The sequence below is a fragment of the Salmo trutta genome, chromosome 22 (assembly GCF_901001165.1).
Source record: "Salmo trutta chromosome 22, fSalTru1.1, whole genome shotgun sequence".
Lineage (NCBI taxonomy): Eukaryota > Metazoa > Chordata > Actinopteri > Salmoniformes > Salmonidae > Salmo > Salmo trutta.
The window spans coordinates 31,254,741-31,315,688 of NC_042978.1; the positions used below are offsets into that span (position 1 = coordinate 31,254,741).

At 42.0% G+C, this 60,948-nt stretch overlaps 1 protein-coding gene and 1 long non-coding RNA gene across 5 annotated transcripts in view; one reads left to right on the forward strand and one right to left on the reverse strand.

Moving 5' to 3' along the window:
- LOC115159015 (uncharacterized) overlaps window positions 1–4,626 on the forward strand; it is a 5,995-nt gene extending 1,369 nt beyond the window's left edge. Inside the window, exon 3 of the long non-coding RNA XR_003868814.1 lies at window positions 4,568–4,626. This is a non-coding gene — a long non-coding RNA (uncharacterized LOC115159015). The remainder of the gene's footprint in view (window positions 1–4,567) is intronic.
- Window positions 4,627–22,225: 17,599 nt separating this feature from the next.
- Window positions 22,226–56,561, reverse strand: LOC115158577 (zinc finger protein 644). 4 transcript variants are annotated; one of them, XM_029707698.1, is made up of 10 exons: window positions 56,140–56,559; window positions 55,212–55,267; window positions 52,558–52,607; window positions 34,576–37,650; window positions 34,063–34,270; window positions 33,625–33,835; window positions 33,257–33,455; window positions 30,414–30,539; window positions 28,054–28,159; window positions 22,226–23,516 (listed from the first exon to the last, which is right to left on the reverse strand). In XM_029707698.1, the coding sequence occupies exons 4-10, from the start codon at window positions 37,634–37,636 to the stop codon at window positions 23,087–23,089; spliced, it is 4,341 nt and encodes a 1,446-aa protein (XP_029563558.1). In that variant the 5' UTR covers window positions 37,637–37,650; window positions 52,558–52,607; window positions 55,212–55,267; window positions 56,140–56,559; the 3' UTR covers window positions 22,226–23,086. The 4 variants fall into 4 exon arrangements, 3 of the variants coding, with proteins under 3 accessions (XP_029563558.1, XP_029563557.1, XP_029563559.1); XR_003868689.1 differs by lacking the exon at window positions 55,212–55,267 and adding an exon at window positions 24,508–24,573 and having other exon boundaries at window positions 23,432–23,516; window positions 56,140–56,561; XM_029707697.1 differs by lacking the exon at window positions 55,212–55,267 and having other exon boundaries at window positions 56,140–56,558.
- Window positions 56,562–60,948: the final 4,387 nt, after the last annotated feature.

Genomic DNA, 60,948 nt, shown 5'->3' on the forward strand with positions numbered 1-60,948 from the left:
ATTTTATTATGTAAAAATAGACCACCTCACTCCGCATATTCAGGCCAGGACATTTAGACTTTTAGCATGTTTAGTCTATCCCAGAGACACCAACGACCACTTCCTATAGACCTACACACATCAAAGGTGAAGATTATATGCTCAAACAGACCCGATTTTAAATAATTTTGCTAAAACTTACACAACGGGAACTCCCAGAGGGCTATTGCCAATGGGTCTTACTTAATTTCACCATGCACGCTCACTCAGACAGCAGACGTTTACTACTGATCTCAAGATTCGACCTATGACCTCAGGGCCCAGGGAGACGGAGCAGCTCAAGGGATTTAAACCATGAGACACTCTAATGTCATCTTTACAATAGCGGCGTGTTTGGCACAATAGCAAACAAAACAGCATGAAAAAGCGAGTGATGCCTGCGGTAATGTTGGGAATTATGACATTTGAGAAAGTGCGCAAAGCAAATATAAAAGGATGAGGAAAATGAAAGGAACAAACACAATATTGTTTGGATTGAATAGACAAATACTGTACAAAATAATACATTTAAAAAACGTTAAAGCTTTTACTGAATTATATCGTTGTCAGTCTAAAATATACCTTTCAGTATCGCAAGCCACAGTAGGCCTAAATAGGACAAGGCCATTTACACATAGCTGGAATAAAAGCCCTAATTCTATGTTTATCAACATGAAGGAAGTGTCGACAAATGTACATTTATAACGACTAAAAATACAACTATACCATAATAGTACAGTCTACCTATTGTTAATATTTTGTAAATTAGAAAAGTCCATAACATTCATGTATGTTTTCAGCCTGCTGCTAGTTTGCATTCATAGGCTCCTATGATTAGGCCTATCAATTCAATATAGTATGAAATGCATCAGCAATAGAAATGTATATTTGCATGTTGCACTTTAGCAGCCAATAGGGCCTATCTGGACTGAGCTTTTGTTAATGGTCTTATTTTATGCCACATGAGCATTGTTAAATCGTCTAGATTTCATTTCCAAAACACATATTTACTGGGAATTATAGTGGGAAACTAAATGGAAATAGCACCTGTCATAATAACCAAGTGTCACATTTAAACATCTCATTAGATCCTGTATTCTTGTTTTGTTCATTTCAAATAGCAGACATTAGTGAAAGGATATAGTATATTGTCTATTAGGTCGTGGGACTTTCAGAACGCGAACCGCAGTGTCCCCTGGCGTCAAATGGTAGAACTGCATACCTGTTATAATCCAAAGTCTACATTCAGTATGGCTACAGTAATAAGGTTCATGACTTGTAAGGCTGACAAGAGGAGGAACAAAGCCAAATGCAGCCCACGTTATTTCATTTTGATTGGCTCATATCCAAATGCTCTATTCATTTGAAACGATCAATTAACACCAGCAAATATTGGGAACTCCCACTGTTGCCAAATTGTATTAAGTTTATAAGAGTGTTTGCTTTTCTATTCGACGGTGATTTCGAAGAACCTAACTTTTCTGTCGTAAATATGAATGAAATAAATAGGCTACATATCAAAACAGCTCTAGTTTATTATGTCTACAAAGTAAAAAATAAAAATAAACTATATTTTCTCTAAACTAAGCAATTCTAATGAATAGGCTTAACTCGGATGGACCATAGACATTCTGTTTCCAAAACAGATTTACGCTCGTAAAAGGGGACATCATGGATTCATTTTTCATGCGCGACATGTCTTCTTGACAACGAGATCTATTCTGACTCGTCATTTCTGGCTCATATTCTGCATTTCTTCCCATATCCAAATCAAATCTCTTCCGTTTTATGGCTTGTCAAGCCGCCAATTTATGGAAGTAAAAAAGGAGGTCAGCGCGCGCCTGGAGGGCTGAAGGGGCAGCTGCTCTCTCGCTGACCAGCTCCCCGTCACACCTCGCGCTATTTCTAAAGGCATTCTTCAGTGAGTAATTAATAGGAAATAATGGTGTTGCCAGAGGTGCCACATCACTTTCCAGAATGTCACGGTCTAAGGAAGGAGGACTCTATCTCTCTCTTCACTAGATTATTATTTGTGTTATTGTAAATGACACATTAGCTGCTGAAACGTGCTATTGGAATTGACATCCGCTACGCTTGGCTGGTTCATATAGCAGTCAGTATGCACAACATATTTCACTGAGGAAAGAGGACGAATCTGTCAACAACACAGTATAGCTGGCGTGTAAATTTCCCTTACTTATAATGCAACAAAAAAATATTGCAGCCTTATTCAAACTTTTCATGCAATATATATTTTGTGAAGTTTATCTCTGGATAGTAGCCTAAAAGATTGGCTATATTGTATTGAAGTATCCTCCTAAGATAATGTATAAGGCAGTGCAGGCCTATTTTATAGACCTATAAAACCTGACAAGCTCACTGATTTGCCTATGTTTGAAAACCCTACATTTATAATGACGAAAACTAATTCAAACAAAGTCCGGTAGCAATTATATCACATTTATATTATTAAGAACACATTTATAATTATTGCATAGATAGTCCTATAATTGCACCATAACGCACTTGTCCGCCCAATTAGCAGAAACAATTATTATAACTCTGGCCCTAATTATGTCTCAGTTTAACGCCGGCGAGCTCAAGCTAGTCTATAATTCAGTAATTAAAATGTTCTGTGCCCGGGCCTTTAGGGCAGCGCGTGATTAGGACCTGTCAGCCGCTGAGCTGAACGGAACCAGTCGAGCGTGTTGAGCAACATGACCCGCTATTGTTAAACCTTGTCAACATATTAACCTGACTATTCCCTACAGTCATCATGAACTGAATTGGTACATTAGATTGTTTTAATGGAGGGGTGAAAAAAAATGAAAAAAGGATGAGAAAAGTAATGTTCTAATTGAAAAACAGTTGGCATTTTATTATCGAAGAGAGCGTTAGTGATGGAGGAGCCTTTTACCGGATGGCGGATGATCGCGTCAAGATTTAAACTGTCCAGATTAAAGTAATTTACAGTGAAATAATAACGGTATTACTGGTTAACCTTCACTGATGTGTCATAGATTCAAATAATGGTTTCTTTATTTTAAACTATCGTTATTTTCCCCGCATCAAATTACAAGGGAATTGGAAACACATTTACTGTTACTATACAACTGACTTGGAGAGTAGCCTATTGAAGCCTGGTTGTATTTTATGTGTACATTACAGGGAATGGCAAAGGAGCACTGTCCATTGAATATATGTCTTCTTTTAATCTTGGTCAGGCAGGGAAAAAAACGTAATGGCATTTGACAAGAGATTAAGCATATTTTTGGAGGACCAAAATGGTGCATTCCAAGCGTTTTTTTTATCCTTGTCAAAATGTATTGATTTCTGTGCTTTTGTATGGTGGCTGATGTCTTCCTTACTCAGTCCTTAGCTGGTCAGTGGGAGAAGTTGACCATTCTTGGAACAAATGATGTGGGGAAATTATGAAGTTCACTGATTATACACCATAGATTGGTCCCATGAGTCCAACATTGAAAACATTGTAACCTATTTTCGAAGTGTTTTAGATTTGTTCCAGGTCAATAATACACTGTGCACCTGTTCAGCCATAGTCTAAATAAAACATATACAATTCTACTCCTCACTCTTTATTATTAAAACATTAGTATTAAAATGTATAACAGCACTTAGTCTATTAAATAATTAATAATATAGGCTACTAATAATGCATTTTGGAACACTTTTTGAGTTCTCATTTCAACCAGGCCTGTCCTCAATAGCAAAACTTTCCATAATTTGTATGTTTTCATAAATAATAAGACCCATTCAAACATATGAAAACATCCAATTAATATACTATTTAACCCACTGGTGTATGCTGTGGCTGTAGTAAAGTGTCAGGACAGGCTAGGGGTATAAGTATAGAGAGGAGACCAAAGGGCAATGTATTTGATTAATTTCCTTCAGCCACAATCAGGGCACCTGGGTTTCCTTTCCTTTGGTGCATCCAGAAGTAAATTATTAATGGGAGGATAAAAGTGTGAGTGTTGGGGGATCGAGACAGTCAGACAGACAGGCAAGAGACAGTGCCCCCCCCCCCCACCACACACACCCTTCCATCCCTCTCTGCCCATCCTTACCCTTCTCCCTCCCTGACTGCTCCCCATCACCCCTCCATCCTCACCCCCACCCTCTTCCCTCCCTGACTATCCCCCTATCACCTCTCTATCCCCACCCCCTCTGAACTTGCCCCCTTGTCATGTGGTGGCCTCTCACACCCGGCCTCTTCTGACGACCGCTTGAAGTGCAAATCTGTGTTCCAACTTGTTCCTGGTGTCTGTCAGCATGTTTTTCTCTTGTCAGCGGAGTGGGGCAATGGATGTTGTCCCAAATGGCACCCTATTCCCAATATAATGGACTACTTTTGACCCATATGAACCATAGGGCTCTGGACAAAAGTAGTGCCGTATGTAGGGAATAGGGTGCCACACATGCCATCTCACCTCTGTACCTCTCCTGTAACAGGATCATTGACAGGCCAGTGACACTGCCCAAATGGATAATGGAAACCTATTGATTTTCTCTTCTTTTTTTTGTACAGGAAGCCGGCAGACAGCGGTGGCTAGGTTGGCACGTCAGAATAACCAGCCAGAAAAGAAAGAGAGAGAAGGACGTGATCAATGGACTTGAACTCTGGAGCTCCACTGCCACAGACGGAAAGGTGGGTGAAAAAAGCCAGGCCAACAGACAGGGAAGGGCTATCAGTCAATCCAGTTTGTTATGGTGCAGCTGAATTTCAAAATACACCCTATTCCCTACACCCATAGGGTTCCGGCTCTGGTCAAAAGTAGTGCACTATATAGGGAATAAGGACATACCCATCCATTTAGGACATATCCATAGTCTACTAGTCCACCTGAAACACCCTAAAGGGTCAGACACACCGAGAAATCTAACAGCCGATAGGTATGCCTACTTAGTACCTCTGCCCAGAGTGGCGGCAGTTAAGTTTTTGTTGTTCACATAGAACCGATTTGCTTCGTTTAAATACTCCAGGCCACAAGGTGGCAGTAGCTTGTTTGGCTTGTGTCTGCTTTAGCTAATGTTATACAACTGGTGGGTCTAATCCTGAATACTGATTGTATAAAACCGCATTCCAGCCGTTGTCTATTCCACAAATTACCGCCGGATAAATCTATGACGTTAAAATGACTATTTACTCTGTTCCATCTGACTCCGCAATCCACTGTTTCATCAGCCCAGCCAGGCAAGTTATGAACCTGATCTCCACTATAAAAAGCATTTAGACGTTATCTCACATTTCTTTTAGAGTGACATTTAGTTTTCAACAGCAGAGATTTGTATAAACCTTGTTGTCTGTCTCTCCAACATTTGCAACATTGTTTCAATATTCAAATTCAATCTCCAGCTGTCCCATGAACGTGTAGGGGTTGAAGTCGGGACAAGACAGACAGGCTGGCAGTGTTTCTGTGCCAGTAGAAATCATGAATCAGCTGGCATCATTTTAATGGATATATACAAGGAAATGGTAAATGAAACGAAGTGCAGCTAGTTTGCAGTCTTTACAGCTTCAGATTGAAGTGATTGTGTTTGTTGTTTTGTTGGCTAGCTCCTCTGTGTCCTGACTAGAGAGCACATTTTCTATGCCAGGCAAAATAGCACCTCTTTAGCGAATTGTTATGGAGGTATCCAAATACAGTGCATACGGAAAGTATTCCGACCCCTTCCCTTTTTCCACATTCTATTACGTTACAGCCTTAATTTTTTCCCTCATCATACAAAACACAATACCCCATAACGACAAAGCGAAAAAAGGTTTTCAGAAATGTTTGCAAATGTTTTAAAAATAAAAAACAGGAATACCTTATTAACATAAGTATTCAGACCCTTTGCTATGAGATTCGAAATTCAGATCTGCGGAAGGGTACTAAACAATTTCTGCAGCATTGAAGGTCCCCAAGAACACAGTGGCCTCCATCATTCTTAAATGGAAGAAGTTTGGAACCACCAAGACTCTTCCTAGAGCTAGCCGCCCGGCAAAATGAGCAATCGGCGTAGAAAGGCCTTGGTCAGGGACGTGACCAAGAATCTGATGTTCACTTTGACAGCTCCAAAGTTCCTCTGTGAAGATGGGATAACTTTCCAGAATCAAATCAAATCAAATTTTATTTGACAAGCGCCGAATAGAACCTTACTGTCACGCTCATCTGAATGAATGGACCAAGGCGCAGCGTACTTAGAGTTGCACATGATTTAATAAATATGAAACTCACCAAAACAATACAAAAAAGCTCACAGGCAGCTACACAAAAAACAAGATCCCACAAACTAAAAGTGGAAAAAGGCTGCCTAAGTATGATCCCCAATCAGATAGACAGATGCCTCTGATTGGGAAACATACCCGGCCCAACGAAGAAATAGAAAAACTAGATTGCCCACCCTAGTCACACCCTGACCTAACCAAATAGAGAATTAAAAGGATCTCTAAGGTCAGAGCGTGACAGTACCCCCCCAAAGGTGCGGACTCCCGGCCGCAAACCTGAACCTATAGAGGAGGGTCCGGGTGGGCACAAAACCAAGACAACGCAGGAGTGACTTCGGGACAAGTCCTTGAGTGGCCCAGCAGAGCCCGGACTTGAACCCGATCGAACATCTCTGGAGAGACCTGAAAATAGTGACTCTCCCCATCCAACCTGACAGAGCTTGAGAGGATCTGCAGAGAAGAATGGGAGAAACTCCCCAAATACAGGTGTGCCAAGCTTGTAGCATCATACCCAAGAAACCTTGAGGCTGCCAAAGGTGCTTCAACAATGTACTGAGTAAAGGGGATATTTCAGTTTTACATTTTTTAGACATTTGCAAAAAAAATAAGTTTTTGCTTTGTCATTATGGGGTATTCTGTGTAGATTGATGAGAAGAAAAAAATCTATTTCATCCATCTTAGAATAAGGCTGTAACATAACAAAATGTGGGAAAAAATCAAGGTGTCTGAATACTATCCGAATGTGCTGTAAATGTCATTAGAAAACAGCTTAAAACCTGTTGGGGCTAAGGGGCAGTATTTTCACGGCCGGATGAAAAACATACCCGATTTTAACAGGTTACTACTCTGGCCCAGAAAATAGAATATGCATATTATTAGTCGATTTGGATAGAAAACACTCTGAAGTTTCTAAAACTGTTTGAATGGTGTCTGTGAGTATAACAGAACTCATATGGCAGGCAAAAAAACGGAGAAAAATTGAATCAGGAAGTGGGGGAAATTAGAAATGTAGTTTTTCTTTTGAACCCCTTGAAAAACTACAGTGACATAGGATTTACGTTGCACCTCCTAACTCTTCCATTGGCTGTCAACAATCTTTAGGAACTGGTTTCATCCGTCACCTGTTACCGGGCAGAAAATTATGGCTCAGTCAATCACTGGCCAGTCTGAGGACAGGTGGACTTATGACGCGCGTGCACGTGACTTCGTTGTTTTTTATTTTTCTTCTGGGATGAATACCTATTGCCCGGTTGTAAAATTATCGCAATTTTACGTAAAAAAATACCCTAAAGGATTGATTGTAAACATCGTTTGACGTGTTTCTACAAACGGTAATGGAACTTTGAACATTTCGTCTATGGATTTGCGTCCACGCCACATGGCATTGTAAAGTGTTCTGGATGGGTCAACAAAACAGACTTATTTGGACATAAATGATGGACTTTGCAGAACAAATGAACATTTCTTGTGGAAGTGGGTGCCCATCCGAGTGCATTCCGCTGAAGATCAGCAAAGGTAAGTAAATATTTCAAACATATTTTTAGAGATTTGTCGACGTCGTGGTTGTAGGCTAACTGTATAGCTTAGCATTGAAGGCTAAGTTCTGTACTCAGAATATTGAACAATGTGCTTTTTCCGTAAAGTTATTTTGAAATCTGACAAAGTGGTTGCATAAAGGAGTAGATTATCTCTAATTCTTTAAATAATTGTTATACATTTTGTCAACGTTTATGAGTTCTTCTGTAAATGTATGTGCCTATTCACCGGGAGTTATGGGGAGAAAACATTTTCTGAATGTCACGCGCCAATGTAAAAATTGGGTTTTTGGATATAAATATAAACTTGATCGAACAAAAAAATGCATGTATTGTCTAACATGATGTCCTAGGAGTGTCATCTGATGAAGATTGTCAAAGGTTAGTGCTTAATTTTAGCTGTATATCTGGTTTTGTGACGGCTATCTGTGCTTGGAAAATAGCTATTTTTTGTTGTTGTTGCTAATGTGCTATACTAAAATAATCTAATGTTTTGCTTTCACCGTAAAGCCTTTTTGAAATCAGACAATGTGATTGGATTAACGAGTAGAGTATCTTTAAAATGCCGTATAATACTTGAATTTTAATTTTGAGATTATTATTTTTTTGAATTTCGTGCCGTGCTATCTCACTGGTTGTTGTCCAACCAATCCTGTTAACGGGATTTTATCCTCTAGAGATTAAACAAATGCAAATGCAGCTAATGTTTTTTTTCTGTCTGCACTGTTTGACGTGACTGTAAGTTAGCCATAGTTGGCTAGCTAGCAAGCAAGGGATAAGAATGTTGCCAGCCAGTATGGCAATGGAACATTTAGAACGAATGACTGGGTTGCGTCCATAGATACAGAACAAAAAGACTGAACGACTGGATCGCCTCTCTGGCTGTCACGACTCAGGATAAGACCCAGGAAACAAGAGACAAAGGGCTGTGAGACAGAGGTTAAATCTTAGACACATGGAAAGTGGTATGTATACGGAGGGTGCGGGGCAACAGAAGACGAACAGCAGTGGGGCTAAGGATTTTAGAGATGAAGCGGAGGGAAAGTTTATGGGACTCCATCCGGAGTGCAGATCCTGAGTGGAGAGCCATAACCTCTGCCGAGACAATAGCTGGGAGCCGGGGTCCGGTGGTGGTCCGCCTGTCGCCGATACCTGGAGGTGGTCTTAAGAAGAGTGGACCGGGCTCTCTTCCAGGTACACCGACATCGGCGGACGAACATCTGGGCTGAATGTTTGCTGACTTCTTCCTCTTGCTCAGGGAAGAGCAGAGGCTGGTAACCCAAGGAACACACAAAGGGCGAGAGACCAGTGGATGAGCAGGGAAGGGTGTTGCGGTCTTACTCCACCCACACAAGTTGCTGGCTCCAGGTGGTGGGGTTGGCAGAGACAAGGCAACAATGTGTCGTCTCCAGGTCCTGATTGGCTCGCTCCGACTGGCCGTTAGATTGGGGATGAAACTCGGAGGACAGGCTGGCCAATGACCCAATGAGGGTGCAGAGCGCCTTCCAGAATTGGGACGAGAACTGAGGACCACGATCGGAGACCATGTCGCCCGGAAGTCCATGGATCCGGAAGACGTGCTATACCATGAGCTGGGCCGTCTTATTTGCTGAGGGTAACTTGGGAAGGGGAATGAAATGGGAGGCTTTGGAAAACCTATCCACTACTCTAAGGATAGTGGTGCTGCCATCTGACGGAGAGAGACCAATGACAAAATCCAGGGATATTTGGGACCAGGGGCGGTGAGGAACATGGAGTGGTTAAAGGAGGCCTGCCGCAGCTTGTCGCAGAGTCCTATTCTGCGTACACACAGTGCAGGTGCTGACGGACGTGGAGACATCAGGAACCATGGTGGACCACCAAAACCGTTGTCGGAGGAAAGCCAGGGTCCGGTGGGAGCCGGGATGGCAGTTAAGGTTAGAGGAATGAGCCCATTCCAGGACCGGGGACCGGGCAGAAAGTGGGACCGGCTTGGTGCACTGCGCCTTGCGGACCAGGTTCTCTATAACCCAGACGAGTGTAGCTGCCAGACAGGAGGTAGGGAGGAGGTTCTCAAGGTCAGATGGTGTAGCTGCGGAGCTATTCAAATGAGAAAGGGCATCAGGCTTCACATTCTTGGACCCAGGGCGAAAGGAGATTGTAAAATTAAAACAAATGAATAACAGAGCCCAACGAGCCTGCCTTGAGTTGAGGCTCTTGGCGGTTCGGGGATATTCCAGATTCATATGGTCAGTCCACACTAAGAATGGATGTTCCACCCCTTCTAGCCAGTCTCCACTCCTCCAGTGCCATCTTGACCGCAAGAAGTTCCCGATTTCTCACATCGTAGTTCCTCTCAGCGGGATTAAGACGATGGGACAGGAAAGCTCAGGGACGCAGCTTTTGGTCCTAGGCAGAACGCTGGGACAGGACAGTTCCCACTTCAACGTCCGAGGCATCGACCTCCACCACGAACTGATGGAATGGGTTCAGATGGCTTAAAATGGGGGCTGTAGTGAATCGATGCTTGACATCCGAAAATGCCCGATTAGCAGCTGGGGACCATGTGAACGGAACTTGGGTGAGGAGAGTGCAGAGAGGGGGGAAGCCAGGGTGCTCTAGCCCCAGCTGTAGCGGCGGTAGAAATAACAAATCTCAGAAAATGTTGAAGCTGGACTCTGGATGGGGGTTGGGGCCACTCCACCACCACTCTCACCTTGTTAGGATCCATCTGAATGTTCCCCACAGTGATGATGTACAGTTGAAGTCGGAAGTTTACATACACCTTAGCCAATTACATTTAAACTCAGTTTTTCCACAAACCTGACATTTAATCCTAGTAAAAATGTCCTGTCTTAGCGTCAGTTAGGATCACCACTTTATTTTAAGAATGTGAAATGTCAGAATAGTAGTAGAGAGAATAATTTATTTCAGCTTTTATTTCTTTCATGACATTCCCAGTGGGTCAGAAGTTTACATACAGTCAATTAGTATTTGGTAGCATTGCCTTTAAATTGTTTAACTTGGGTCAAACGTTTCAGTAGCCTTCCACAAGCTTCCCACAATAAGTTGGGTGAATTTTGGCCCATTCTTCCTGACAGAGCTGGTGTAACTGAGTCAGGTTTGTAGGCCTCCTTGCTTGCACACGCTTTTTAAGTTCTGCCCACACATTTTCTATAGGATTGAGGTCAGGGCTTTGTGATGGCCACTCCAATACCTTGATTTTGTTGTCCTTAAGCAATTTTGCCTGGCTTTTTTAAAAGTCTGGCTTTTTTATGGCGGTTTTGGAGCAGTGACTTCTTCCTTTCTGAACGGCCTTTCAGGTTATGTCGATATAGGACTCGTTTTACTGTGGATACAGATACTTTTGTACCTGTTTCCTCCAGCATCTTCACAAGGTCCTTTGCTGTTGTTCTGGGATTGATTTGCACTTTTCGCACTAAAGTATGTTCATCTCTAGGAGACAGAATGTGTCTCCTTCCTAAGCAGTATGACGGCTGCGTGGTCCCATGATGTTTATACTTGCGTACTATTGTTTGTACAGATGAACGTGGTACCTTCAGGCGTTTGGAAATTGCTCTTAAGAATGAACCAGACTTGTGGAGGTCTAGGGCTGATTTCTTTTGATTTTCCCATGATGTCAAGCAAAGAGGCAGTGAGTTTGAAGGTAGGCCTTGAAATACATCCACAGGTACATCTCCAATTGACTCAAATGATGTCAATTAGCCTATGAGAAGCTTCTAAAGCCATGGCATAATTTTCTGGAATTTTCCAAGATGTTTAAAGGCACAGTCAACTTAGTGTATGTAAACTTATGACCCACTGGAATTGTGATACAGTGAATTATAAGTGAAATAATCTGTCTGTAAACAATTGTTGGAAAAAGTACTTGTGTTATGCACAAGTTGTTTGTTAACAATACATTTGTGGAGTGGTTGAAAAACAAGTTGTAATGACTCCAACCTAAGTGTATGCAAACTTCCAACCAGCTTTAACAAAGAATTGGTTCTCCAGGAGGCGCTGCAGGACTTGTCGGACATGGAGAACATGCTCTTGAGCCGAACGGGAAAAGACAAGGATGTCGTCGAGGTAGACAAACACGAACCGGTTCAACATGTCACGATGTCACAGAGCACGTCGTTGGCCAGGGCCTGGAACACTGCGGGTGTGTTGTTCAGTCCGAATGGCATAACCAGGTACTCATAGTGCCCGATAGCCGTGTTAAAGGCTATCTTCCATTCGTCTCCTTCTCGTATCAAAACCAGATGGTAGGCGTTCCGAAGGTCCAGCTTCGAGAAAATGGTCGCTCCCTGGAGAAACTCAAAAGCCGAGGAGAGGAGTGGTGTAATTAGTTGATACACGACGCAGGGTTTTGTCCTTCTTCTCCACCTTCTTCTCCCTGGCACCGGCTAGGGAGGAGGAAGGATGAATGAACCCTGCAGCCCTACAGTCCTTAATGTACCCTCCCATGGTCTTGATCTCCGGACCAGACAGGGAATAAAGCCACCTCCGAGGCGGTGTAGTGCCTGAGAGGAAGTCAATGGCGCAGTCGTAGGGTTGATGTGAAGGAAGAGATGATGTGCAGGCCTTGTTGAAAACCTCCCAGAGGTCCTGGTACTCCACGTGAACAGCTGTGAGATTTGAGGCTTTTCCCAAGCCCGCAGGAGGACGTCCAGGGGCAGGCTGCGCCGCCTTGAGACAATGTGCATGACAGAACGGGCTCCAACCCAGGATAGAACCTGTAGCCCAGTCGATCAAGGGGTTGTGCCTCTGGAGCCATGACAATCCTAAAACCACGGTTACATGAGGAGACTCAATGAGCAGAAACTGCATGGACTGTGGTTACCTGACACCCACAGGTTGATGGGAACCGTACTGTGAGTGACCCTGCCAATAGAGCATCTGTCCAATGCTCTGGCATCCATTGAATTGGAGAGGGGTTGTGTGGAGATACCCAGCTCCAACACCAGGGTAGCGTCCAAGCTCCCATCGGCCCAAGAGTCCATGAGCACCTGGAGAGATTTAGACTGGTCACCCCACAGCATGACAGCATGGAGAGGAGTATGAGTAATGGGAGGTGGGAGACTCCCTGTATGGCCCAACAGCGTACTCGTACCTACGGATGAGCCTGGTCTTTTACTGGACAGGTCGATATGTAATGTCCTAAAGTACCACAATACAGACAACTTGTGGAGCTCAGTCAGTCTGCCCTCCGGAGCGCACCACGTTCCCACGAAGGTAAGGGATCGGCTGTTGACCTGGGTGCACACATCTCCTGTCGCTGGATACCCAGGTATCACACACACTATTCAATCGATCTCTGTAAAGTACTGGTGGCCCACCTTGGTTCAGGACGTTGCTCGCTATTTCAACTTATGCTCCGTATGTGCCTGAACTAAAACACCCTGGCACGCCCCAGCAGGTAAACTCCTCCTTCTCATCTGTCTATTTACTTTGTCACTTATCTCCCCTCTTCTGATGGTTTCACTACTATTATGTTTGTTGTGGACAGATTCTCTAAATCCAGCTGTTTTATCCCTCTCTCTGGTCTCACTACCACTCTCCAGGTCGCTGAGGCACTGCTGTAGCAGGTCTTCCGGCACTGTGCCTTTCAGAGGACATTGTCTCCGACCGTGGCTCCTAATTCACATCACGGGTATGGAGAGCCCTAATGGAGAAGCTGACGGTCAGCCTCACTTCTGGGTACCGGCCTCAGTCCAACAGGCAGGTGGAGAGAATGAACCAAGACCTGGGGAGGTTCTTTAGGAGTCCCTGCCAGGACCGTCAGGAGGAATGGGCCCGGTTCCTTCCCTGGGCAGAGTACACCCAGAATTCACTGCATCACTCCTCCACCGGGCTGACCCGGTTTGTTGGGCCCTTCAAAGTCCTCCGGAGGGTCAATGAGGTAACCCACAGATTACAACTCCCCACTAACTACCGAATCTCACCCTCCTGTCAAGTTTCCCTCAGGCTGTTGGTTCCTGGTCCCCTGGATGATGCTGTCCCCCGCGACACCCCTCCGCCTCCCCTGGACATCGAGGGGACCCCCGCCTATGCTGTTAGGTCCCTGCTGGAATCCCAATGTTGTGGGGGTCGGCTCCAGTACCTGGTGGACTGGGAAGGGTACGTCCTGAGGAGCACACTTGGGTCCCAGTGGCGGACATCCTGGACCCTAACATCATCCGGGATTTCCATCTCCGACGTCCGGACCGGTCCGCTCCTCGCCCTCGAGGCTGTTCTCTTGGCTGTCATCGTCCTGCGGCTGGAGCCGTGCGTCGGGGGGTACTGTCACGCCTACTCCTGTTCCCTCCCTCCAGCGCTCATCGTCTCCGGTCTACTAACCACCGGTCCTGGCAACCCACATTGCGCACACCTGCCAACCATCATTGCGCACACCTGCTCCCCTGAACTTCATCACCACCCTGATTACTCTCCTTTCATATAGACCTCAGTAGCTTCAGTCATCAGGCAGTATTGGTTTTGGTTACGTTCAGTAAGCTTCTCCTGTTTTGTGTTATCTTCATGTTTATTATTATTAAACTCACCTTCCGCACCTGCTTCCTGACTCGCTGCATATACGTTACATGTTTTCTCTTTATTCAATCAGGGGAATAAGGGGATGATGTTGATTCTCAGGCCCTAGTGCTCTGGTTTGCTATTAGCTACCACCGGACCACTATGGCAGAAGCATGGTCTGCTACTAGCTATCACCGCACCACTATGGCAGATGGCCATTGTGGCTCCTTCCACCATAACACATTTATGTTCCTCTCCTCCTCTCTCCCACTCTCTCTTTCTCTCTCTCCTGGTTGCCAGTGAAATAATAAAAACCCCACTCCTGGTCATGGCTGGCACAATCTCATTATAATCTCTCTCTGTTTTTTATTCATGGGGCCCCTTGGGACGCTGTCTGCCCGCGACGTGGCTCCCAACCTCCGCAGAGATCATCTTTTGAAACAGCCAGGAGACCTAATGAAGTCGCAGAGTGGCACAATTATTTCCCTGAGAAGGAGCATTAATGTACTTGAGAATCCCCTCCGGAGGAACATGATGACAATTGGTTTGTACAGCTTTGATCGTCCAGGATAAACTGCAGGGTTGGCCCCCTGTGCCATGGGTTGGGTTTCTAGCAGATGTGGGGTGCATCCCAAATGGCCTGCTATTCCCTATATAATGCAATACTTTTGATCAGAGCCCTACGAGGAACCCAGAAATGGTTATGATAAAACAGAGTCACACCAACCAAACATTCTACTCACAAAAGCTAAAAACAAAAGGTGAATGGCAGGTTATATAAAATCAGTGTATATTTCTTCTGTAGAGCAACAACTGTATAGACCAAGTCAGCAGGATTTGTTAGGGGGTGAGAGACCAATAATTATAAAAAGCACATAACAAAACAAAAATTGGGGGGAAAATGTACTTGGGGGGAAAATGTACTTGATGTACTTGAACAAGTTAAAATATATGAAGCAAATTAACAACTAAAAAGGCCAATTCAAGTATTTTATTTCAGTATTTTATTTCAGCAAGTTCTTGCTATATTTACTACAGAAAGCTGAATGAATACATGGTATATAGAGCCTTCTTTCTTAATACATCCAAAATGAGGTATGGATGTTAAACCAACCAGACCTTATTGCAGTACATTCACATCTCTCAGACATCATCTAGTGCTGTCCAGATGAATAAAACATTAAGCTTATGTATTTTACTTAGCATAATATAATATATATCTGGAAGTTTAAGCACCATGAAAATGTGATTTACATTGTAACTTGACTTAGATTAAAATGCTCCTAGTCCTTTTATTGGTCTGTAAAATCAATTTCGGAAGGGAAAGTTAAGTTCTCCATAATATTAGAAAGTAGTGCTTGGCGGTGTTGAATCATCAAAGAACGGCACAGAAGAATGTGCTTCATTAACTAGGCCTAAGAAATGCCTTAAAGCAATATTTCACCACTATCTCAGCCTTGCTTAATCTTTTGTCTTACATCTTAATGTTTTTATGGAAGAGAGACTACCCACTGGGCACAAACTGGTTGAATCAATGTAATTCGACAATGTATTGTGACATGGAATCAACATTGAAAATCCATTTGAAGAATGTCATCATCCAGTACTGTTTTCATCTCATTTTAACCAGCGTCTTAACTTAAACATTGAAATGAGGGTAAAAATTCAACTTAAATACATTGACTTAACCTGACTAACAGGTTGTTACATCAATCTCATTTCAACATAATCATCAGAACTATGTAAATGTTAAAATTGTTTATTTGAACTTAATGGTAAAATGATATGTTGGAATCGACGTCATTGTTTCAACGTCATGCTATCGACATAAATAAAGAGGTATATTGAAATAAAATGTGAAGCTACCGTCCAACAATTCCTGCCTTAACATTGACTCCTACTGTTATATAAAGGATAATGCACTTCAGTGAGAACAAGTCTACCAGCCAGATACCTAACACTATGTACTCTGCTTAGCTTCAGAACCAAGATGTGTTCGACTCAGCTGAGCTATTATGTCAAGACATTTAGACATTGATTCCATACTAATTTGTGTAGACAACCTAGGCCCAAATAACTAAATAACTCCTCTAACTTTTCTCACACAAGCTGATTGTGAAAGTAAATTTGGAGTGAGGTTGGGTTTACATAGGCTACATTAACATTTGATTTGCCCAAAGGACACCATCATTTCAACGTGAAGCTAGGTATTCTATCATTCGTCCAAGGTTGATTGCATCTTTGTAAGTTTAGAATTAGTTACCATTAGCCCTATAAATAGCATGCCAAATTCATGATATTCCCGAGTGGCGCAGCGGTCTAAGGCACTGCATCTCAGTGCAAGAGGCATCACTACAGTCCCTGGCTTGAATCCAGGCTGTATCACATCTGGTCGTGTTTGGGAGTCCCATAGGGTGGCGCACAGTTGGCTGGGATAGGCTGTCATTGTGAATAAGAATTTGTTTTTAACTGACTTGCCTAGTTAACTGACTTCTTTCAAATCCAATGTATTTTCCACGTTGAGTCCACAGCACAATATGTTGACGAATTACATTGAAACAACGTTGATTCAACCAGTGTGTGCGCAGTAGGTAGCTTTAATCCACTGCTTCTGTATGCGTATTTGACAGCGTTAGCAAATAAGCAAAAGTTGATAGTTAAAATAATGAAGCAGTGGTTTGAAGCAAATCCATACCCATGAAACACTTCAGATGCAAGATTGCATTGCATGATATTGATGGGCTACTCAGATTACACTCTACACAAATCCAGTAACCCAACATTCAAACTTGTTTAGAATATTTCAGTAAATAAAATCTAATATTGATCTTTAGAGATCTTTGCTTGATTAACATAAAATTAGAACATATCGTAATTGCAGTTAGCCTACTGTTTAAGTCAGAACAAGACAAATAGTAAATAATCAGCATAAACGTTGGAGAAAGCAGATATTGTGTCCATACATACAATAAGGACAGTTTTAGCAATGCATATAATTTGTGATATGAATGATTGACCCTGTATTCTGATTATGGCTCCTATGGCTACAGTTAAAGGGTCTATTCTCATTGATGAGAATTAAAGGGATAATTCGTGATTTTATCTACTTCCCCAGAGTCAGATGAAATTGTGGATACCATTTGTATACAGTATGAAGGAAGTTGCTAACTTGTGCTAGCGCAATTTCTACAGTAACTAGCGTTAACGCTTCCAGTCATTGCTAGCAGATACCCATAGACTTCCAGCCATTGCGCTAATGCTAGTTAGCATTGAATTGCAAAACTACCTCTTAACTTCCTTCATACTTGTCACAGAGACATAAACAAGGTATCCAATATTTCATCTGATTCTGGGGAAATAGATAAGGGGCCATTGCCAAAATCCCGAAATATCCCTTTAAGGATCATTTCGAGAGATTCTTGAGAGGTATCGATTCTTGAGACAACTAATGTAAACTTGCTTATTTCTCACGTCTCAAATGCTACCTCCGGAGCTCGCACATGACACTCGCCCGACAGTTTCCTCCCACTAAGCAGGGCAGTGTAAACAGAATTGTCTCCTTGAGCCCAACATTCAAACAGTTAAAATAGTAATAGCAGAGCAATGTTTTTGATACAGCTGAAATGTAAAGACATTTTCATTATATTTGTAGACTTGTTTTATTGAGCTTTCACCTGAAATTGCAGTAACAGCCGGTTACGTTCTGAAATTGTCACCGTAGCTTTAAGAAAGGGAAGCTGAACTGTGTTTTCCTGGTTTGGCTGCTCAGAGTCACAATCCAGTCAAGAAGCATGCAGCAAGAAGCTGATCAACTCACCAGGAAAAACTTTTCACTCGCAATTTTGCATTGACCTCATATAATGACTTCCATGATACTGATCAAATGAAGCCTGGTTTGTTCTAAGGTAACTTTCATGTGCTGAAACTGTACTTTCGTATTCGAATGAGAGGGGAATTGTTCATGTTTGATATGCTAACATGCTATCTGTGTAGTGTCTTGCAAGCTACATTTAATGCGTGTACGAACATGAAAATAAACCCCTTAATTGTCTATATACTTGTGAATCGTTGCATTATTCAAGTGTAGCTAATATGTTTTAGAGGAAAAGTTGTTTGCATTGTCGAACAGTATGCAATGTTACAAGGTTAGTGATAACTGTGATACTGATTTTTACGGTAAATTTGGAGCTGCAGATCCAGAAAGTGAATATACAGTACCAGTCAAAAGTTTGGACATACCTACTCATTCAAAGGTTTTAATTCTAATTTTTTACTATTTTCTACATTGTTAAATAGTGAAGACATCAAAATTATGAAATGCCACATATGGAATCATGTAGTAACTAAAGTGTTAAACAAATAAAAATATAATATTTGAGATTCTTTAAAGTAGCCACCCTTTGCCTTGACAGCTTTTCACGGTGTTCTTGGCATTCTCCAACCAGCTTCATGAGGTAGTCACCTGGAATGCATTTCAATTAACAGGTGTGCCTTGTTTAAAGTACACGTTTGAGCCAATCAGTTGTGTTGTGACAAGTTAGGGCATTTTTCTGTATACCACCCCTATTTGGTAAAAGACCAAGTCCATATTATTGCAAGAACAGTTCAAATAAGCAAGAGAAATGACAGGCCATCATTACTTTAAGACATGAAGGTCAGTCAATGTGGAACATTTCAAGAGCTTTGTAAGTTTTTTTCAAATGCAGTCGCAAAACCCATCAAGCGCTATGCTGAAACTGCCACAGGAAAGGAAGACCCAGAGGTACCTCTGCTGCAGAGGATAAGTTCATTAGAGTTAACTGCACCTCAGATAGCAGCTCAAATAAATGCTTCACAGAGTTCAAGTAACAGTCACATCTCAACATTCACTGTTCAGAGGAGACTGTGTGAATCAGGCCTTAATAGTTGAATTGCTGCAAAGAAACCACTACTAAAGGACACCAATAATAAGAAGAGACTTGCTTGGGCCAAGAGACATGAGCAATGGACATTAGACTGGTGAAATCTGTCCTTTGGTCTGATGAGTCCAAATTTGCGATTTTTGGTTCCAACCGCCGTGTCTTTGTGAGACGCAAAGTAGGTGAACGGATTATCTCCACACGGGTGCAAACAACCCGCCCTCCAGGACACCTATGTCACAGGAAGGTCAAAAATATAATCTAGGACATCAACCACCCGAGCCACTGCCTGTTCACCCCGCTATCATCCAGAAGGCAAGGTCTGTACAGGTGTATCAAAGCTGGGACAGAGAGACTGAAAAACAGCTTTTATCTCAAGGCCATCAGACTGTGAAACAACTATCACTAGAACATTAGAGGCTGCTGCCAATAGGCATAGACTAGGAATCACTGGCCACTTTAAGGAATGGAACACTAGTCACTTTAATAATGTTTACATATCTGGAATTACTCATCTCATATGTACAGTTGAAGTCTGAAGTTTACATACACTTAGGTTGGAGTCATTAAAACTCATTTTTCAACCACTCCACAAATTTCTTGTTAACAAACTATAGTTTTGGCAAGTCGGTTAGGACATCTACTTTGTGCATGACACAAGTCATTTTCCCAACAATTGTTTAGATACTTTCACTTATAATTCACTGTATCACAATTCCAGTGGGTCAGAAGTTTACATACACTAAGTTGACTGTGCCTTTAAACAACTTGGACAATTCCAGAGTAGTATGTCATGGCTTTAGAAGCTTCTGATAGGCTAATTGACATAATTTGAGTCAATTGGAGGTGTACATGTGGATGTATTTCAAGGCCTACCTTCAAACTCAGTGCCTCTTTGTTTGACATCATGGGAAAATCAAAAGAAATCAGCCAAGACCTAAAAAAAAAATTGTAGACCTCCACAAGTCTTGTTCATCCTTGGGAGCAATTTCCAAACAACTGGAGGTACCACGTTCATCTGTACAAACAATAGTACACAAGTATAAACACCATGGGACCACGCATCCATCATACCGCTCAGGAAGAAGAAGCGTTCTGTCTCCTAGAGATTAACGTACTTTGGTGCGAAAAGTGCAAATCAATCCCAGAACAACAGCAAAGGACCTTGTGAAGATGCTGGAGGTTACAGGTACAAAAGTATCTATATCCACAATAAAACGAGACCAATATCAACATAACCTGAAAGGCCGCGCAGCAAGGAAGAAGTCACTGCTCCAAAACCGCCATAAAAAAGCCAGACTACGGTTTGCAACTGCACATGGGGACAAAGATCGTACTTTTTGGAGAAATATCCTCTGGTCTGATGAAATAAAATAGAACTGTTTGGCCATAATGACCATCGTTATATTTGGAGGAAAAAGGGGGAGGCTTGCAAGCCGAAGAACACCATCCCAACTGTGAAGCACGGGGGTGGCAGCATCATGTTGTGTGGGTGCTTTGCTGCAGGAGGGACTGGTGCACTTCACAAAATTATGTGGATATATTGAAGCAACATCTCAAGACATCAGTCAGGAAGTTAAAGCTTGGTCGCAAATGGGTGTTCCAAATGTACAATGACCCCAAGCATACTTCCAAAGTTGTGGCAAAATGGCTTAAGGACAACAAAGTCAAGGTATTGGAGTGGCCATCACGAAGCCCTGACCTCAATCCTATAGAAAATGTGTGGGCATAACTGAAAAAGCGTGTGCGAGCAAAGAGGCCTACAAACCTGACTCAGTTACACCAGCTCTGTCAGGAGAAATGGGCCAAAATTCACCCAACTTATTGTGGGAAGCTTGTGGAAGGCTACTGAAACGTTTGACCCAAGTTAAACAATTTAAAGGCAATGCTACCAAATACTAATTGAGTGTATGTAAACTTCTGACCCACTGGGAATGTGATGAAAGAAATAAAAGCTGAACTAAATCATTCTCTCTACTATTATTCTGACATTTCACATTCTTCAAATAAAGTGGTGATCCTAACTGACATGGAATTTTTACTAGGATTAAATGTCAGTAATTGTGAAACTGAGTTTAAATATATTTGGCTAAGGTGTATGTAACTTCCAACTTCAACTGTATGTACTGTTTTCTATACTATTCTACGGTATGTCATTCACTTAAATGTTTACATATCTTGCATTACTCATCTCATATGTATATACTGTTTCCGATACTATTCTACTGTATCTTAGTCTGTTCCACTCTGACATCACTAGTCCATATGTATATAGTCTTAATTCATTCCTACTTATATTTGTGTGTATTGGGTATATGTTGTGTAATTTGTTAGATATTACTTGTTAGATATTACTGCACTGTTTGAGCTAGAAGCACACGCATTTCGCTACACCCGCACCTGTATGTGACCAATACAATTTGATTTGAGTGGCTCCCACTGTGAAGCATGGAGGAGGTTTGATGGTGTGGGGGTGCTTTGCTGGTGACACTGTCAGTGATTAATTTAGAATTCAAGGCACACAACCAGCATGGCTACCACAGCATTCTGCAGCGATACGCCCTCCCATCTGGTTTGCGCTTAGTGGGACTATCATTTGTTTTTCAACAGGACAATGACACAACACACCTCCAGGCTGTGTAATGGCTATTTGACCAAGAAGGAGAGTGATGGACTGCAGCATCATATGACCTGGCCTCCACAATCACCCGACCTCAACCCAATCGAGATGGTTTAGGATAATTTGGATCGCAGAGTGAAGAAAAAGCAGCCAACGAGTGCTCAGCATATGTGGGAACTCATTCAAGACTGTTGGAAAATATTTCCTGGTGAAGCTGGTCAAGAGAATGCCAAGAGTGTGCAAAGCTGTCATCAAGGCAAAGGGTGGCTACTTTGAAGAATCTCAAATATAAAATATATTTTAATTTGTTTAACTTTTTTTTTGGTTACTATGTGATTCCATTTGTGTTATTTCATAGTTTTGATGTCTTCATTGTTATTCTACAATGTAGAAAATAGTAAAAAATAAAAACCCTTGAATGAGTAGGTGTGTCCAAACTTTTTACTGGTACTGTACATGTTGTGTAAATTTAAATCTTATCACGCTGTCTCCTTAAATGTTTGTCAATGAGAATAGCCTCAAAGTAATGGGCAAAGCATTTACCATTATCACAATGCTGAGGTGTGAGTTGTCTCTTTTGGTTTATTTTTATTTAACTAGGCAAGTCAGTTAAGAACAAATTCTTATTTACAATGACTGGCTAGGAACATTGGTTTAACTGCCTTGTTCAGGGGCAGAACGACAGATTTTTACCTTGTCAGCTCAGGTATTCAATCTAGCAACCTTTTGGTTACTGGCCCAACGCTCTAACCACTAGGCTACCTGCCACCCCATTGGTATTGGGTTCAAAGTTCTGACTGACTGCTAAACAGTGTAAAGAAGGAAACAAGAAGACACATTTAACATGCGTCCATGTTGCAATATGGCAAGATTATCTGTAAGTAAAACTTCACTTAAACGTAGTAGAGTAGAAGAGGTAACAGCACTGCATACATTAGGTAAAAAAAAGTTGAGATACAACGTTCTGAACTGACGGCCGTTCAAGCTTCAGCAAATGTTGTTGGCCTTTTTGCATCTCAAGTAGAATTCTCTGTAACTGTAAATTCTGTAACGGTTCTGTACGTCTAAGTAACAAGATCTATCATCTACAATATAGTATAGATACAGGTCTTATAAAATAGAGAGAAGGGCTAGTAGGTCCATGTGCATATTAAGAAAAACATATATATATATATATATAGCTTTAGAATATTTGTATTTATCTCTATATATATTTCTATGTATCTATCCATATTTACATGTGCAGGATAAAGATCTAAAGTGAAAATGTTGTAAACAACCCCTTAGCTCAGGAAGCCACTGGAAGAAGCTCCGGAGGGGGCGTGGCCGTGTGCTGCTCCAGGCTGGGGTGCTCATTGGATGAGGGATATGCATAATGCAAGGAGTGCTCATCATGTGGCTCAGGGTGCTCGTGGGTTTCGGGGTGCTCATTGGGCAAGGGGGGTTCCTGCTGGGGAGAGGGGTGATCATGATGAGAGGGGTGTTCGAAGCAGGGGTGCTCCAGTGGCTCGTGGGCTGTGGGGTGCAATTTGGACATTGGGTGCTCCAGACAGGGGTGCTGCTGGGGGGGAAAGGAGGACATCTCTTTGTGTAGTCCCAGGACCTCTACCATGCCAGCCCCTGTATGAGGGACACTGGTGTGCATGAGGTGTCTTTGTAAGTGCTTGATCCAATCCTCCTGGACGGACAGAGGACCCTGGAAGACCAGGTCACAGAATCTGCATGGGAGAGAGCGCTAGGTTAGGTTTGGTTAAGGTAGGGTAGGCTAGGTTAGGTTTGCAGACATATGGATACTATTTAGTAGGGGTGTAACGGTTCACCAAACCCACGGTTCGGTGCGTATTGCGGTTTGGTTTCGGTACAGTGGTAAAATGAAATGCCATTCACAATGTTCAGCATTCACAATGTTACTTGCATTGTTTGTTGTGACCGGATTGTTATGTTGGGGCTCTCAAGTTTGCACTCTGATGCATTTGTAACCATGTAGGAGGTGGGAATTTACCAGTTGTGAAGTCATAAATGCCAGTTGGATGCATTCGTGTGATTGAACTTGTTGAGAAATGCTGATTGGCTAATGGCCAACAAGCTGTGTCAACCATACACTAAAAGTACAGCTATCATGCTTGTAAACAAATGATAGAGTTCAAAAACCACATTAATAGATTGCTTTTTATAAATCTTTTGTTGTTGCATATAACTGCTGAAAATGCTGTTATAGAAGCCATTTCCTTAGTAGGTGACATCAGAGGTTACCATGTGGGAGAAGTGGGTGCTCAGGATGATAGACGAGTTTCCCACTAGTATATACCAGTTGGAGGGGCGTTAAAGTCAATTTTTTCCCCCATTCGTATGTGGTAAATTCCCACTTCCCACTTGGTTCGAACGCACCATGCAACTGCCTCCTTCAGTACCAGATATGCACTTGTGAATCTCATAATGAGGCTGTGTCTTTAGCACGGTACATCTACCACTCTGGGGTAATGTGATAGGTGGTCAATGCGTGCAATTCATTGTAAACTTAGGCTTTGGTTTGCTTATATAGAGCGGGTACTACCTGTTTTCTGAAATGGGTGCGATGCAAGAGGGAAGTTCATAACGTGGTTCGAGCACTTTCACAAGGTGCTGAAACCCCCTATTCTCAACCTCCGAGAATGGGTGCATTTGCGCAGCTATAAATCAAAGGCTGTAAAAAATATAAACATAGCCTACCTATCGCTCTTGTAATTTCTTTAGCCTGGTCAGAATCAGCTTTGGTCCGGTCAGAATCAGAATCAGCTTGAATGCAAAGGGGAGATGATGTTGAGTTATTGTTTATTTGCGTTTCCGTCTTGCTCCGGTATACCGGGGTAATATCGGTGTAAATGTGTCAACATTTTTGAGGTGTTGGCAGCTGCATAGGCTATTCTCGTTGAGTGTGGCAACATACTGTTAACGTTGCATCCACAACTCTATGTCCATCGCCATTGTAATCTACTGGGAAGCCAAAATGTTCCCAAACTGGAGATTTAAACGATGATGGAGGATACTCCAATTCTGGTTTATCGACCCAACCACTCGCCATCGTACAGAACTAGTTCCTCACAAAAGGACAGTATGAAATGCGCCAATTAAGATTAGAATTTTGATTACAACATGCGTATAGGCTCTAGTTGTTTTAACAGAATAGCCTGAAATGTTTTTGGATTTACTCAAGAGGCAGAGGCCTATAGGCCTAGTGTTTTTATTGCGTAAATATAGTTTTTTAATGTATTCATTAGGGTTCACAGGGCAGACCGAACCGAGGTCCTGGTACCGAATGGTTTGGTATGTACAGTTAAACCCCTACTACTTAGTATCTGAGGAGGCAACACTGTTCATACAATACAATATGTGGTCACATGCTCGTCAAACATCTCAATCCAGAATCATGGACATTAATATGGAGTTTTGGGGCCTCCCGAGTGGTGCAGCGGTCTAAGGCACTGCAGTGCTTGAGGCGTCACTACAGATCCGGGTTCGATCCCAGGATGTGTCGCAGCCGGCTGCGACCGGGAGACCCATGAGGCGTCGCACAATTGGCCCAGCGTCGTCCGGGTTAGGGGAGGGTTTGGCCGGCCGGGATGTCCTTGTCCCATCACGCTCTAGCAACTCCTGTGGTGGGCCAGGCGCATGCACGTTGACACGGTTGCCAGTTGAACGGTGTTTCCTCCGACACATTGGTGCCGCTGGCTTCTGTGCAGGCCAGTCAAGTTCTTCCACACTGATCTCGACAAACCATTTCTGTATGGACATCGCTTTGTGCATGGGGCATTGTCATGCTGAAACAGTTCCCCAAACTGTTGCCACAAAGTTGGAAGTACAGAATCGCCAAGAATGTCAATGTATGCTGCAGTGTTAAGATTTCCCTTCACTGGAACTAAGGGGCCTAGCCCAAACCATGAATAACAGCCCCAGACCATTATTCCTCCTCCACCAAACAGGTAGCGTTATCCTGGCCAAACCCAGATTCGTCCTCGGACTGCCAGATGGTGAAGCATGATTCATCCCTCAAGAGTGGTGAGCTTTACACCACACCAGCCGTCGCTTGGCATTGCGCATGGTGATCTTAGGCTTGTGTGCGGCTGCTCGGCCTTGGAAACCCATTTCATGAAGGTCCCAAGCGAAGAGTTATTGTACTGACGTTGCTTCCAGAGGCAGTTTGGAACTCGGTAGTGAGTGTTGCAACCGTGGACAGACGATTTGTACGTGCTACACGCTTCAGCACTCGGGGGGTCTCGTTCTGTGAGGTTAGACTACTGCAATGCTCTACTTTACGGCTACCCAGATAAAGCACAAAATAAACTTCAGTTAGTGCTAAACATGGCTGCTAGAATCTTGACTAGAACCAAAAAATCTGATCATATTACTGCTGTGCTAACCTCTCTACACTGGCTTCCTGTTATTAAGGCAAGGGCTGATTTCAAGGTTTTACTGCTAACCTACAAAGCATTACATGGGCTTGCTCCTACCTATCTTTCCAATTTGGTCCTGCCGTACATACCTACACGTACGTTACGGTCACAAGACGCAGGCCTCCTAACTGTCCCTAGAATTTATAAGCAAACAGCTGGAGGCAGGGCTTTCTCCTATAGAGCTCCATTTTTATGGAATGGTCTGCCTACCCATGTGAGAGAGGCAGACTCGGTCTCAACCTTTAAGTCTTTATTGAAGACTCATCTCTTCAGTAGGTCCTATGATTGAGTGTAGTCTGGCCCAGGAGTGTGAAGGTGAACGGAAAGGCACTGGAACAACGAACCGCCCTTGCTGTCTCTGCCTGGCCAGTTCCCCTCTCTCCACTGGGATTCTCTGCCTCTAACCCTATTACAGGGGCTGAGTCACTGGCTTACTGGTGCTCTTCCATGCCGTCCCTACGAGGGGTGCGTCACCTGAGTGGGTTGAGTCACTGACGTGATCTTCCTGTCTGGGTTGGCGCCCCCCCTTGGGTTGTGCCGTGGCAGTGATCTTTGTGGGCTATACTCGGCCTTGTCTCAGGATGGTAAGTTGGTGTTTGAAGATATCCCTCTAGTGGTGTAGGGGCTGTGCTTTGGCAAAGTGGGTGGGGTTATATTCTGCCTGTTTGGCCCTGTCCGGGGGTATCGTCGGATGGGGCCACAGTGTCTCCTGACCCCTCCTGTCTCAGCCTCCAGTATTTATGCTGCAGTAGTTTATGTGTCGGGGGGCTAGGGCCAGTCTGTTATACCTGGAGTATTTCTCCTGTCTTATCCGGTGTCCTGTGTGGATTTAAGTATGCTCTCTCTAATTCTCTCTTTCTTTCTTTCTTTCTTTCTTTCTTTCTTTCTTTCTTTCTTTCTTTCTTTCGGAGGAGGAGGACCTGAGCCCTAGGACCATGCCTCAGGACTACCTGGCCTGATGACTCCTTGCTGTCCCCAGTCCACCTGGCCGTGCTGCTGCTCCAGTTTCAACTGTTCTGCAAGCGGCAATGGAACCCTGACCTGTTCACCGGACGTGCTACCTGTCCCAGACCTGCTGTTTTCAACTCTCTAGAGACAGCAGGAGCGGTAGAGATACTCTGAATGATCGGCTATGAAAAGCCAACTGACATTTACTCATGAGGTGCTGACCTGTTGCACCCTCGACAACCACTGTGATTATTATTATTTGACCCTGCTGGTCATCTATGAACGTTTGAACATCTTGGCCATGTTCTGTTATAATCTCCACCCGGCACAGCCAGAAGAGGACTGGCCACCCCTCATAGCCTGGTTCCTCTCTAGGTTTCTTCCTAGGTTCTGGCCTTTCTAGGGAGTTTTTCCTAGCCAACGTGCTTCTACACCTGCATTGCTTGCTGTTTAGGGTTTTAGGTTGGGTTTCTGTACAGCACTTTGAGATATCAGCTGATGTAAGAAGGGCTTTATAAATACATTTGATTTGATTTGTTGGAAAGGTGGCATCCTATGACAGTGCCACCGAGCTCTCCAGTAAGGCCATTCTACTGCTACTGTTTGTCTATAGAGATTGCATGGCTGTGTGCTCGATTTTATACACCTGTCAGCGGGTGTGGCTGAAATAGCTGAATCCACTAATTTGAAGGGGTGTCCACATACCTTTGGCCATGTAGTGTATATTTTAGAACCAATACATGACCATTTCACAGTATTAAAAGGGTAATCCAGGATATATTTGTGCGGCCTTGTGGCCGCAGGATGAAACGCACAACAGATCAAGGCACCAACAAAACCGACAAGTGTCAGAGAAGCTTGTTGTGGTCCTACATACCTGCAGGTGAGTCTGTACATCTCCTCAACAGCAGGTGGGAGAGCTGAGAATAGTTTCTTCTTTGGTCCAGCCCTCAACCTAGGCTTCTTCTGTATACAAGAATAGGCTGGAAAACACAGACCATCTCAGTACAGGCCAAGTCAGTACAGACCAACTCATTACAGACCAACTTACTACAGACTTACTCCGTACAACTCTGAAGACTGATTGACACCAGGACAGAGAGAGTCACAGGTTGTGTCCCAAATGGCACCCTATTCCCTATATAGTGGACTACTTCTGACCAGAGCCCTACCTATATAGTGGACTACTTCTGACCAGAGTCCTACCTACATAATGGACTACTTTTGACCAGAGCACTACCTACAGTTGAAGTCGGAAGTTTACATACACTTTAGCCAACTACATTTAAACTCAGTTTTTCACAATTCCTAACATTTAATCCTAGTACAAATTCCCTGTTTTAGGTCAGTTAGGATCACCACTTTATTTTAAGAATGTGAAATGTCAGAATAATAATAGAGAGAATAATTTATTTCAGCTTTAATTTCTTTCATCACATTCCCAGTGGGTTAAAAGTTTACATACACTCAATTAGTAGTTGGTAGCATTGCCTTTAAATTGTTTAACTTGGGTCAAATGTTTCAGGTAGCCTTCCACAAGCTTCCCACAATAAGTTGGGTGAATTTTGGCCCATTCCTCCTGACAGATCTGGTGCAACTGAGTCAGGTTTGTAGGCCTCCTTGCTCGCACACGCTTTTTCAGTACTGCCCACACATTTTCTATAGGATTGAGGTCAGGGCTTTGTGATGGCCACTCCAATACCTTGACTTTGTTGTCCTTAAGCCATTTTGCCACAACTTTGGAAGTATGCTTGAGGTCATTTTCCATTTGGTAGACCCATTTGCGACCAAGCTTTAACTTCCTGACTGATGTCTGAGATGTTGCTTCAATATATCCACATCATTTTCCCCTCCTCATGATGCCATCTATTTTGTGAAGTGCATCAGACCCTCCTGCAGCAAAGCACCCCCACAACATAATGCTGCCACCCCCGTGCTTCACGGTTGGGATGGTGTTCTTCGGCTTGCAAGCCTCCCCCTTTTCCTCCAAACATAATGATGGTCATTATGGCCAAACAGTTCTATTTTTGTTTTATTAGACCAGAGGACATTTCTCCAAAAAGTACGATCTTTGTCCCCATGTGCAGTTGCAAACCGAATGTCTCGGTTTTTTTATGGAGGTTTTGGAGCAGTGTCTTCTTCCTTGCTGAGTGGCCTTTCAGGTTATGTCGATGTAGGACTTGTTTTACTGTGGCTATAGATACTTTTATACCTGTTTCCTCCAACTTTTATACCTGTTTCCTCCAACATCTTCACAAGGTCCTTTGCTGTTGTTCTGGGATTGATTTGCACTTTTCGCACTAAAGTACGTTCATCTCTAGGAGACAGAACGCGTCTCCTGCCTGAGCGGTATGACGGCTGCGTGGTCCCATGGTGTTTATTCTTGCGTACTATTGTTTGTACAGATGAACGTGGTACCTTCAGGAGTTGAGAAATTGCTCCCAAGGATGAACCAGACTTGTGGAGGTCTACAAATTGTTTTCTGAGGTCTTGGCTGATTTCTTTTGATTTTCCCATGATGTCAAGCAAAGAGGCACTGAGTTTGAAGGTAGGCCTTGAAATACATCCACAGGTACACCTCCAATTGACTCAAATGATGTCAATTAGCCTATCAGAAGCTTCTAAAGCCATGACATAATTTCTGGAATTGTCCAAGTTGGTTAAACGCACAGTCAACTTAGTGTATGTCAACTTCTGAGCCACTGGAATTGTGATACAGTGAATTATAAGTGAAATAATCGGTCTGTAAACAATTGTTGGAAACATTACTTGTGTCATGTACAAAGTAGACTTGCCAAAACTATAGTTTGTTAACAAGAAATTTGTGGAGTGGTTGAAAAACGAGTTTTAATGACTCCAACCTAAGTGTATGTAAACTTCCGACTTCAACTGTATATAGTGGACTACTTCTGACCAGAGCCCTACCTACATAATGGACTACTTTTGACCAGAGCCCTACCTACATAATGGACTACTTCTGACCAGAGCCCTACCTATATAGTGGACTACTTCTGACCAGAGCCCTACCTATATACTGGACTACTTTTGACCAGAGCACTACCTATATAGTGGACTAATTTTGACCAAAGCACTATGGGGCTCTGGTCAAAAGTAGTCCACTATATAGATAATAGGACGCAATGTTCTGTACATTTTCTACAAGGAACATTCAATACTGTAATTTCAGAAATGTGCCTTTATTTTCTTGATTTTTCTGACCAGGCTTAGAGAACTTACTTGTTCCTTCCAACATGGCAACCCTCTTCCTGCGTGCATAAGCGCGAAGATGATTGGACAGGCTAACAGCACTGGGGAAGGTTGTGTTACAGTGAATGCACATCTTCTTATTAGATTCATTTCTCTCTGGAAAGTGAGACATGGGAAAGAGAGACATTTCAAAAGAAAGCAAAGCGCACACAAGTTCAGGTCAAAATGTAAAATATGTTCCAAACACTCCTTAACAACACTGTTCTTGCAAGGGAATGCCTTTGAAATAGTGTCAAGAGTATAGCATTTTATTCAAATGCCCCTAAACCTCCGGATAACCTCGCTCCATTCTTTTTTTACTTCATTAACAGTTATCTTCCATTAGAGACATTTTGTTTGTTCAACTTCTACACACATTACATCTAAATAAATTGTTTGGTTTCAGGGTCTTTGATGAGCGTCTTTTACAAATATAATCTGGAGGTGAGTTGAGGTGACTGTGAGGAAAAATCTGAAGAAATATGGCTAAAAGTGACTACAGAGCACATAGAAATGAACATGAAGTAAAACTGCTATTCCCTGAGTGCCATCACCTCTCCCTCCATCTGTTTTCATATTGGGAAGATCTGTTTTGCAGTCTGCAGTTGGAGATGTATTGTTGACAGTAATGTTTATCACAATCTAAGGACTCCAGGGTGCCTATTTTCACCTGGGTTTAGAATTTGATTTAGGCTATGATAAGAAATTCATACTGTGCTGATTGTGTCAATATTGCACATGAATTACAATGGTTTGGCATGTCACTACAGGCTACATCTAGAGCATGTTAAATCGTAAAAGCGTTTGATTAGGAAAGGTCTCTCTGTACACCCTTTAGAGCAGATTTGATTGGATGACAAGCCCACACCAAGTTTCTATGCAGGCTGTCCTGAAGCTACTGGCAGTGGTGTGAAAATGATAGCGACAGCTTCCCATTCATTTCACACCTAATAGGGGGGAAAACATCTGCTACAGAGGTGTTTTTTAACCATGACAAGCCACTAAAGGTTATTTAAATTACCTGCAAATCGTTTGCAACAATTGCATGTGCAAAATGAATCTCTTCTTGGTTAATTAACTAATGTCCTTAAAAAAGCTTAAGTATATATTATACAGTATTCTCCCCACTGTATGTGTTAAATCTCCATTTAACATAACACTGATTACACCTAAATGGTGTAAAAGCCTTAGTTAGATGATTAAATCTGAATGCATGAGTCAGTCTATTCTCCCTTTAAGGTTTCAGCATTCAGCTATTATGTAAAAAGTAACTATGACATTCAACAATGTCAGCCACAGAACGGCCAATCAGTAGAATTGAGATGGACATCTAAAAAAAATCCTTTTTTTTTTTTTTTTTTTTGTATTTTACCTCCTTTTCCCTCCCAATTTCAATTACGATCTTGTCTCATCGCTGCAACTCCCCAACAGGCTCGGGAGACGCGAAGGTCGAGTTATGCGTCCTCCAAAACATGACCACCCAACCGCGCTCCTTAACACCCGCCCACCAGCTACACCAATGTGTTGGAGGAAACACCGTTCAACTGACGACCGTGGTCAGCCTGCAGTTGCCCGGCCCGCCACAAGGAGTTGATAGAGTGCAATGAGCCAATTACAGAGCCGGACCCCCCAAACCCTCCCCTAACCCGGATGACGCTGGGCCAATTGTGCTACGCCTTATGGGACTCCCGGTTACAGCCAGTTGTGACACAGTCTGGGATCGAACCCGGGTCTGTAGTGATGCCTTAGACCACTGCGCCACTCGGGAGGCTCCCATATCTGATATAGACATCTTTATTAATCTTTCTGCGTAACGGACGGAAACTTTTATTTGGACAGAGATTAAACAAAGGTGTGTAAACATAGCTGATGAGCCCCCAGAACCACATCAAAAGGACGTGACAGGTTTTAATTTCAATTTCAAAGCCAATTTATTATTTGTGTGTGCGTTGCAATAATAATGTTTCCTGGTGACTTCAAGGTTGCTGACAGAAGAGCAGACAGAGTACTGGGGTATGATGATGCGTCTCACATACATATTTAATGAAGCTCAATTTGAATGACATTTTGTGATTTAACATGAGCGCCTGTAAATAATGAAAATCTGTACAGGTAATAAAACACACAAAACAGCTGCGGAACAAGACAAGTTTGTGTTTCATTATGGCAAGCTGAGCTACTGTAATTGGAGGGTAAACTACTATCTCAACTCTGTATCATTGCACTCAATAAAACTATTCTAAAGATCACCTAAAATAATCATACCTATCTGCAAAGGACTAAACTGATCAAGCCTATGAATAATGATAGAACACTGTGAAAAGAACAGACTGACGACCCAATTAAGCTAATAAAGCTGTCTGTCACTTCTATCCATCATCTATCTGGCTTAACTGGCTTTCTTGTCTTCTTTGATTCTACATCACTTGAAACAGACTGATCATATGTCATATGTGTTTTGCTGTCACAAAGAGGGGCCTTGTTGCACTACAATAATCAGTACCATTAAATAAAGTATATTTGGCAGATCAAGTAACTCTGTAGTTTTTAACTGTATAGTTTTTCACTCTGTTACTTCGCAGAAATTTTTTTTTTTTTAATATTTGGGCTATCTAGGTCCTTTTATCCACTGTTCAAAATCTAATCACAATTTTTTTTAAAGTCATATTTTTTCTGGTCGCTAAAAAGACAAGTAAAAAGTCATTTTCAACCTTACCATGATGTCACCAATTTTGAAATGTTACAATCTCAACCTCTGTCTCATAACAGTTCTGAAAGTGCTCTAAAATGCTGATATTCTGATTTGTATAGAAATTAGTTGTGAATCTGCTTACCTTGGGCCCAGTGTGGTTCCAGGTTGCTGGCCTGTTGGTTCTGTCTCTCCTCAAACTTCTCGTTGGTCACAGTAAAGTGATTCCTATCTGCATCATACGATCTGCTGTTATCCCTCAGCTGCTCCTGCTCCTTGTCCAACTTCCTCTTCCTCAGCAGCTCTACTAAAGTGCCCTGGGAAGGTTCCCTGACCCCTCGTATCTGTAATAATAATAATATTAATTACAATAATACATTTTACTTGCGCCTTTCAAAATACCAAAGGACACTTACAGAATAAAAAAAAGATGCAATTATAAGCAACATAACTAAGAGTAAAAGTACATCACACAAAAGAACATAGCACCAAAATACAACACAACAACTGTACCTCTATACTCTTCCTTTCAGAAAATAACTCCTCTCCCTTAAATTCCTCCTGCCTGGGTGTAGTTGCACTGGGCCCCCATGAAGTGGAATTGCCATCCTGGCCTGGCTGGCAGCCATGTTGGATCTTCACTGGGAACCCTGTGGGTGTCAGGAAGAGCCCATCACTCCCGATGAACTTCTGGGAGATGATTGGTCGAGAGAGGAACTGCTTCCTGTTCAGATTTCAAATGAAACACAACAATGATATAGGATACACTAGTCACAACATATAGCCAGAGAGGTACATGAAAAAGTACAATGACATAAAAGTAGACAAAATGAAAAATACATTAAAATGAAGAGAAATTGAAAATAAATATATAGCTGATATAAGATAGAATATTCTATTACTTCCCTAAAAGGTGTAAACAGTAACTTGTGGAGGAATTGTTTACAGTACCTGTTGAGGGTCTGGAGGATGTTCTGGTGTTCCTGCTCATCCTGTAGCAGCTCGTTAAGGATACACACTGGACTCTTACTGGTGCTGGTGCTGGTCTTCCCTATCCGCTTTAGATGGCCCCTCACATGATTGGAGAGGCCCGTGTTGGTGTCGAACCAGCCACAGCACAAGGGACAGGTGTGCTCCGCCTGAGACTCCGGCTTCTCAGCTGTAACATGAAGATTAAAAAAAGGTTTTAACACAATATCTATATTTACATTAACATTTTAGTCATTTAGCAGACACTTTTATCCAGAGCGATCTAGGTAAATTACTATGCAACTTTGTGGTAACTTTGAATATTACACACTATCTATAAAATAATATCATGACACACTTGACTGTGAAAGAAGCAGTCACAAATATTGTTAGATGTGATTACAGATTACTTTTATTACAGATTACCCTATTACAGTACAATAGGAAACAATTAGTAATTGAATAAAGACAGGGAAAATATAATAGGTTGCTCACCTTTTTTGATCCTCCGTGCCACAGAAGGGATCTTCCTGCGTATGCGTGGCTGTCGGTCCTGCGAAGCTACCTGCTCAGGTGACACCACGTGGCGAGCATCATAACTCAGCCCCACCCTGTGCAGGTGCCCTCGCACGTGATTGGACAAGCCCACCCCAGACTCAAACACAGCAGGACAATAGGGGCAGGACTTTCTTTCTGACCCAAATGGAGGGGAGACGTCATACTCATAGGAGAGACTTTGGTTGTGTGTTTTGGTGGTGGTGGGTGACTCCGGAGAATCGTCACACACTGAGCTTTCTATACACTCCTCTTTGATGATAAGCTTCTGTATGTCATCGCTGTCATACTCCCCCTCCTTGACTTCAGTCTTTTCAAAATGGTGGTCAGCCTGAGTAGCGTTCTTTTCAAAATGGCCGACATCAGCAGCAGGTTCAGGATCTTCTTTAACAAAAGAACCCCTCTGTCTGCGTATGAAGTAGCTACGGGCATAGGGGTTCCTCTCATTCTCACTACTATCCAGGAAGTTGGCTGTAGCCTCACTGGTGTAGGCACTAAAGTCATACGTGTCCTCATAATCATCATCTTCTGTGTCTTCTGGAGTGGTAGTCTCTTTTAACTTTGGGTTCAGTTTTGGAAAAACATTATCAACCACCTTGTCCACAGTGTTGCGGAAGGGTGTGGACATTTTTCGTTTGGATGGAGACTTTCGGGTAACAGCTTGGGGCTCTGACTTCATGCAGGTCAAGTCGTTGCTATCTCCCTGACTCTTGTCAGAGTCATAGATATGATTTAGCATCTGGCCTGTTTTAGCCGTCTTGGATGTAACCAACACATCAACATTTGAGGGATATTTTGTCCTTTCTGAGATTCCTGAAATGACATGGTCGTATTGTTGATTGTCTTCCTCAACATAAGGGAGACCTGTTGTCACGTCTATTTTCTCTGTTGGTTTTGGAGATAATTTGCTTGGCTTGTCGCTCCTCCACATAGATGGTGACAGGTTGTTTGTTGAGCTGCCAAGACTGCATTTGAACTGGGAGGCGGTAAGATCTTTGTAATACTTCTGTGCGTCTGCTTTGTTTCTCGTGTAAAAGTCAGCTACACTACCAGACCAAAAGGGCAAATCTGCTCTTTTCCAGAAAGCAGGCTTTTTAATACAGAACTTTTGCTTCAGCTGTAGGAGTTTTAAATCTGCTTTTTTGGACGGGTCAGCTAGCCTATATTGATCTTGATGGTCAGATGCTTTGTTAAACGGTGGACTTTCACATTCATCCTCACAAAACTGGTGTATTAGGTCACAATGGCTCTTCAGGTCATTTTGATTCTGGGTGCTGAAAGGGCACACTTTACAGTGAAACAGAACAGATCTTGATTCATTATCTTCATTGTTATCTGTAGGAAACTCTGACTCCTCATCTTTGATCATGTTCTTGTATTTGTACTGCAGTGTGTCACAGTGCACCGCGTACAGGTGTGCTTCAAGCTCCCGTTCTGTCAGGGCCATGTGGTTGCACTCCTCGCAACAGTAATAACGTTTGTCCTTCTCGTGTGTCTTGGCGTGCTGGACGAACGTCTTGGGGCAGTTGGTCCCGAACACACACTGCGGGCACTGCAGCTTAGCGTTCCTGCCTTCGTCTCGGAGTTTGTTGAGTCCCTGGATCTCCTCCATAAGTTTCTCCCGTCTCTCCTGGTGGATAATCATGTGCTTGAGGAGGGAGTTGCGGTCGCGGAACGAACGCCCACACTCCCTGCATATAAAAGGCCGTGGAACGTTCTCGTGGTGGCGTATCTGATGATTATGCCCATCTAAATGATACATCATATGTCTATGCAAATGCCTTTTCTCCTTGAAATTAACATTGCACTTTGTGCATGGGAAGAATGATGGTTCTTGTTCGGATTGCTCTGTCTTTAGCTGCTTGGGCTTTCTACTAAAGAGGGAGTCGGAGTGATTGTCTTCGTGGCAATCTGCTCTTATAATCAGCTTCTTGATGATTACAGGACTGTCACTGGGATGCTCTTGACATGAATTTACAGAAGATTGTACAGCCTTTTTACAAGGGAAATTCTCATAATTTATGTTGGCGATGTCAAAATCATCGTCATCATCTTCCTCCTCTTCAATATGCCACTTTTTGTAGGTATGATTCGAGCTGCTGTTGTAAACTTTTTCAGGAGAGCCTGACGTACCCACCAGGTGTATTTTACGCTTCCTCTGTCTTTGGCTGGTAAGCTGAGGCATCACTCCCACTCCCGCAGCCTTTTCCTCTAAGCTGCTGTCAACGTTACGATTGTTCCACAACACACGTATGAGCTCTTTCTGAGAATCCCAGTGTAGTGAGTCAGCCCCGTCAGAACCGTCCGACGAGCTCTCAGAGGACTCTGTGGTGTTTAAGTCCCATATAGATCTAGCTCTAGCCTTGACTCCCTCAGCCGTCCATATTTGGTTAATTGGCGTTTGGTGAGGCTGTGGACTGTGGTCTGACAAGGTGGCGTCACGGGCCTGGTAGGGCAGTTCAGCCTCACTCTCCCCAGAGTCAGATGGTGACGTGTTGTTGGCCTCTGGCTGCGTGGTGGCTAGTGTTTTCAGAACAGGCCCTGGCCCTGCTGGGTTCTTCAGGGCGTCTGATTGAAGCTCACTGGGTGGTGGTAACACCTGAGGGCTTGTGTCCCTCCCTGCTTGCCATAGTTGGGCGTCCTGGGCTTCCACCAGGTCAGTGTTGGGCGTTGTGCTGTCTTTGTTCAGGCCACAGCTCTCCTCTGAGTTAGGGTGTGAAGCAGGTCCATTAACAAGTGCTACGAAAGGTAGTGAATGAGCTGCTTGGGCTGTGTGGAGAACAGCAGGGACACTGCTGGGTACAAATGGACTGGGCTGTGCTCCATTTAAAGGGTTTGGGAGTCTGTCAAAGGACAGCTGCTCTGACAACCTTGCAGCATTGTTCTTAAGGGAGGACGTGTGACGCTGTAATGGCTCCTGAGTGGCAACGGAGCTGTCACACACTGGTTCCACCACATCTCCTTCTTTGTCCTCTTGTGCATTTGGCTTTATATCAGCCATCTCCCTAGTATGTTCTGAGAAGAGAGAAACAGAGAAAAAACACCAAATCAGCTTAAAACATACTCAATAATTTATATTGTGTTTTGAGGGCTAAAGGCGATGAAAAATGGATGATTAAAACAAGTCTAAATGTGGCAAATGGAAATATATACAGCCCAACACATAACACTTGTATTGGTTCAAAGTCAAAATGCAGGCTAATATTATGTTGAATAACAAACAATTATTATTCCTTATACACACAGAAAATCAGTCAGTGTTCAGTGTCAGCTCTGCCTACTTTCTCTCCAATTGTTCCACACAATGAGAGTTTCATCCACAGTACTCTTCTGATCGGCTCTCTGGTACTGCATTATGATTTTCCTAACACCCTCGTCCGCCACTTCTCTTCACAACAAACCCTGCTGTTAGCCCCAGATACCCCGGTGAGGGCTCTTAATTACCATAGCACACCTCTGGGATACAACCTTCCTGTTCCTCCCCCGAACGCTCCCAGACGCCTGCTAAAATTGACCAATTTCCATGTGAACAAAGTAGACTTCCAATGAGATCATACTCAGTCTTAGCACTCTGTGATGGTGCTAACACGGGTCCCAGCACGACACTGTTGTTGCTCCAATCCTGACAAATTGGCATGCGTCGGGCTACACAATCTGTCTGTCTCACATACACTCACACAAACACACGCATAGAAACACTCACTCACACATACATACACACACACACACACACAGACATACACATACACAGAGAGATATAAACACACACACATCTATAAACACACACACCCATGAATACACAAACATTAGGGTTGGGAATTGCCAGGGACCTCACGATACGATATTATCACAATACTTAGGTGCTGATAAGGTATGTATTGCTATTCTCACGATTCTCATGATTCTATATGTATTGCGATTTGATGCTCCAAACATATTGCTCACTATAGGTTTATGAGAAAACAAGTTTTCATCAGTCAGAAAAATAAAATGCTGAAAACATGTTGGCAAACTATTTAAGAAGATGGACACCAAGCTATAGGATGCAAGAGTTTTACCACAGGTGCAGCCAACAAATCGATACTTTAATAAAAAATAATATCACAACATGTTACTGTCTGGATTCTTTTACCCCCATCACTAACAAACATATAAACAGCAATCAACAGTCCACAGATTTCTAAATGTAATATAGACTCAACTGTTGAACATGTTAATCGTTAAACAAGCCACTTAAAAGAGTGAAAATACATGAATAAAATCTTCTAATATTTAACACTCTTCCCAGCCTTGTAATAGCCAAGCTGTGAGACTGAGAGGCGAGGTGATGTATTTTACAGCTTGGTACAATGTGAAGTGTCCAGGCAGGGATGTTGTAACCCAAGCTGATAGACATAGCTTGCATCCCAAATGGCACCCTATTCCCTATTTATTGCACTACTTTTGACCAAGACCGATAAGGGCTCTGGTCAAAGGTAGTGCACTTTATAGGGAAAAGGGTGCCATTTGGGATGGAACTATTGTGTAGTCTACAATGTATGCTCAGTGGATTTGACATGATCCAGTGTTGGCTGCTCTCTGCAGGAAGCTACGTCGCTAACAAAGTGGTAAATTCAGTGTTAATGAGTGGCTTCACTGTTACCACCTCTGAGGTAAAACCTTCCGAGCTCCCTATTCCCTCCGTCTGCTGTGGTGTTACTGTAGGGGCTTGGGTTAGCAGGGAGGGAGAGGCAGAACAGACGCTCTGCATTTAAAGCTAACTTCACTGCTACCCCCCGAACAGCAGGGTGGCAAAGCCATCAGAATATGATTTCAGCTTTAAAGGCTCATTAGTGGGGCTACTAGCATGCGATATGACTCTCTCTCTCTCTCTCTCTCTCTCTGCTCCATATATAACAACCACAAGCAAACATTCAGGGTTCAACAGGGATGCGATTGAAAACATTTTTTTTTGCTTCTATTTACTTCATTTAGTCAATGTTAAAAGGCTGACTTTGCCTTTCTGGAAGCTATTTGCAAGGATTATAAGCTTAAATACATTTAAGCAGTATGCATAGATCGATCTGTATCTTATCAATGAGATGTATTACCATTAATCCAGCTCTGCATCATTCCCCAAGACATCTTATATGAGAGAATGTTCAGTAATCATTATGTTCTAGAATTCTCTGAAATGGAACGTTTATGTTCACCCAAATTCTACTGAAGGAATAACAAGAGCTCTTACTGAAACACCTCCCAGATATGTATAATATGTTACTTGGCTTTTTCTTTCTTTCTTTGAATATTTTTTTTTACAGGTCTATCAGCACTTTCAGGAACACTCATATAGCACCTCATCTTGAGGTTACTACAGAAGAAAAAGGGAGGCGATAATTGCATATTATCATTATTATTCTGGATTCCCTGAAGATACATAAACCTTTCTGAGATATTTAATAACCAGCTTGTCTCAACGACCCATTATCTTTAAAAGCATTGTAGAAAAGCATTTAAAACTTTAAACGTCTTACTCTTGACCCTCACCAAAACCTGCAAAAACAATATTACATTTTGTATTGCAATTTTGTGTTACAAATAGAAAAATAACGAAAATATCTTTGTTGCTCCATTCATCCCCATATTTATCATAATGTCCAGGAAATGGCTAAAATATCATGTGAACAGCCTGAAAACATCACAAAACAAAGAGTGCCAGGCTAGCCAGTCTTAACATCAGTAGAGAATCAGTGTTAAAGGCTTTTGAGTTTGGGACTAGTGTCCAAAGGAATTCCCTCTTCCCAACCAGGACCAGTCAACCAGACCAGTTCAACCGCTGGAGCTGTCTGGATGGATCAACAGACAGCCACCCATCCCCATGTAGTATGTCTCTGCCTCTGCCTTCACTGGGAGAGAAAACACACATCTAAACAACAAGGGGGGGGGGGGGCTGCCCCTCAAGTACTGTAGCAGCTCCACAACTTCCTCAGCTAATGGTTACTATTGATTTATTTGACACATAGTGAATTTATGAAGCTGCCTCTCAAGTGTGAGTATCAAAACCCACGGATCAAAATAAACAGGCAGAGATTCAGTCTGACTCTTCAGCAGTCCCAATGAGAGGAAAGCACAGCACTGTTCTCCTCAATGTCACAGTGAATAGGACAGTCTTGGTTCAGTTCATTTTCTGCAGTGTGGTATAAAGCCTACAGTTAACCAATAACCACATAGACCCAGCGACACCAGATATTTTTGCTTAGGATGGGGTAAGCTTTTGAGGCATTTAGAAGTTATATACTTTAAAAATGATAGTTAATATCACAGACTGCACCTTTACCCTGACAGACCCATGCAGAGACACAAGAGAACCAGGCCCAAAAAGATTAATGTAGCCTACAACCCTCATAATAACACAGTAATAATAACACAGCTTTTCAGCAACTACTGTAAATTTAGAGCTCACAAGGATGAATTTACAATAAATTCAATGGTGCTTGTATTCATAAAGAGAATAAAGTGGTCAGTTTCATACATCAAATCAAATGTTATGTGTCACATGCTTGGTAAACAACAGGTGTAGACAAACAGTGACATGCTTGCTTAAGGGCCCTTCCCAACAATGCAGAGAAAAATTGAAAATAATAGAAAGATAATAACAGAAGGAATAAAAAGACAATGAGTAACGCTAACTTGACTATACTGTATACATGAGGTACCAGTACAGAGTCGATGTGCAGGGGCACAAGGCAATTGAGGTAGATCTGTGCATATACTGCAGGTAGGGGTAAAGGGACTAAGCAACAGGATAGATAATAAGCAGTAGCAGCAGTGTGATGAGTCAAAATAGTTAGTGCAAAGGGGGGTATTTGGTTAACTGTTTAGCAGTCATATGGCTTTAGGGGAGAAGCTGTGCAGGGTCCTGCTGGTTCCAGACTTGGTGCATGACGTTTGTACATGACATAACGTTTGGCTTGATTAAGTTCATTTTTATCATCCAGATAGCTTGTCAACAAAAGGTAATCTACATCATAATAGCATCCACTTTCTCTAGAGGGATTTTGGGGTATGATTATGTATGTCTGTATCCTGATTCGGGGTGTGATTATGTATGTCTGTATCCTGATTCGGGGTGTGATTATGTATGTCTGTATCCTGATTCGGGGTGTGATTATGTATGTCTGTATCCTGATTCGGGGTGTGATTATGTATGCCTGTATCCTGATTCGGGGTGTGATTATGTATGTCTGTATCCTGATTCGGGGTGTGATTATGTATGCCTGTATCCTGATTCGGGGTGTGATTATGTATGCCTGTATCCTGAGCAGACGCACTCAGTCTTGTCAGCCTGAATCATGGTAATGTAATTACACAAAGCGTTTGATAACCAAACAATGTAATCCACTGCTAGAGTAAAAAGACATGTATTTGACTCAAACAGTTCTAATGAGAAGAAATGCATTAGTCACAAGTGCACTACATTTGACCAGGACTGACAGGGCTATGGTCAAAAGTAGTGTACTATATAGGGAATAGGGAACCATTTGGGACACAGACACTGTTATAGATTAAAATTCTATATTAATATCTTATGATCTAAAATAGGTTGTGGTGTGTATATTTGGACTCAGTAAACAAAGGTTCAGAAGAATGTAAGAATAATAGAACATGCCTTGAGCTTTCTTTCTATTCTATGGAACAATAACAAAAACAGAGAGAAAAAAACGCTGATTACACACCATGAAGGCAATAGTGATGTAAAGTTGTGGCAATGTGGAGTGGACTCAAATTCAACTAGCCAGAAACGTGCTCTGAAAGCAAGCCCCGAATCTCACTAAATAAAATAATAATACATCCTGTCAGTAAAAACCAAGTGGGCTAGTTTCCTTTCACAGAGTTAAGACTAAAGAGCATGTAAAAAAAAACACACCTCGCACCAAACCCCCAAACCTTTTCATGCCCTTTTCTCTAAAAAACAGAAAGAGAAATGAAATGGCTGTGATGATAGATTTACTGATGAAAAAAAGGTGTAGAGAGAACATTGGGAGTGATAAAAGAGGACAGGGAGCGAGTGACAGTTGGGTTAAGACAGAAGTCATGTTCAATAGCAGGTAGCAACATCAAACGCTTGAGTTCACAGGGAACCTATGCAACCTTGTCTAGCACGAGGCTTTTCTGTTGTGTGGAGTAGATTATATCTGTTCAAACTGCTGACATGGCCTTATTTTCTGCCCGTAGTGTTAGAGAGGGGATTAAACTATATAAACTTTGAAGCTTTAAACAATACCTTTCAAAATTAAATGGATTAAGGGAGGGATGTCTGATGGGGATTTCCCTGGGCTTTGTTAGTTTTAAACTTCTCTCCTTTTTAAGGAGGAAAAAAAATCTTAGGTCTGAGGTTTTTTTCAAGCATTCATGTGACCGTTTTAGTGAGTTCTCTCTTTCTCACAATGAGGAGGAGACCAGGGCCAGTGGCTACAGAGGAGCAGCTACTTTCCCTATGGGCTCTGGTCAAAGGCAGTGTTCTATATAGGGAGTAGGGTGCCATTTGGGACACAGACACTGTGAATACTACAGCAGACAGATGGTTCATGAACATCATATCTGTTCTGTTTAGATACACACAAATACTGAGAAGAAAACACTCACTGGTTAAGTCCCAAATGGCACTGTATTCCCTATATACAGTAGTGCACTACTTTTGACCAGAGCCCTATGGCTCTAAATGGGGAATAAGTTGCCATTTGGGACACACCCTAACCAAAGCATATCGCCGCCACACTCATCTACTCGGCTGGTTCTGGCAAGCTGTGCAGTGCTGTTCTTGCCTGTTGAAAATGGCACATTTCCATGTACTACTGTGTTTGTCGCATCCTTCATGACATGAGCTGTTGATTCATATCTTCTCATCTGTTTCGAATATGTGATGTAGGCCTAGATGTAGAATGCATTGGTAGCTTTGCTATTTTTATTTATTTATTAGTTGTATGGATGTTGGCTTTTAATAAATGTGATGATTACCATAGACTCCAGAGCTCACCATATATAAATACTTTGGGGCTATATGCATGATACAAGCAATTGCTATGATCATGATCGGGCATGCTCAGATTGCACCCTGTCTTTTTGTTGAGATGGAATTATATAAAATATAGGCCTATAACACTTTGTCACTGCCACTTTTCTGTAGTCAGACACGTGACCAATCACATGAAAGAGATGTCAGTGTCAAACTCCTCTCCAAACGGAGGACAGGCTCCTCTCTCTGCCGAGTGAGCAGGCATCAGCACGCTTACATCTGGAGGAATGTCAAGCATCGCACACATCAGGATGAAAAACCTCTCATCACCTTTCTTTAAAAACATAATATGGATATCTGGCTCCGTCAGTCATACAGAGTACATGGCAAGGATGGATCAGGCAAAAGGGGGTATAACAAGGACCTCTCACTAGCTAGCTACAGTACAAAGCAACTCAAACTCAATTGATTCAGCATTATTCATCATCAGTAGAACAGAGCATTGTCCCCCATTTAAAGTACTTTATACTTTTAAATCTGTGTGTTCTCCGATAATATTATTCTGTTTTAAAATACTTTCGGCAATTAGTGTGTTCTCCAGGCAAAGAACGTGTAATTTAGCAGGCCGTTAGAGTGTTGTTAGATTGCTACACCTACTGTGTGGCAGCTGAGCTGAACTATATGGCTGGCCAGAAGTGGTGATGTGGTCCTTAGTCCTAGGCCCATAAACAAGAAGTAAATTATCTGCAAAGTCTAACAATAATAATAACAACTGCCCATGAACTGTTCCTGGTTTAAAGGAAGGAAAATTTCCCCTACAATGCAAGCAATAAAATAATAAAAAACACATAGATATAGCTAGGGATACAAGTAAGCAAACACAAACCTTTCCAATCAAACATAATTATTTATTATAAAGGTTATTTATTAACCTTTACAATCTAACCCACAATGCACTCTGGGTGATCAGAGACACTGAGCAACTTGAACGCACTGACCCTGACAGCAATGGGATTCCCTCTTGTCATTTCTCAAGGTCCACCTATCTAAGCTGTGCATACAGTACACACACATATACACCGAGACTCACACACAGACCTCTTCCCCACACACACACACACACACACACATAACATGATTATTCAGTGGTGCTTGTCAATTGCACCTTTCCAGCGTGGATCAAAGAGTGGCTTGCACCAGGGGTCCTGCACCAGGACCAGTCATTAACATGGGCCTGCCACTCTACCAGCCCAGCCTCCAAATAAATCAAAGGGTCGGCCGGGGAAGTAAAGAGGCTAATATTTCCTCAATAACCCCAGAGAGGCTCCATGGAGAGATGCAAATTGCCTCCCAGGAGACCCCAGGGGGATGTGGAGGACAAGGGAAGCTGGCTGGGAGGCACCGCACTGGGGTAGCTAATGAGTATAATGGTAAACGTATACAAGGAGAGGTGGAGTAGGAGGAGAAAGCCCTCTCTATTCATACCAATTAATATAATCTTATCAATGGAGGTACACCGTGGAGAGGTGGGGTGGGCTGGCGTCTACCGTCTAACCCTTAGCCACTGATCACAGGCGAGGGTTTGACACACACACACACACACACACACACACACACACACACACACACACACACACACACACACACACACACACACACACACACACACACACACACACACACTGAGATACACACACATACACTCTCTACACACATACACTCCCCACGTCCATCCTCTGAGTATGTGTATTAATCAACACAGACTAGGCCCCGGTCATTAACCCTATGGGAGGCTGGTCAGGCCTGGGGGGGGTTTAAGGAGATTTTAAAAACCTCCCTCCCTCTCATTTCCAGATCAAAAGAAATCAGACTAAATCAAAGAGGTTCACAAATGTCCCTTATTTGACGACTGACTGACCCCCCCATTGTTCTGAGATCTTTTATTTTATTGTAAGGATGTAGCAACATTACAACTGTACTAAATACCATTGTAAGTAGTCTTCTTCCACCTGCTATCTGTGATTTTAAATATAGATTCATGAATTATAGACAGAGCTTATGGCATCTATTGCTAATGCATGATATGACTATAACATGATATAACTTCATGTATTATGCTGCTGTAAGCGTGATTGCATCAGTTTGTGAGAGATCAGAAAAAATATCCACAGAATACTGTTTTCGTGAAGGATGATTTAATCTTTCATTCCTTTTATTTCATTTGTTAGTTTGTTCTTTTCATCTCACTAACTTTCTGTTTTATTAACCGATGCTGTGGGATTCATTTCAAGTTGACTCTTCAAAGACTCTCAGTCAAATGTTTGCTAGGCAGTGCTTTCATCAGATTTACTCACATTGAAAACCTGATTTGAAAGCCCTAAAAATATTTTAATCTCTAACGATTCAGTTTATTACAGTTACATACTATTAATCACTATCAATCAGTCAAACATGCAGAGTGAGAGTCTGAAACTATAACATAGCTCGTTCAAAATATTTGAATCTCTAACGATTCAGTTTATGACTATCAATCATTACTCTCAACCAGCTGAACATGTGAATCTGTAAGACACACTCCCTTAATCGCTTTCTGTTTAAATATGTATTTTTATATCTTTACATCAATAGAGCAAGATATGAGTAATAAAGTAGAGATCGACCAAATCCTCAATTACCCCAACAAGTTATCTATCAGATAACTGAGTACTGGTTTGAGCTAACATTAATCTATGATTGTCATACTCACATGGAGGTACATGTCAGATTTGTATCATGAGAGGTATATTACTGTAACCTGATCATGTGTATAACTGGACCTCTTCCAATACCAACAGTGACCAACAGATGGCCCTGCTGCAGCCTTCCTGTCCTGTACACACAGGTGGACTGGACACAACACTTCACCGGCAAAAACTCAACACACAACACAACACTAGAAGAATGAACTATGAAAGGCAAGATACTGTGTACTTCATGACGTTATATATGAGCCACTTTATATGGATATACTGTATTCTAGTCATGGCTCATCCTATATAACTACTGCTGTACACACCTTATCTATTCATATATTGTTCATACTGTCTATTCACACCACTATATATATTTATTTATATTCTGGACTCTGACATTGCTCGTTCTGATATTTCTCAATTTCGTTATTTTTAGATTATGTGAGTATTGTTTTTTTTGCTAGTTATTACTGCACTGTTGGAGCTAGAAACAAGCATTTCGTTGCATCTGCGACAACATCTACTAATCTGTGTACATGAACAATAAACATTGATTTGATTAGAAGAATAACTGTACCAATGATAAAAAATATATTGTTTGACTCCTATCTTCATAATATCAAACACGTATTCCAAATATCTGAGTAGGATACTGTAATTTACCAGGTAACAGTCCTTCAAAGCAATTTTTTAAAGATTTATAATATAACCTCTGCAGTCAGAATAATGAGATTCCCAGCAGTTTAGTACAGCGGCATTAGTATGGATAGCTGACCATGCAGCGATCTTACCCCTCTTAAGAAGTGAATAATACTCAAATCAGAACAGGACTTAGTTTACGGGGAGCATTTGCAAAGCCCTAAAAATGATATACAAATCCTTCAAAAACATAATATGAAAAAATGTCCCTGATCTATCCTTTTGAAGGTCATTTATAAATCAAGCTGGCAGGAATGTGTCTAGAAGGAGCTGATTAAATGAGGATTTGCCTCCCTGAGATGGTTGAGAGGAGAGAAAGGAAGGTTCATCACTATGTAACAACTAACATTTTTGTCATTTAGCAGACGCTCTTATCCAGAGCGACTTACAGTAGTGAATGCATACATTTCATACATTTTTTCCTCGTACTGGTCCCCCGTGGGAATCAAACCCACAACCCTGGCCTTGCAAACACCATGCTCTACCAACTGAGCCACACGGGACTAACCGTAAGTATAATGGTAGGCTCAGAAAAGCAGGAAGCACCAGTGACTAGATCAATTAAAAAGTGGTCAGATGAAACAGATGCTAAACTACAGGACTGTTTTGTTAGCACAGACTAGAATATGTTCTGGGATTCCTCCAATAGCATTGAGGAGTACACCACATCAGTCATTGGCTTCATCAATAAGTGCATCGATGACGTCGTCCCCACAGTGACCGTATGTACATACCCCAACCAGAAGCCATGGATTACAGGCAACATCCGCACTGAGCTAAAGGGTAGAGCTGCCGTTTTCAAGGAGCCACCATAGTGTCTGCGCCCAAAAACACTAAGGTAACCTGCCTAAATGACTACCCACCCGTAGCACTCACGTCTGTTGCCATGAAGTGCTTTGAAAGGCTGGTCATGGCTCACAACAACACCATTATCCCAGAAACCCTAGACCCACTCCAATTTGCATACCACCCCAACAGATCCACAGACGGTGCAATCTCTGTTGCACTCCACACTGCCCTTTCCCACCAGGACAAAAGGAACACCTATGTGAGAATGCTATTCATTGACTACAGCTCAGCGTTCAACACCATAGTGCCCACAAAGCTCATCACTAAGCTAAGGACCCTGGGACTAAACACCTCCCTCTGCAACTGGATCCTGGACTTCCTGACGGGCCGCCCCCAGGTGGTAAGGGTGGGTAACAACACATCTGCCACGCTTATCCTCAACACAGGGCCCCCTCAGGGGTGCGTGCACAGTCCCGATGTACTCCCTGTTCACTCATGACTGCACGGCCAGGCACGACTCCAACACCATCATTAAGTTTGCCAATGATACAACAGTGGTAGGCCTGATCACCGACAACGACAAGACAGCCTTTAGGGAGGAGTGTCATGACGTTGCCCTCTCTCTGGGTACAGCGAGCACAGTTGAACCCCCTCCCATGCACCATCCCCCTACTACCTCCCCCTACCCAGGCTGCTGTGGTCAGAAGGTGGTCGTAAATTCCAAAGGGAATGTCCTGCCTCACAAGCCACAGTTTTGAGACAGAATGGTTTCATAGAGAGACAAAGGAATTCTTCCAACTCACAAGACGGGGGAACCGAACGACATTTATGTTCTGGAGAAGGTATAAAAGATTGGTGAAGAATCCAGCTACGAATTGGTCTGCTTGGTACAATTTTATGACAACTCATGAGAGACAATATTGCCATATTACCATAATAATGTTTATATAATGGCCTCAGCTATGAGACTTACATCTAAATGGATGTATACAATTAATGAATAAGGATAAACCTATTTGGAATATGTTGAGATGCTATGTACTGATGTTAATGTGAGAGAATTGTATTTCTGTTCAAAGCTTAACTAAGTCACCGGCACGCCCCCAGGGACACAGACAGGACAAGGCGTCATGTGACAGCCTTTTCTACGTTCAGTATATGAACCCCCACCCAGGGTTTCTTTTTTTAGACCAGCTTACCTCGAGAAGAGAGAGCCAAGGTTTGACCATGCATTCCTCTACTGAACTTTAACCATACCACGTGGTTAAACTATCGATACAGAACAATAACAAGTCTTTGATATTAATTACTAGTCTGCAGCTAGAAATTCGGTATCATTAAACACGAAGACCGACGAAACATCCATTCTATAACGACATGAACGAATGTCGCTTTGAAAGATCCATTCTAGCCGAGAGAGAGAGAGAACGCGGACAAAACTCTCCAACAGCACCAAACTCTCCAACAAGGATCCCGACGACACACTGAGCATAAATATATATTGATTGCAATTGTTCCCGAATGAGTGAGCGTTCATGTGCAAAGGATTAGCATATCAATTGTTAATATTTATCAACTCTGTAGGGTCTTTTCAGCTGACCCTTATCACCCTTTGTTTAACAAGCCGACATGCCGGTTTAGCCCACTAGGGCACATTCCTCTACCATTGCTTTGTAACGATACCTACTGTTTTGTATGCTTTCTGTGAATTACTTAGTTTAGTAAATAAATGATTTTAAGACAATTGATGTATGGATGACTTAGTGAAGACTGGGTTCGTGCAGATAACAACAATTTACGACGTTTGGAATGAGACTGACGCGAGGTAAAAATAAGTCATTAAATCAGAAGACTCATTGATCAGATATAATATCTTAGGAAAATTATAACTGTGTAATCTGAATATTTTCCTTGGTGCCCCGACCTCCTAGTTAATTACAGTTACATGATTAGTCAGTTAATCGCGTAATAATAATTACAGAGAGTTATTTGATAAAAATAAGTATTCGGTTTTAATGATGCCCAAAGACACGAGAGGAGGTTAGAGACCTGGCCATGTGGTGCCAGGGCAACAACCTCTCCCTCAACGTGATCCAGACAAAGGAGATGATTGTGGACTACAGGAAAAAGAGGACAGAGCACGCCCCCATTCTCATCGACGGGGCTGCAGTGAAGCAGGTTGCGAGCTTCAAGTTCCTCGGTGTCCACATCACCAACAAACGAACATGTCCAAGCACACCAAGACAGTCGTGAAGAGGGCACGACAAAACGTATTCCCCTCAGGAGACTGAAAAGATTTGGCATGGGTCCTCAGATCCTCAAAAGGTTCTACAGCTGCACCATCGATAGCATCCTGACTGGTTGCATCACTTCCTGGTATAGCAACTGCTCAGCCTCCTCAGCAAGGCACTACAGAGGGTAGTGTGAATGGCCCAGTACATCACTGGGGCCAAGCTTCCTGCCATCCAGGACCTCTATACCAGGCGGTGTCAGAGGAAGGCTCTAAAAATGGTCAAAGACTCCAACCACCCTAGTTATAGACTGTTCTCTCTGCTACCACACGGCAAGCGGTACCGGAGCGCCAAGTCTAGCCTGTGTAGCCCTACGCTCAAATCTCAAAAATGTCACATCCAACTCTGAGAATAAATGGGAAATGTAATTAGGATGGCCACAACCTTGATAGATATCACAGAAAGGTCCAGCTGCCTTGTTACTCATGTAGTGGCAAACTTCTGCTGATACCCTCTCAATCAATACAAACACAGGGCTTACATTTTTGGTTAATTGGCGCTCAATGAGTGAATAGCTTCCACATCAATAGAACATTCTTCCGGCCTTGGTTGTATTGATCCTGGAATCTGCACAAGAATTTCCGATTGGGCCTTCTTGTCTGTGGTCTAGCATGTGGTTAATTTGGATGACATTATGTGGTCACATTAGGAGGATTATATTATTACTACAGAGCTACAGAATGGAAATACAAATACTTTCTATTTCTTTTGAATATCACTAAACGTACCTGTATTTATATGTGCATTCAACATACTGTAGACTTGGTGTGGACGTATCTATTTCAGTCATAAGTAAATCTTGTATACAGTTAGCATCTTAGAAATGTAGTTTAATTTAGTATGGAACACAATGAAAACGTTTCAATCCTTTTCTTCCCCTGAAATATTGCATTTTTTGTGATTGTCTTATAACGACTGCCTTCACTGTTGTCAGACTCTACAAATACTTCTTTAAAAATTATAGACTGCAATGACAAATCAAAAATAGTAATTAATCACTGTAATGATTGCCTATTGTTATGTGCCATTGTTTATCTAGACCTGTAACTCAACTCCTGAATGGGGGGGGTTAAGGCATTAGTGATTATATCGTGCCCCTTAGTGGTGGGAACGCTCTGTAACCTGACAGACATGTTTGAGGAGAACAGACAGATTGACTGACACTGTAGAGCCACTTCAACAAGCCTGTGTTACTGGAGTGCCCAATGAGTTTAGGGGTCAAAACCCCAGGAGACCTGCAAGGGGCTAGAACCCTCTCACTCTCTCTACACATGATGCACTATATAGTCCCAGTAAGGGACCAACAGTGAACGTTGTGATTGTCCTGAGGACGTCCCCTGTTACCTGGGATATAGATCAAACGTACCATAAAAGTATGTCATTCAAGAAAATATAATATTAATTTCAATATTACAATATTACTAGATCACATAACAACACTTAAAATCACACTCATATTGTTTTGCGTCAATCTCTTCTTGGTCTATGTGTATGACTGGAGGTATAATCAGAGTAAAAGGAAATAGACCTAACACTGCCTATGACCTGCCAAGTGTAGTGTAATGTAGTGTTGGAGAAGGCAGTGACAAATGGTGTGCGTCCCAAATGGTACCCTATTCCCTGTGGCTCTTGGTCAAAATTAGTGGACTATATACTGTAGGGAATAGGGTGCAATTTGGTATGCAGACATGGAAGTGACATCTGAGATTTAATTTGACTCTGCTTAATCTAATCACACCTAGCTATAGTATCAAAGCAGATCACAGCTCTGAGCTACAGTTTCAGGTGTTATGGCAGTATGTATGGAGAAACACAACTGCGTCTCACAATCATCACACCTCAACAACATACATTCACATTATTGTGCGTTGAAATCCGTTTCCTTCAATATAACCTGAAAAATATTATCAGTCATGCATGACATCTTCTTAAATATTGAATTTAATATACATTTATTGAAGTATACAAAGTTAGGTAGCCCTTTCCTGCAGTCAAATGACTAGCCGCCTCATGGGTGGAATGTTGTTAATATTTTTATCATTTCATAATTAATAAACATACATATTTTTTTAAACAGCTTAAAATCTTGTGTTTCTTTGTCAAATGGTTTTGTTATATTTCAGTCTTTTGTGATATAAAGTGTAATATTGGGACGCAAACTCAAAATTGAATACATTTCAACATACATATGACATATCTGACATGGTACAGGTGTATTTTTCTTAAGCCTATAACCATGTGTGTGAAGTGTATACTTTGGTTTCAAATTAGATTTGTTTAAGACTACCAAAACCCTGATTTAGCACACTGCAGTAAAATGTTATGGTTAATATGGTTCAGCACAAAATACAATTGTAGACATGTTACTAATGCTTGTGGTTTACTAATAGATGATTCCAGAGCAGTCATTCCTTACCAATCTGTTCCAAACCATTGGTTCCACTCTACGGTCTTCTGAAAACCCACCTGTAATAAAGAAATAAAAATGGTCTTTATGTATCCACACGTTAATATAGTGTAGCATACAGTATCAAAACTTGAGTTTTAAAAGTGATACACAAATGTTCCCTTCAATGGCAATGGTCCAATGGCAGTGTTGGCTACTGAAGTAGCTTCAATAGGACATTTCCTATAGATTCAATGGTTTATACTAAGAGGATAATGTCAATGTATGCCACATCATCCAATCATTCTGCCCTTATTTCCTTTTGCTACTAAAAGATATGTGGTCCTTGGTACTATATCCTTCCTAAGGATTACTAAAATATCTCATCTCTCTCTGCAGCTGCTCATCTGAGTTGATAATTCAGGGCAGTGTACTCCCGTTACAGTAGTCCCTGGCGTCTTCATTTATAGCAGTATGAGCGCGTCAAGACAGCAGACTCAAGTTGTATTCCAAATGGCACCCTATTCCCTACATAGTACACTACCTTTGACCAGAGCGCCCTATGGGCCCTGGCCAAGAGTAGTGCACTATATAGGGAATAGGGTGCCATTTGGGAGGCAATGCTGTACACATGATGTTTTGCTATGCGGTGCATTCTGCGAATTCTGGCGTCTTATATTTGACCTTGTCAAGTTACATATAATCAATTTGAGGATAACTTGCCTAGTCCATCTCATTTATTAAGTCAAACTTGGAAATCGGTTTACAAGGAATTTACTGTGTGTGTGTGTGTGTGTGTGTGTGTGTGTGTGTGTGTGTGTGTGTGTGTGTGTGTGTGTGTGTGTGTGTGTGTGTGTGTGTGTGTGTGTGTGTGTGTGTGTGGTGTGTGTGTGTGCGTGCGTGTCCGTGAAGCCAGAGTGTACAGTTGAAGTTGGAAGTTAACATACACCTTAGCCAAATACATTTAAACTCTGTTTTTCACAATTCCTGACATTTAATCCTCATAAAAAATGTCCTGTCGTAGGTCAGTTAGGATCACCACTTTATTTTAAGAATGTGAAATGTCAGAATAATAGTAGAGAGAATGATTTATTTCAACTTTTATTTCTTTCATCACATTCCCCAGTGGGTCAGAAGTTTACATACACTAAATTAGGATGTGGTAGCATTGCCTTTAAATTGTTTAACTTGGGTCAAACGTTCCGGGTATCCTTCCACAAGCTTCCCACAATAAGTTGGGTGAATTGTGGCCCATTCCTCCTGACAGAGCTGGTGTAACTGAGTCAGGTTTGTAGGCCTCCTTGCTCAAACACGCGTTTTCAGTTCTGTCCACAGATTTTCTATGGGATTGAGGTCAAGTCTTTGTGATGGCCACTCCAATACCTTGACTTTGTTGTCCTTAAGCCATTTTGTCACAACTTTGGAAGTATGCTTGGGGTCATTGTCCATTTGTAACACCCATTTGTGACCAAGCTTTAACTTCCTGACTGATGTCTTGAGATGTTGCTTCAATATATCCACATCATTTTCCTTCCTCATGATGCCATTTATTTTGTGAAGTGCACCAGTCCCTCCTGCAGCAAAGCATCCCCACAACATGATGCTGCCACCCCCATGCTTCACGGTTGGGATGGTGTTCTTCGGCTTGCAAGCCTCCCCCTTTTTCCTCCAAATTTAACGATGGTTATTATGGCCAAACAGTTTTATTTTTGTTTCATCAGACCAGAGGATATTTCTCCAAAAAGTACGATCTTTGTCCTCATGTGCAGTTGCAAACCGTAGTCTGGCTTTTTTATGGCGGTTGTGGAGCAGTGGCTTCTTCCTTGCTGAGCTGCCTTTCAGGTTATGTCGATATATGACTCGTTTTACTGTGGATATAGATACTTTTGTACCTGCTTCCTCCAACATCTTCACAAGGTCCTTTGCTGTTGTTCTGGGATTGATTTGCACTTTTCACTCCAAAGTACATTCATCTCTAGGAGACAGAACGCGTCTCCTCCCTGAGCGGTATGACGGCTGCGTGGTCCCATGGTGTTTATACTTGCGTACTATTGTTTGTACAGACGAACGTGGTACCTTCAGGCGTTTGGAAATTGCTCCCAAGGATGAACCAGACCTGTGGACCATTTTTTTCTGAGGTCTTGGCTGATTTCTTTTGATTTTCCCATGATGTCAAGCAAAGAGGCACTGAGTTTGAAGGTAGGCCTTGAAATACATCCACAGGTATACCTCCAATTGAATTTTCCAAGCTGTTTAAAGGCACAGTCAACTTAGCGTATGTAAACTTCTGACCCACTGGAATTGTGATACAGTGAATTATAAGTGAAATAATCTGTCTGTAAACAATTGTTGGAAAAATGACTTGTGTCATACACTAACTGACTTGACAAAACTATAGATTGTTAACAAGAAATTTGTGGAGTGGTTGAAAAACAAGTTTTAATGACTCCAACCTAAGTGTATGTAAACTTCCAACTTCAACTGTAGATCAACTTTCATATAAGGTCAATATTATTTGAGTTAGGTCATAATCATAGATTATCATAATATGTTATAAATGCTTCGGAATTTGCATGAATTCCAGGTACAGTGTAACTGGGGTGAGTGACTCCCATAACTGAAAGGTGTTATTAATGTTCTATTAATGTGGGCATACTTCATTAGCAGTTGTTGTGGCAGATTACCTTCAAAGTGCAAAGATCCCATTGCCTTTAAAGTAGGCTACTGCAGGAATCTGTTTCTAGAACAATGGTTTACAGTTAACAGTAGGGAATGCAGAGACATGGTACCCATATAATGCATTTCACATATTGTTTTCATGTTTGAATGGAATGGACACAGTGGAGCAAAGTGATATTTATACATGCAAATAGCACTTGATTCTATGAGTCTATCTTTAGTATGGGAAAGGCATTCCATGACAGCAGAACCCCCCCAATAAATGTGGGAATATATTATAATAGTACTTAATACTTTGAAACAATTGGTCTAAGTTTCAAATAGGTCAAGTGCATGATTCGTGTAAGTCTTCTAAAAAGTTGAGGAGGTAGCCTAGGGTAGTGGCTACAAACCTGACCTAATTAGTTGAGGAATGCATTACTCAATTCTCGTTTGAATACTTGTAGTGTCAAATGACTCAAGTCTCAGACTGGCTGCTGATGTGACACGTATAGCTCTGTCTGGAGTTTGACATCACCCCTTTTAAAAGGTATAGCCCTCTGTGTTAAGTTATTTGGTACAGGTAGGCTACAGCCCATTGCGTAGCTAAAGAAACAACAAAGAGTCTATTGAGTAGCTGAAAGCTAAGAACTTTTGGAACGGTGCTTAACTACAACATACAGGACAATGGAGTGCTTAGTGAGTATCGGGTAACTTGACAGTGCACAAATTGGTGAATGGAAGTCAAGTCCATCAGTCCATACTGACCATTATGCATGTCGAGCAAACGTCTTGCGTTATCTCATCTCTATGCCAGTATGGTGCCAGTGTGTCCGCTGTGTTCCGTGCTCAATAAAACCAAGGGCTACCACGAACCTCTAAACATGTCAACACCAGATTCCCCAAATAATAATATATTGTCTATAGACGCGTGTATCGAAGCATGAGACCTACCTTCCCAATGCAGGAAACAATAACAATTAGCAAGTTTGTCATTACACTTGACACTGTACGTTTTTCGTCCTCCATCCATTACAGTGTCGCCATTTTGCTTAAAATTCTGCAGGTTAAACTATAATTCTGAGAGGGATGTTTGCAGCGAAGGGAAATACATGCTAACGTTAGCTGAATAGCACAGCGCATAGGACTTCTTCTCTTTCGCCGATACTGCAAAAGGCAATGAACATAATGTAATAGAAACGGTATTTTATTCCATTCATGTTCGATTTATGGCAATGGTCTTCACGACAAAACTAACGGTCCCCTATTCAAAATATGGACCATCCCAGACCCACTGTAGAAAAGTCGTTGGGTTAAATGGAGCTTGGAAGATGGCAAAAACTGTAGGGGTAGAGTGATAATGTTGTCCAACACACACGGTCAAATGTTTGCTAGACAGTGGAATGTTACATTGTAGCCAGACACCATCAAATGTTAAATTAATTGTGCTGTACATGGATTTCACTCAATTTTTTATTGGAAGGGTGGGGGAAATGACATTACTGTATACACACACCTTTAGCTTCCTGATTCTACCCCTTCTCCTCTCAAATTGAAATGTGACATCATACTATATTGTTTTATTGTAGTAGCATATTTTTACTTTGAACACTACCATTTCTTTATGCAGTACTTTACAAGTGACTGGGGCGGCAGGTAGCCTAGTGATTAAGAGTGTTAGGCCAGTAACAGAAAGGTTGCTTGTTTGAATCCCAGAGCGAACTAGGTGAAAAATCTGTTGATGTGCCCTTGAGCAAGGCACTTAACCCTAATTGCTCCTGTAAGCCTCTCTGAATAAGTGTCTGCTAAAATGTTCTGAAATCTATTCTATTCTAGGTATCCATTCTTGCGTGACTATATAAATCAGGAAAATACATTAAGCTCTTTATAGAGTCATTGGTAACATGGCTAGTGTAGATATATTTTCAAACCAATGTATTTGTGAGTTGCCACAGCCTTATTGCAGTGGCATACAAGATTCAGCAGGGTCTGCAATTTAGCAGGCTAATCCTTGACAAAGCACAGGAAGGCCTATTCTAGCCTATCTTGACTGATCTATTAAGTTCAAGGGGATCCAAAAGACAGTAAAGTTAGCTGCCAGCCAGCACAGCATTATAGTGTATAAAATCATCTTGTATGGGACTACAAGGCTGATGACTTTGATATGTATGTCGTTATATCACCTGATTATGACTATGCTGTCGAAGCCAGCTGTTGCAGGGGTTCCCAAACCTTTTCACTCAGTGTCCCCCTTCCAGCATTGGGGAACATCCTGCACCCCCACTGCATGCGCTCGCACGCACCATGTCTATTTCTATGGGCACAAGCACTGTTCATGACACAAACTGTTCACACCCTTGTTGTTGGTGGAGAGAATTTTGCAGGTTTAAAGCTTATTTCTTGCAATTCTACCCATTTTGTCATGGGGTGCAAATAACATTTAGCAGTGTTAAAACGAAATTACTTGCAATTCTATCCATTATGCCATGTCAAATGTGTATTCAAATAATATTTGAGTGACAAAAAATGTACAGCAATATCTATGGGGTAAAAAACATAAATAAAAACGTTAGCTGACATGGGCTAGTTGATCTGGACATTTCTGACAAGTTATAAATAGCTCTTTAAGGTATGCAATGACTTAGATGACAAGAGGAACAGATAATGCACTACCCAATTTTGAAATTGCACCTTGTGCATTCTACTATTACTATTATAGTAATTTTATAGCCGGACTGAGTTCCTTATATATATATATATATATATATATATATATATATATATATATATATATATATATATATATATATATGGGACCCCGAGCACCCCCTGCCGACCCCTCTGGGGCGTGCCCCAAAGTTCGGGAACCACTGGGCTGTTGGATAGAATGGGGAATACATTACATTTGCCTAATGAGATAATCATTCTAGAATATAAGTGAATTCTAGAATATTCCATATTAAATATTTTACTGGTGAAAATGTGCTACTATTATATTTTGAATGCCTCGCTGCTCTCACACAAGTAAACCAGTCAGCTTTAACCCTCATTTAAATTGTATAATGATGATAACAGACTGAGTGTACATTATTGATGTGATTACATTATTTATTTGACCGAGCACATGACCCCAACCATCCATCCCGTTACCGTTGCTGTTGTTATGTTATGTATAAGTAAACAGCATATCAAATGCTTCCACATTAAAGCTTTTCAATATGTTTCCATCCTCTTGTGTCAGATAGGCAGTGGGCTTTCAACAGGCTAGTTAGATTCACACTGAACCAACGGTGGACGTTCTTTGACATCAATATTATTACTGTTGATCATCTGCAACATTATAGTGTATCTCTGCTCAAATGATATTAGGGACAAAGTTGCAGAGTAAATGTGTAGACTGCTACTATATGGTTCAAGTTGGGCATTTCAAGCTACACATGAGAGTCATAATATACCATTTTACTACATACTGTACAGCATGGATAACACATATTCCAATTGGCACCTCTGCACAGTCCTCCATATGGTTAACCCATATGGATTGCTACCATTTTGACTCAAATGTTAATTTTTCTTATCCTGCAATCTGGATCATTTTCATTTCCTGTTAAATTGTTTATCGTTAGGGTCTTGTTTACTCCAGCATGAGACTTCATTTATATTTCATCACAAGATAAATACCACTATCAGGGACAAGCTGGCGATAAATGGTTTCATTTTAAAGACCTTTGTTGAATTTTTTTCCCAAAAGATATTGCTGACAGAGCCTCAATTACAGTTAAACAGTACCTTCTGGATAATAGCCGCTGCCATGAGCAATTATAGCAGTAATACCTGGGAAATTGCTTGTTCTTCTTTTCCACCTTCTCTCAGGTCAGACTTGATTTAGCCAATCCCTGTCCTTCATTCTAATCTAGTCTAATCTAATAATACTAGTCATTTAAATGTATATCAAGGAATGGCTAACTGTGCAATGGTAACAATAGTGAACATTTTGTATCGATGAATCAGGGGCTTGTTCTTCAGTAGTAATTCTGTTTTTATCCCTAAAGGTTTTATGGCTGTCCTGCCGCACTACCGATGTGAATCTAATACTGGATCTTGCATGTCCCATTTAAAAACTCATTTCCCCATCTGATGAAAGCAAGGTAAATCTTAGAATACACTACTGTATATCACATGACCTTAGGTGACCTTTGACACAAAAATATGTAATTGTCATCTATCATATTGTCAACCTTGATAGATTATACCTTGACTTAAAAAAGTAATACCAAAATATGGAAACATCTCAAGCCTTGTACACCCTTTTACCCTTAGGTGGGCATAGCAAGCTCACTAAATCTCTCGCATTTGTTACATTATGAAATATTCATTAAATGAAGCAAATGTTTAGAGCAACATTTTTGTACTGTATGTAAAGTATGGAGATAATTATATTGGGAGCAACAGCCATTATCTACAAGAAACAGTGTGTGGACACAGATTCTGAAATGTCTAAAGTATTTGGCCTATTGAATATTAATAGGAAGTGCAAAATATTTTGATTAAATTATTAAATGTGTGGATCATTAATCATTAATGCTGAAAATGAGGAATATTTGCAAAGCAATACCAATTTATTTTTTAGGCACAGTTCTTTATTTAAGGGATGAATGGAGTTCAGAGATTCATCATACTGTATGTATTTAAAGATACATTCACATAAGATAAGAGTTTTTTTTTTGACTCAGTCTCTCTATTACCCACATACAATAATAATTAGGTGGGTCATGTCAAATCTTACACATGTACAAGTGTGTATTAGGAATGTGTGTTTTGCATATCCCAACTCCCACTGTGACACCCTCAGATAGTGGGGTCATGGCCAGGGTCTGAAATGATCAATGCTGACCCTGGAGCTCAACAGGTTTTTCACCTTGAGGATTTAAACAAGGGACCTTTCGGTTACCGGCCAAACGCTCTAACTGCTAGGCTACCTGCCACCCATAATGTATCATTGTATGCACTCAGATGGAAGAGAGAGCACAATGGTACTGTAGTAATCCCTCCCAAAGAGTGTTGTCTCTTTGTGAGAGATATCAGAATTGACACAAGGCCTCTGTTTTCAGAACATGAAATCATTCTTTTAATGGCCTGCCAAGTGTACGCACATTCCCAAAGTTTGATTTTGGTCTGCAAAACGAGTAGCTCAAAAACCTCTGACAATTTATTATGCTGTTTGTGCGTCACACTACTAGTTATCCTCTGCAATTTATTCCCTACCTTGGGGTACTGTGAGCCATTTTCTCAATTTTTCAGTGGCTCACTTTTTTTTGTGATCCTGGGTGCTGCAGACTCCTGCCTCCAGCCATGGTGTCAGAACATCACAGAAAACTACACCATTATACTGAAGCCAGTTAACAAAGAGAGAGGCAGAGAACCAGTCTAAAACATGGGGCAAGAGATAGAATACATAAGATTACAGAGTTCACCATTTCACCGGAGGATGGGAGGGCAGCAGGGAGGGAGGCAGGATGAGAGGGAGGGAGGGAGGATGAGAGGGAGGGAGGCAGGACTGGAGGGAGGTAGGACGAGAGGGAGGACGGGAGGGAGGGAGGGATGTAGGACGGGAGGGAGGACGAAAGGGAGGGAGGCAGGACAAGAGTGAGTGTGGCAGGATGAGAGGGAGGGAGGGAGGAAGGACGAGAGGGAGGATGAGAGGGAGGACGAGAGGGAGGAGATTTGCCTCTAACGTGGAGCATGGAGAGGAGAGAGGAGGCT

Excerpts from the sequence above, each read along its gene's own strand:
- LOC115158577 (XM_029707698.1), bottom strand. The coding sequence starts at position 37,636 with ATGGCTGATATAAAGCCAAATGCACAAGAGGACAAAGAAGGAGATGTG. Across the intron at positions 30,540-33,256 it reads GGAACCACACTGGGCCCAAG|AGAGAAATGAATCTAATAAG; the intron begins GTAAGCAGATTC and ends CTCACTTTCCAG. Across the intron at positions 28,160-30,413 it reads TGCCATGTTGGAAGGAACAA|CCTATTCTTGTATACAGAAG; the intron begins GTAAGTTCTCTA and ends TGTGTTTTCCAG.